The sequence below is a fragment of the Petaurus breviceps genome, unplaced genomic scaffold, assembly GCF_028583685.1.
Source record: "Petaurus breviceps papuanus isolate PSGF00001 unplaced genomic scaffold, PetGlider_PUasm1.0 90760, whole genome shotgun sequence".
NCBI classification, from domain to species: domain Eukaryota; kingdom Metazoa; phylum Chordata; class Mammalia; order Diprotodontia; family Petauridae; genus Petaurus; species Petaurus breviceps.
Window position 1 is genome coordinate 2,962,954 of NW_027187338.1, and position 72,089 is coordinate 3,035,042.

At 39.1% G+C, this 72,089-nt stretch overlaps 1 protein-coding gene across 4 annotated transcripts; it reads left to right on the forward strand.

The window, feature by feature from the left end:
* Window positions 1–10,874: 10,874 nt before the first annotated feature.
* Window positions 10,875–59,041, forward strand: AGO4 (argonaute RISC component 4). Of its 4 annotated transcripts, none has more exons than XM_069067924.1 (18): window positions 10,875–11,084; window positions 14,310–14,475; window positions 22,168–22,288; window positions 23,835–24,016; window positions 24,202–24,338; window positions 24,421–24,555; window positions 24,866–24,953; window positions 27,636–27,783; window positions 28,019–28,138; window positions 28,584–28,712; window positions 30,996–31,129; window positions 32,190–32,374; window positions 33,867–34,026; window positions 46,065–46,380; window positions 46,582–46,716; window positions 48,824–48,925; window positions 54,302–54,501; window positions 55,286–59,041. In XM_069067924.1, exons 3-18 carry the CDS (start codon window positions 22,184–22,186, stop codon window positions 55,392–55,394), a joined length of 2,385 nt encoding a protein of 794 aa, XP_068924025.1. In that variant the 5' UTR covers window positions 10,875–11,084; window positions 14,310–14,475; window positions 22,168–22,183; the 3' UTR covers window positions 55,395–59,041. The 4 variants fall into 4 exon arrangements, with proteins under 4 accessions (XP_068924025.1, XP_068924023.1, XP_068924022.1 ...); XM_069067922.1 differs by lacking the exon at window positions 10,875–11,084 and adding an exon at window positions 11,108–11,206; XM_069067923.1 differs by lacking the exon at window positions 10,875–11,084 and adding an exon at window positions 11,321–11,511.
* The last annotated feature ends 13,048 nt before the right edge of the window (window positions 59,042–72,089 follow it).

The window sequence follows — 72,089 nt, forward strand, 5'->3', positions numbered from 1 at the left end:
CAGAAAGGGTGGAGAAGGCAGAGAAATCCAAAAGTAGTACAATCTGGGAGAAATGAAGAGATGTATCTGAACAGAGCTATCCCCTTCAGTATTAGTTTGGAGTTCATGGCCCCAACCTCCATTCAGAGAGGCCAAGGATAATGATGAGTGGGAGTGCCAAGGCTCACGAGAATTTACAGAAGGAAGAGATTATCCCAAAAATGAGTTTCCTGGAGCTTGGTAAAGAAGTCAGTCAGAGAAGTCCTAAGGTAGTACCGTGTTTCCCCGATAACAAGACACTGTCTTATTAATTTTTTTGGACAGAAAAACACCAGAGAGCTTATTTTCAGGGGAGGGCTTATTTTAATGAACATTGACAGCAATTTTAAGAAACAGGTAAATGTGAACAAAAAAATGTACCTTTATTCAATAATGAATTCAATAAAGAACAGGATGATGCGCTCACTGCTGCAGCTCTGATTGGATGCAGCTCGGAACGCGGCGTGCGTTTCACCCAGGGGGGGGAACGGTGCATACAGAGGGTACCGTAATGTAGCGTGTAGCGCAAGGGATCACCTTCACTACAGTAGCAATCTCAATAGGGCTTTTTTTCTGGGGAGGGTTTATTTTAGAGGAATCTTACACAGTAAGGGGAGGGCTTATTTTCGGGATAGGTCTTATTATCGGGGAAACATGGTATAGCCAGAGGAGAAATGCATCTGTGGTGATTGTAATTACATAGTGTTACATTTCAGTACTTTTTGTGCTTTCATTTATACTTTTGTTGTCCTTGTGCATATTGTTTTCCTGATTCTGTTTATTTCATTCTAAACTCTTTATTATTTCTTATGGAACAGTAGTATTCCATTGCATTCTTATACCAGTTTGTTTAACCATTCCCCAGTTGATAAGCAGCTACATTGTTTCCAGTTCTTTCCTAACATAAAAGGTACAGCTGTAAATATTTTTATGTAGATGAGAGACCTTTCTGTCTTTGACGTCCTTGAAGTATATGCCTAGCAATGAATGAATGATTCAGTAAATGAATAAATGAGCATTTATTAAGCCCTTCTATATACTAAATACTGTGTTAAACATTAGGGATACAAATATACACAAGCAAGGAAGTCCCTGCCTTCAAGGAACTTATTTTCTAATGGGGAAAGACAACACATATATAGGAAGCTGGTGACCCAGGAGTATTTTGAAGAGTCAAGTCAGAGGGAATGGGTGACTGAAGAAATAGGACCAATTGATTGAGATGTCCTTGGCAGGAATGGTAGTCTTGATTTGATTACTGTTCTCTGAACTGGAGTTGAAAAGTAGGAGTGGAGGAGAGGAGGGAAAGTTAAAGATATGGAGATGGCACACCAATTCACAGTTCTACTAATAAAGTATTGGTGTGCTTGTATTTCCACATATACTTTAACATTCACTTTTGCCGTTTTTTTATCATCTTGGACAATTTTCTGGTGTGAAATAAAACCCAGAGCTATTTTGATTTGCATTACAGTTATCTCTTCCATATCATGACTTCACTATCACAATTTTGATATATTGCAAGTTGGCATAGGAAATTAAATGGGAATTTTGCGGAAACCACAGATGACACACAAAGGCCAGCAGACAGCACAGAAAAGGTTTAGAAACTCAAAAATGCATAAAATTTATGTATAATATTATATAGTATCAACCTAAATTTTATAATAAAGTACTGTAAACACCCCATAAAAGAAAAAGAAGGAATTCATACTACTGTGGTATGAAGGGAATGCCAAAGTTTTATGTGGATCTTCCAGATCCCTGTAGCAACAAGTACCGTAGCATACCCAGGATGGCTGCCAACACAGGTTTTGAGATCTGCTTCTCCAAAGGAAAGCAACTCAAAATGGGTTAGCAATCTTACTTTAATCAAACAAACATATATCATTTTACCTAGCTCAGGAGAAAAAGTCAGCACCCTGAACTTCAGAGAATAAAATCAGAAGTTCCAAGCAGACACAGAAACAGATCAGCAGACAGGCTACCAGCTGTCTGACCATTACATCCATATCTAGTCAAGTTACCAGAGAGAGAGAAGCACCAACATCTGGTTTTTCAAAGCTGGGGGGCTCAAAGGCTGCCCAGAGTCTTGTCTGACCAAATCACACAATTCTTCCCAAAGTGAGCCCCAAAGTAAAACCTCAAATCAGGGTATATATAGCCTTTCTCCTGGCTTAGAGAATGTAATGGCCCTCTTGACCCACTGCCCAATCACAAAGTAACAAGGTGTGGGCATTCCTGAAAAACAGGCCTCCCACCAGAGGCTCCATGTGAACACATTCAGCCCATTAGGGGGCACAGTATATTTTCAAGTCAGGGAAAGTTCTCAGGATCACTTAAGCCTATCAAAGGGCCAAGGGGCAGGGAAGATCTTCAGATTCCCATTCCCATAACAGTCCCTAACCCCTATGATATTGAAGGGATAACTGTATTTTATTAATGATTTATTAATATTATTAATGATTTAATTTAAATATTAATCTAATTTAAATATAAAATTAATAAATATTAATAATTTAAAAAATTAAGATTGAATATTAAAAATTTATTTAAAATAAAAATAATTAAATTAAATATTTCAATATTAATAAAATATTTTATTATGATTTAACACAACCTTTCCTATGTTGTCCCTATGGAAAAGATATGGATTACACAATAGTGTACAGTTAGGTGGATTTGGAACTCCTCACATGTAATCTTAGAAAGCTGTTTTTATTGAAATGCCCCAGTAATCTGTCTTGAGCCTAATCTTTTTTAACATTTTAATTTTAGCCTTTCTTAGTGCTATCCCTGCTTTTTTTATATCCCCTGAAACATAAGTTCTACCTCAGCCTTTTATTTTAATTCTATGTATATCTCTTATTTGTAAATGTGTTTCATGTAAACAACATGTTGGGCTCTGATTTTTAATCCATTCTACTATCAGTTTCCATTTTATGGGTGAGTTCATCCCATTCACATTCAGTTTTAACTATTATTTATGTATTTCCCTCTATCCTACTTTTTCCCTCACTATTATCCTTCTCACCCGTTTTTTACCCTATTCCTCTACACACCATCTAGTTTACTTCTAACCACTACCTCCCTAATCCGCACCCTTTTAAAGAATGCCCCCTTTATCTTGTCCTCTTACCCTCCAATTCCTTAATCTACCTAGTCCTCTAAGAATCCCTTCATTATCCTTTCCCCTCACCACCTTACTTATTTTTTTTATTATTATTTTGTAAATTTTTTTCAAGGGGGGAAGGCAGGACAGTTAGGGTTAAGTGACTTGCCCAAGATCACACACTAGCAAGTGTTAAGTGTCTGAGGGTAGATTTGAACTCAGGTCCTACTGACTCCAAGGCCAGTGCTCTATTCACTGTGCCACCTAGCTGTCCCAATAATGATATTCTTAAGAGAACAGATAATGTTTTCCCATATTAAATGTAAACAGTTTGACCTGATTGAATCCCTTGGTCTTTAATGTTTACCGTATGTTTCTCCTGGATCTTTCATGTCCTATTTTCCAGAGTTCTGATCTTTTTATCACAAATATCTGAAGGTATTTCAATTTATTAAATGTCCTTTTTTTTTTCATTCGCTCAGCTTTGTCTTGGTTGCAATCCCAGCTCCTTTGCTCTTTGAAATATAATGTTCCAAGCCTTTCAGTGTTTTAATGTAGAAGCTGCTAAATCCCATAGCTCCACAGTATTTAAATTGTTTTTTTCTTGTTACTTAGAGGTAGAAACTTGACTACAATGTTCCTGTGAGTTTTCATCTTGGGATCTCTTTCAGAGGGCGAGAGGTGGATTTTTTTTTGTTGTTTCTGTTTTACCCGCTCATTCTAGAACTTAAGGGAAATTTTCCTTGATAATTTCTTGTAACATAGTATCTAGACTTTTAAGAAACCATAACTTTGGGGTGGCTAGGTGGTGCAGTGAGGAGAACGCCAGCCCTGGAGTTAGGAGGACCTGAGTTCCAATCCAGCATCAGACACTTAACACACACACATACACACACACACAAAACTACCCTTGTGACCTTGGGCAAGTTACTTAACCCCAATTGCCCTCCAAAAAAAAACCAAAACCATAACTTTCAGGTAGTCCAACAATTCTTATACTGTCATTTTTTAATTTATTCTCCAGATCAGTTCTTTTCCTAATGAGGTATTTCACATTCTCTATTTTTTCATTCTTTTGATTTTGTTTCATTATTTTTGGTGGAGTGTAGGGTGCATTCAGGGAAGACTAGTACCTCTGGTGTGAGGACTGCCAAGCCCTTTTCAGGACTGCTTTCTACCTTTGGTGTATACCTGATCCACCTAACACTTATGTGTGGCTCCAAGAAGCTGTAGCATGTGCAGTGACCACAACCCAGTAAACCATTTCATCAAATAGACTAAACCAGGTTCAGGATAACCTAGGAGTCTCAAACCTGTCAGTGAGTTAAGGTGTTGTCTACCTCAGGACTTCCTGGTGGAATGGCTAGAGAACAATTTGTTCCAATGACCATGAATGAGTGCTTAGAACTTGATTAGACTTCAAAGATGCCAAGGTCATCCACTGCATTTCAAGCCATTACCACTTCTCTTGACTCTGTCCTGCCACTGGACTGACAACTTTGGAAGAGAAAGTGAGGCCAATGACTTCATGCAACTCTGCCTTACTTAAATCCATTTTATGCACAAGCCAAAAGACATAACCTATACCATTTTACCTATCTCAAAGGTCTGTGGTGACAGGCAAGTGACAAAGCAGGAGGTGTGGATACAATGGGAGCTGTGGTCACAACCCTGTACACAGGCAGCCCAGACCATAGGGTCGCTTCTCACTGGAAGGAGCAGTGGGATTCAGCAGCCCCCTGAGTATCTGGGCAGTCTTCTAAGGAACATACTGTTCACCTCCTGATTTGAGGAAGGGGCTAGAAAAGGTGCCCCAAAAATTGTCTGCTTACCCAACCCTGGCCTGTTTACCACAGCAGGTAGAGATCCCACTCTGCAATTGAAACACAAAATAAATGCACAAAAACATTCCGCTCACTGTCAGTATGCAGAATATGTGTGTACTTATAGACAACACAAAATCCAATAGACCTGAAAGATGAACCACTATTACTGTGAGAGAACTCAGCAGATACCACATCCAAATAGCAGCCCTGAGTGAAATGAGGCTGGCAAATGAAGGTCAGCTTACTGAAGTCAGAATTAGATAGGCATTTTTCTGGAGTGGCTGCAGTGAAGGGGAGCATTGTGAAGCTGGCATAGGTTTTGCCATCAAAACTAATTGAGTCAGTAAACTTCTGTGTCTACAAAAAAGTGAACAACAGGCTCATGCCAATGCCACCTGCAGGAAAACAGCATGCCACCATCATTAGTGCCTATGTTCCCACCATGACAAACCCTGATGAGATCAAAGAAAAACTTTATGAAGACCTGGAGACCCTCATCATCAATGTAGCAAAAAAGGACAGGCTTGTCATTCTAGGTGACTTTAATGCACAGACTACCAGACATGGCAGGGAGTCCCTGGGAGGAATGGAGTTAAAAACAGCACCAGCAATGGTCACTTATGCTGAAGATTCATGCATCTCATGACCTCATTACCAACATTGTCTTCCATTTACCTAAAAGCAATATAACTTCATGGATACACCCTTACAGCAAACATTGGCATTTAATAAACTATGTCACTGTAAGGATAGGAGACTGAGAGGATGTGAGAGTGACAAAGGCATTGAGTGGCACAGAGTACTGGACTGAACATATACTTATCCTCTCCAAGCTAAATATTTGCATTCAACTATGGCTGCAGCTTCAAGGCAAGAGTTAATTGAGAAGACCAGAAGACTTAATGTCAATGACACATTAGAGTACTTCTCTCAGCAGGAACAGCTTGTTGCTAACTTGGAGAGATTAGACTGACTACCAGACTGAAGGTCTGCAGAGCCATTGTGCTGACTTCATTGTTGTATGCCTGTGAAACCTGGACAGTCTACCAGCGCCATGCTAGGAAACTGAATCGCTTCCATTTGAATTGTCTTAGGATGATTCTGAAGATCACTTGACAGGATAAGGTAGAAGACACTGAGATTGTTTCTTGAACTAAACTGCCAAGTATTCAAACTCTACTACAGAGAGTGCAACTCCAATGCACTGGCCACATTGTTCAAATGTCAAATGTACACTTGCCTAAAAGACTATTTTACAGGGAACTCACACAAGGCAAATGCTCACATGGTGGTCAGAAGAAGAGGTACAAGGACATTATCGAGGTCTTTCTGAAAAACTTTGGAATTGTGTTACATGGTAGACACTGGCACAGGACTGCTCGGTATAGCATGCCCTCATCAAAGAAGGTGCTGTGCTTCATGAACAAAGCAAAATTGAAACAGCTCAAAAGAAATGTGAGATGTGCAAATTTAGAAAATCCACCCCAAATATTCACATGGATTATTTCTGTCTGACCTGTGGTAGAGCATTCCAAGCTCCTATTGGTCTGACCAGCCAGTTAGATACACTGTAACTTGGCTCTAACATAGTGATGTCATTTTGGTCCACTTCAAGAACAAAGGACAACCACCCACCAACCTAGCAATCCCACACCCCTACAGCCAGGCCCTTATCCAGTAAGTCTGTGGCTTGGGGCCACGAAAAGGGACCTATTTACTCAAGATTCTGAAACAGAACAATGTTTGGCTGGAAAGCTGGACCCAGCTGGTCACCATGTGCCACACGGGGCCCAAGGTCTTCATGAACTTCTGGTTTCCTCAAGATAGACACGGCCTCTTTAGGTGACAGCAATGACTCGTATATTGAGATTTTGGATGGCTCTTGGGTCTATCCTGAGACCTATGAATGGGCCAAGAAGATGGCAGTTGATGCCCTGGAGTATGGTGAGTCTGCTTAGGATACCAACCTTGCAGGGGCATTAGAAGAGATCCTGGAGAACCCAGAATGACTGAACAACCTAGACCTTGATGCCTTTGCTGATGAGCTTGAGAGGCAGGGCTATGGTGATAAACACGTTTGACATCTGTGCCAAGCTGAGCTGCAGGTATAAGGATCTTCACACAGCTTACCATTCTCCCGACACTGAGGAGGTCTTCAACATGCTGACCAAGGAAACACCAGAAACCTACATCAGAAAGCTGATCAACTGAAGTGTAACTGGGATTGCCCACAGACTACCGACCGCAAGGTAAGAGCTATGACCAGGCAATCCACAATGATGAGACAGGGCTGTGGCAGTGTCCCTTCTTACCAGCAGGACAATTTCCCTAAGATGACTGAGGTCTGGAACCACTTTGACAGGTTTGGCCCCAGGTGTAATGACCAGATATGGGACCATATCTGGTCAGTACACCTAGGCCTGGCATCCTACTACAGTGGAGGGTCTTTTAGCCCTCTCCTGCTCAGTTGTCTGACCCCAACATTGTCCCTCAGGTGAAAGTTCCTGCCTCTGGTCTTATTGTTGGTTGATTCAGTGGAGTCTGCCTGAAGGTGTTTGTACTTCAATGGGGCCAAACCTCAGCCCCAGGAGGTCCAGTCTCCTGAAATCCTCCCAAGTTGTCGTAGGAGGTGTGATAGTAATGGCAATTAAAGATTCCCCTGTATTGGCTTGGTTTTCAAACTGATTGTGTTAAAACCCAGAGCTTGTTAATCCCACATGTGGGATGGACTTTTTGATGTGAAAAGAAAGTCCTGAACTGGGAGGAGCTGGTGACGTAGATTTGGAGAGATAAGAGAGAGGCGGAAGATCTTTTTGGAAGCAGCACCTCGTGGAGAGAGAGAGGCTAAGAGAATTGCTGGTGGCCACTTTGAATTGCCCTGGACTTTTGAGACCTGCCCCCTGAGCTGCCAAGGACTGAGGAGACATGGCTGTTTTGCTGGTACTTTGTCTTTCTGTTTTGATGTTATTTTGCCAGATTTGTCCACTGGTGAAAGACAGTCCTTTTGTTGAAGAAGTCCTGGAACTTGGCTGTTCACTAAGAAGCCCTGAGACTGTCCTGCAGACAGAGAGTGAATACTGTCCACTGGTGAAGGACAGTGCTGTTGTTGCAGGGGTCTGGGAGCCTTTCTGTTGGTTCAGAAGCCCTGAAGAAGGATTTTCTTGTTGTATGTTTACAGAAATCCTGGGAGAGGGCTTTGCTAATGTGTTCAGGGGTTCTAGGACTGTTCTACAGACAGAGGATAAATTCATGAAGGGACTGGCAATGTATCTTGTGGCTTTGCTAAGCCTTGTCTCCCCAGGAACTAAGATTGCTGAGAACTTGCCTCGGGTCAAGATGAAGAAAAGACCTCCATTTGGGTATTAAGTGCTATGTTTAAACTTGATGTAACTCTGGGGTAGATTCAATTGTGATCCAGGGGTGGGGAACTTTTGACCTTATTGTGCTCTGTGATTGACAAATGAAGGTACTTTACTTATGTTTGGAAACTAATCTCCATTTGAGAAGAGGGGCTTTGTGGTGGACTTAATTAAGGTATAGCCTAGGGGTGGAGAAGTATTTAGAACAGAGACTTTGTAATCGATTGAATGATTGGAAGGTCCTGGAGGGGTGGGGTCGTCCTTGGAGATTATTTAATCACATTTAGTAAATGCTGTATTTGGAATAATGTCATGTTTTGATCTTCTCTGTTCTTGGTTGGTCACTGAATAAAATGGAGAGCACCTATGCTGGTATTCTGAACCTTGGGAAGTTGCCTTTCCTTGGCATTACATTACAGGAGGACCGCTGCTTTACCTCAACATTTAATTATTTCTGAGGCTCAAAGTTTGAAGTGGTTTTGTCTTATTTGTAGGAGAATTTTGGAGAGCTTGGTATTTCCTGTCTTAATCCTTCGTCTTCCCAGAATCCTTTCATGTTCATCACTTCATATAGTTGTTTATTCCATTGCTTTCATGTACTAGTTTGTTTAGCCATTCTCTAATCAGTGGGCATCTACTTTGTTTCCAGTTCTTCATTACCACAAAAAGGGTTGCCATAAATGTTTTGGTACATATTGGAGACCTTTTTGTCGGTGTCATCCTTGGAAATACAGCTAGCAGTAGAATGTTTGGACCAAAGGGTACAGTTGGACATTTAAATCATAATATTTGCATAATATGAATCGCTTTCCAGAATGGTTAGACCAATCACAGCTCCGTGACAAGGTACCTAATTTTTTTGGAGTTGCAGAACTAGGAGAAAAATCAGTCAGAGGGAAGCCTGAGTTGACTCATCCTTTGAGCTCTTGTGTGGTTTCATTAGAAGATAACAAGTTTTCCAGGTGTCCTGAATATATAATTGTTCCTTATTTAATTGCCTTTGAACTCCTTTGTAACTGAGGAAGTACTTATATTTGAGTTATCAGATATTGCTAATACCCATTGTATTCTTCTCATTAAAGTAATAAGGTCCACAGGGCTGGCCTGGTAAATGGAATAGGATCCCAATCATGAGCTGGCCGGTTCCTCTGAGGGATTACCTATAGAATTAGAGCCCTGACCTCTTAATTAGTTTGCCAGGCTCCCTGGCACAGAAATATGTTTTCCTAGAGTTGTTGCGGAGTTCCTCAGAGCAGGGCTTCTTAAACTTTTTCTGTTCTCACCCTTTTTTCCAGTTTCTGTATCTTTCACTGGCCCTTTTATAGCCTGAGGGCATGTGCAGTGCAGAGTTTTAATGCTTTGTGTTCAGAACCAAGGCTGCAGGGAAGTTGTGAAATGGAACACCAGAAGTGTGGCCAGAAACACCTCAAATACATTGCTTGCTTTTTAATTAATTTTTGGTGCTTACGCATTGATAAAACTTTTTATTGTCAAAATTTTCTGACCCCATATGGGGCTTCCACTCACAATTCAAAAACCGTTGCTTTGGAGGAGGAGGCTGGGCTGATTCTTAGAATGTGAAAATCTTCAGGGCAGTGGAGGCTTCAGGTGTCTGTTTCCTGAGTACTTTGCAGAGTGCATACCAAGCCTATATGCCTTTTGTTATTGCCAGCTGTGACTGTAGTCAAGTGGCATCCCCAGTCTGAACCTGTTTACTCATCTGTAAATTGAGTTGAGCTAGATTCTATTAAATTCAGCATTCATTAAGTGCCTACTACCAGCCAGGCACAGGAGATAGAGGGATGTACAGCCAAAAACAAAACCAGCCCCTGCTTTCAAGTAACGTAACACTTTACCATCCACAGGCATACAGTACACAAACTGTACCATACCAACACAAACAGAAAATAAGGCAGCGATCAGGAAAGGCTTCTGGGAAGAGGAGGAACCCCCCGCTGATGCCTTAAGATTGGGGGGGGGGGCGGTTTCCAAAGAGCAGGTTCCAGTCTGGAGGTGTAGCCAGTGTGCAAGGCCACGGTGGGGCCCCGGTGTTTGGAGAATGTCTGGTTCGGCAAAGACCTAATAGAGTGGGTCTGAAAAGTTAGGCAGGAATACGACAGAGTAGGGCTTTAAATGAGTTGGGTTTTTTGGTTTTGTTTTTTAATTGGGAGGTGGGAGCGTCCAAATAGAGCTTCTAGATTTTTTGGAGGGACCGGGGCCGTGATTAGATTTGCTCCTACCAGCTTTAATCTTGGGATCCGTACATTTCGCACGTCTTCTCCCCGGCCCCGGGGGCGCCAGCCCCTGGTCAGAGCTTGGGGAAGGACTGGGCGGCCAGCGCAGTACCTATAGTATACCTGTCGCCTACTCTTCAGTCCCTTTTCCAGCTCCCGCCCCTTCCGTTCTTTCTCCACTGTGTGCCCGAGGCGACGGCAAGGACATGCCCTCCCAGAGGTCCGGGAAGTCCTCGCGCCTGCGCGCCTCCCTCCCCGTGCCCCCACCTTTAGGCGCTCTCCCGGCAGAGCCCGGGCGCGTACTCGATTGCGCGCCCCGCCCTCGGGCCGGTGCGCGCGCTAGCTCCTGGTGGCGGTGGCGGCGGGATTGTTTTTGTTGTCGCCAAGACCGGAAGAGCCACGGGAGCCCCCTCCCCAGGGCGCCGCCGCCGCCGCCGCCCCCTCTTCTTCCTCCTCCCCATCCCCTCCCCGCGCCTCCAGTTTTCTGCCCCAGCCCTATCCCCTCCCCCATCGCCAATATTCCGGAGATCAAGAGGTACGCGGCGGCGGCGGCGGCGGCGGCGGCGGCGGCGGGGCCCTCGGCGGGAGGCGCCGCTGGGGAGCGTGGCGAGGCGGCCGCCGCCGCCACTGCCGCCGTCATGGAGGCTCTGGGACCCGGTGAGGAAGCGAGCGCGAGGGGCGCGGCGGGGACACGCAGGCTCCGCGGCCGGGGCGGGGGGCGGGGGAGGGGACCTGCGCGCGCGTCCGCCCGCTCCCAGCTCCCCCCAGCCCGCCCCTCCCCATCCAACCCCACCCGTGGGATGCTGGTCGGCCCTGCCTGAAAGTGCCCTGTTTCTCTTTGAGTGGAGAAGGGACTCGGAGAAAGTGCCGCCTCCGAGGATGGCTCTCTTGACCCCTAAGGACGGAGGGGCCGAGTAGCCCCGACTTCTCCACGTGGTGGCTAGGTTCTCCAGGTGCACGAGGTAGCCAGCCCCGAGAGTCTGTGTGTGTGTGTGTGTGTGTGTGTGTGTGTCCTTGTGTCCCCGCCCCCCAGGGCAGGCCATTAATGTGTGTGTACATGTGTGCGCGCGCGCGTGTGTCCCCCTGTCCCCTAGAGCAGGCACTTCCGTGTGTGTGTGTGTATGTGTGTGCGCGTGTGTGTGTGGGTTCACGTAGGGGTGTGCTTGTGCCCAAAGCCGGGTCACTCTTGTCTAGCAAACAGGTTTCCGTCCTTCAGTCAGGGTGCTTACTACATGGCCGAAAGCTAGGCGATCACACCTTCTAGAATTGTCAGGATGTTATACATTCTTGCAGCAGACACCAGATAGTGTTTGCTAGACTGGGCTCTAAGCACATGTAACCAGCAGGTGCTCCCCTTTTTGCTTATGTTAAGTGGCACAGGACTTTATTTTTATGGAGGGAGGAGGATGAGTGTAGATAATATTGGCTCTGAAAAGTTACCGTAATGTATGAACTAGCAGAGAGATTTGTAATCGTGAGTTTTGTGGAACATGAGCAAAAAAAAAATACATCTGAAGACTTTAGAAACTTTGTAAGGCTAATTTATTTAGAATTTTGAAGTAAAGTGATTAAATTTTACCCTTGTTTGCTGCTTAAGTAAAGACTATTATTTATAGATGTGGCATATTGCTAGAAAAGCTTCTCTGTTGGAGTAATTAAGGTGGAAGGGACCTTAATGTTAATCTTGTCCAACTCCCTCATTTAACGGTTATGATTGGAGGGTAAGTGACTTTCACGGGGTCATTCTGTTTGATGGAGCTGTAACTTTAACCTATATTTTCTGATTCCCAATACTAATATATCAGAAATCAAGTCTCATTTAAAACATTTTTTAAAGTGTGAACAGATCTCTAGGATCAGGTCAACGCAGAAAAGATGAAATGCCTGGGTTAAAGAGAACCTCATAAGAGAATGAACTTAGTGGTTAGCCTGCTTTTAGTCATAGTTTCCTTTATTTCCTTCACTCCATGAAAATCATGTTTTTAGTACAAAAATTTAGTGTATGACTGGAAAGAATTATTGGGCTGGGTCCTAGACCTTCTTTGGCCACAAACTAAACTATGTGACTTTGGGCATGTCATTTATCCTTTAAAGCCTGATTTGTCTTTGAGTCTTCCAGCTCTTCATGACCCCATATGGGGTTTTCTTGGCATAGCTACTGGAATGGTTTGCCATTTCCTTCTCTAGTTCATTTTACAGATGAGGAAATTGATTAATTCTCTTTGTCACAATGTTACAAATACCTTGCAGAAATTGGTTAACAAGCAGGGTTAAATGACTTGCCCAGGGTTTCACAGCTAATAAGTGTCTAAGGTTGGATTTGAACTCAGTAAAATAAGTCTTCTTGACTCTAGGCCTGGCACTCTCCTCAGTGCACCACCTAGCTACCCCAAAGCTTGATTCCTTATTTGTAAAATGAAGACTTTCAAACAGATAAATACTTTAGGTTCCTTTGAGTTGTGAAAAAAATAATCCCCAACCTTTTCATTTATGACCTCTGCCAAGGAGGAAAAGCAAGTATTTACAGTCTTAATTTTTTCTCAATCCACCTTTTCTCCCTACATCTTTTAGCATCATCCTAGTACGGAATGTAGAAAAGTAAAGTAGACCCAGAGATGGGCAGGAAATCTCCCTGATTTGACTGCATATGTTCAGTACTATACCAAATTAACCATTTTTAACATTTATTATTCACCTATCACTTTTTGGGAAATGATTCCCTTTCCCCAGGTTATCAACATTCTTGAATAAGTAGGTATCAACATTCTTGAGTAAGAGCAGTGCTGTTAATCAGTTATTTAACTATTTGCTTTTGAAATAAGTGGATCTTAAAAATTCCCAAAAGGCACTAGAGACAATAGCTGGTACAAATTATGAAAGCTAGCCTTCAGTGAACTCTCAAGTCATTGAAAAAGCTTGGGTTTCTTTTTTTGCACGTTTGCTATATATGATAATAAAGATTTTTAAAACTTTGGTTATGTTTTAATATCTCTTTAGCAGATAGGGTCAAAAGCAAGTGCTCTATTCCTTAAATTTGAGAGCAGGGGCTACTTCCTTTTGGACAGTTTATTCTGCTTTGCCAGAATATATTCTCAAATAATTCTAGGTGAAAGAATATTACAGTCATGAACACCTGAAATATTTTTTTAGCTTTGTTTGTTGGCCTCTTGATAACACAGGAATTTTGTGATTTAATAGGTTGATTTTTAGCTTATTTTCTTTTAATTATAGCATCAAATACAGATAAAAGTAAAACTAAAAATAGTTACTATTTACTACACAGGTATTAAATAAAACTGAACTATTACAATGGAAAGTTACGGTTTGACTGGATATTTTATTTCTAGATGTGAGAGCCTGTTGTTAAGTCCTAATTTACAGTCAGAATTTCATGAAAATTAATAAAAATGTCTATTAATCTCTTGCTTCAGTTCAGCCTATGCAGACTACAGTGGGGCAGAAAATAATAGTATAGAATTAAATGATCTCTGACCTTGGAATGTTACCTACTTCAAGAATTTGGAAGTGACTTTGACCTGTCTATAGAACCAGAGTGATGTCCATGTGACCAAACTTTATAAATTAGTGTGTTGGTTTATTTAATCTTGATGTAGCTTCCCATTTTCAAAATGTACCCATGGCATTTTTTAGTCTCCACCTGAACATCTTTAGATTTCTAAAAACTGACAGTTTATGTTCACTATGAGATGGTTTAGTTTTATGACTAGGGTGCACAGTCATTGTTTCTCAATTTCTTCAGGACCTCCAGCCAGCCTTTTCCAGCCACCCCGTCGTCCTGGCCTTGGAACTGTTGGGAAGCCAATCCGTCTTCTAGCTAATCATTTTCAGGTTCAGATTCCTAAAATAGATGTCTATCACTATGATGTGGATATCAAGCCAGAAAAACGGCCTCGGAGAGTTAACAGGTAAGGACTGTAGAAAATGAATTCTGGGACAAGTTTAATTGTGTAAAAGGAAGAAGATAAAGGTGGGTCATTCTGGCATCAGCTGTGACATTCAATGCTTTGTTTTTTACAGTCTTGAATTATTTATAGCCTTATGTTCATTATTTCATGGATAAATTTGATCTCTCCAACAAGATGTTAAGCTGTTTGAGGGCAAGGACCATTTCATGCTGTTCTTATAGTGCCTACCACTAAGTAATAGGCTAATTGAGTGAAGGGGCAGAAGTCAAAGAAAGGGAAGGGCCCTTTGTCTAACAGGAGGCAGTAGAAATTCTCAGCATATATGGAGAGCATTTGAAGGGATTATTGTGGTAGAAAGCAATGTAATATGGAAATTAAGATTTCATAATGGTAAAAGTGGTGGGAATAGGTGTAAGACTAATGGAAGCAGAAGAAAGTAAAGGGTCACCCTGGATTATTGAGTGAACCTTTGCCTATTTGCCACAATGGGTGAACAGTGTCTGACCTGTGTTAGCAGTTTTTTAGATTGTTTTCTAGATAAAATAGCAGAAGATGGTGATTTTCATAGTAAGTACTACCAAGTAGTCCTCAGACCTTAATAGATTGTCTTAAAAATGCTTTCTTTGTGTACAATTCCCTTTTTCATTCTTGTGTGTTTGAATGTTTGCTTTTACTAGCAATTATTAAATTTGTTTTCTAAAATAAATTTTTATTGGTATCTTCTGTTTTTACATCACCTAAAATTTCCCCTTTATCCCTCATCTCCTTCCTCCCTCAAAAGCAAAGAATACTTTTTAAAGAAAAAGAGAAAGAATTGAAAAAAAACCAATCAGTAAAACTAATCAGTATATCAGAAAACTTCGGAAAATGTATGCAGTCTTTCACATCCATGACTTCCCACCTCTGAAAAGGAGTAGGGGAAGGTATCTTCTTTTATCTTTTCTTTGGGACCAGACTTGTTCTTTGCAATATTAGCACGTTCATTTTTAAATTTTTAGTTGTCTTTCCATTTAACATTGTTTTTGTCATTGTACATGTTTTTCTTGTTTCTGATTACTTTATTTGCATCTGTTAGTGTAAGGTGTAAATCTTTTACCTGTTTCTCCATTGTCATCGTATTTATCATTTCTTATAGCACAATAACATTTCATTATATTCATGTACAACAAATTTTTTTTAACTATTCCCCAGTTGATGAGAATCTACTTGTTTCCAGTTCTTTGTAATGCTGATATAAATATTTTAGTGTATGTGGATCCTTTCTTTATCAATGACTTCCTTTGGTCATATGCCTATGAATCTTTGGGTCAAAGAGTATGAACATTTTAGTTATTTTATTTGCGTAATTCCAGTTGCTTGCCAAAATGGTGGTACTAATTCACTGTTCTACCAGCAATGCACTAGTGTGCCAATATCTCCACAAACCCTATAACTTCAGCTATTCCCACCTTTTATTATCTTTGCCATTTTGTTGGGTATGAAGTGAAAGCTCAGGGTTGTTTTGATTTGCATTTAGTAGTTTTCAATTCTTTTGAAAACTTCTTATCTTTGACTACTTATTTGTTGGAGAATAGCTTTGGTCTTATATTTGTTAGATTTCTGTATATCTTGGATACCAAACTTTTATCAAAGAAGTTTGATAAAAAGATTTTTCCCCATTCAACTGCTTATTCTAGATGCATTAATTTTGCTAATGCAGAGACTTCTCAATTTTATGTAATCAAAAATATTTTTTGTCATTTGTAATTGCTTCTATACCTTTTTTGGCTCAGAATACATCTCCTACTTATAACTAAAAGAGGCATATGGTAGGCTTCTCTTCTATTTTTTTTATGGTATGAAGTTTGATATTCAGTTCTCATAGCCATTTTGAATGAATTTATTGCGGAATATGGTATAAAATATTGTTATAATCCTAATTTCTGTAGGCTGCTTTCCATTTTTCCCAGAGGTTCTTATCAAATAGAGTTCTTTCCTCAGAAAATTATGTTTTCAAGTTTATTCAATACCAGATTTTTGTGTTCCATATTTCTGCTTCTCCTTAGTCTAATGTCTGTTGCATTGCTTTACTTCTCTCTTTTTAACCAATCCCAAATTATTTTGATGACTGTTGTTTTATCATACAGTTTGATTTCTCAAAGTGCCATTCCCCCTTTGTCCCTGCATTTTTTCATTATTTCCTTGATATGTTAAATCTTTTGTTCCTCCAAATGAATTTTGTTATTATTTGATCAAGTTCTGTAAAATATCCCTTTGGTGGTTTGGTAAAATATTAAAACTCGAAATTAACTTTGGTATTATGGTCATTTTTATTATTTTGGCCCAGACCAGTCATGAACAGTGAATATTCCTTCTGCTACATATGTGATTCTTTATTTTTTAAGGTACATTTTATAATTGAACCTAGATAGTATTTTTTATGCTTTGTTAAGTTGATCCTCAAATATCTTTAGCATTTTGTAACTATCTGGAATGAGATTTCTCTATTTTCCCCACTTGAATTTTTTTTGTTATATAGAAACATTGTTTATTTTTGAGGGTTTATTTTGCAGACTTTACTGAAGCTATTGTCTCAATTAGTGTCTTTGTTGATTCACTAGGATTTTACAAATAAACCCATCATCCACAGAGAGGGCTAGTTTTTGTTTTGTTTTTTTGTTTGTTTGTTTGTTTTGCCTTTTGGAGGGCATTTGGGGTTAAGTAACTTGCCCAAGGTTACACAGCTACTTTTTTTGTGTGGGTGTTAAGTGTCTGAGGCCAAACCAAACTCTGGTCCTCCAGGGCTACAGCTTTACTCACTGCACCACCTAGCTGCCCAAGAGAGGGCTAGTTTTATCTCCTTTTTGTCTCTTTCTACAACTTTAATTTCTTTCTTTTGTCTTATTATTCCTAAAATTTCCAGAACTATTAAGAAATAATAGAGTGGAAAATGGGCATTTTTCTTTTACACCTATATTTATTGGGAAAGCTTCTAGTGTATATTTTTGACTTTAAATATATTTTATGATACAAAAAAAAAGAACCCTGTAGGCCTCATTTTATAGATAAAATTTTTAGCAATATTTACCTGTAGTTACTAAATATAGAATAAAAAAATTATACAGTTAAGTCAACAGTAGAGGCAGTTTAGTATAGAGTATATATTACGTTATGTAGAATTGGAATTGGAGATCACTTGGGCTCAGATTTCTAGCTCTAATATTTATTAGCTATGGACGAGTCACAAAACTCCTTAATCATCAGTTTCCTGTAAATCTGGTCTCACACCTATTATCTCCATATTACAGAGTCGTGAAAAAAGCATTTTGTAAACTTTAAAGTATTATATAAATGGAAGTTATCTTTTTGGCAGTTATATTTCTTGTAAATTAGTGAATTGGCCTTTTGGCAGTGATGGAATTAAATCTTGAAATCTAGCATATGTAGGACAACAGCCTTCCTTATTAATATCATCATCCTAAAAACAAAAGCGGTCATTTATATAGTGTCTTAAATTTTGCGAATATACATTTTCAGACATGGCTAGAAGTGGATTGGTTTTTCTTAACTGTACTTAGTTGTAAAAAGGGAAGTTTCTACTGAAGGAGGGGAAATAATTTCAGAAGCCAGAATGATGGAAAAGGGCATCAGTAAAACATGTAAAAAGATAAAGTTTGCAAAGAATGTTATATAAATTCTCAATTGAGTCTCACAACAACTTGGTAGTTACTACAGGTTCTGTCCATGTTTACAGATGAGGAAATCTCGACTTAGAGAGATAGAGTGATCTACTCATGGTCACACATCTCGTGTCAGAGGTGGGATTTGTACTCGGGTCATCCATGCTCTATGTCCAACAGTATTCATTATGCCTTACAAGTTTACTACTGGGCTTAAGAAGTTAGTCTATTCATGATTCTGGTGAAATTGTTCTAGATAAGCATTGGACTGCCAACCTTGTAAGAGCCAGTAAGTGAAGAAGATTCCTGGGTTTTGTTTCTGGAGTTAAAAAGAAACAAACTCTTGTAATAAATTTGCATGGTCAAGGAAAACAAATTCCCACATTGGCCACATCTAAAAATGTATATCTTATTTGGCGTATTTAGCATTATTCATCATAAGCCCTCTGGAATTGTGATTTGATCATTAAATTCATTATAGTCCTTAAGTTTTCCAAAATTGATTGTCTTTTAATGGGGTTTATATTGTATAAATTGTTCTTCTGGTTCTGTTCACTTCAGTCTGTATTAGTTTATTCAAGTCTTCCTGGGTTTCTCTGAACCCTGTGTATACTTTTAACATTTCTCACAGCACAGTAGTATTCTATTACGTATATAGTATATACACTATTATTTGTTCAGTCATTCCTCAACTGATGGGCAGACCCCTCTTTAGTTTCCAGTTCTTTGCCACTACAAAAAGAGCTGCTATAAATATTTTTATAAACATGGATTATTTTTCTTTAATCTCTTTGGGAATATAGATCTACAGTGGTTTTTCTTGGTCAATACGTATGGCCAGTTTAGTAACTTTGAAAACATAGTTCGAAATTGCTGTTCAGAATGACTAAACCGATTCACAGCTCCACCAACAGTATATTAATTTGCCTATTTTCCTGCAGACCCCTCTAGCATGTTATTTTCTTATCAACTTTAAAAATCTGATAGTTAAGAGATTATCTAGTTACTTTGCATTTCTCTTAATTGGTGATTTGGAGCATTTTATTTTCTTAGGGATGTTGATGGCTTGGATTTCTTCCCTTGAAAATTGCTTGTTCATAGACCAGTTATTTGTGGAATAGCTCTTATTTGTTACTATACATTTGAATCAATTCCTTAAATATCTTGGAAATGACACCTTTATCAGAGAAATTTGCTGTCAAGGTGTTTTTTTTTTTCCAGTTAAATGATTTCCTTCTAATCTTAGCTACATTTTAGGGGAAGTGGGGGGAGTTGTACAAAAACTTTTTTTGTTTTATGTAATCAAACTTTATTTTCTGTGGACCTGTCTATTCCTTGTTTGGTCATGACCTTTTCTATCCATATATCTGTAATGGAAATGCAAATTTAAAGATCTTCCCTGCCCTTAGGCCCTTTGATAGGCTTCAGAGACTCTGAGAACCTTCCTTGATTTGAAAATATACTCTGCCTCCTAATAGGCTGAATGTGGTCACATGGAGCCTGGGGCAGGAGGCTTGGTTTTCTGGAATGCCCACACCTTGATGCTGTGTGATTGGGCAGTGGGTCAAGAGGGTGGTTACATTCTCTGACCCAGGAGAAGGCTATATAATCCCTGATGTGAGGCCTTGGTTTGGGGCTCACTTTGAGAAGTGTTCTGTGATTTGATCAGATGAGACTCTGTGAAGCCATTGTTGAGAGCCCCCCCTGGCTTTGAAAAACCCAGATGTTGATTTGGTATGGAGTAATGGTTGCACAGTTTGGAAACCTGTCTACTTGATAATTCTGTCTGTATATTCTGAAGTTCAGGGTGCTGACCTTTTTCCCCTGAACTAGGTAAAGGATACATGTTTGACTGATTAAAGTAAGCTTGTTAACCCATTTTGAGTTGCTTTCCTTTAACAAAGCAGATCTAAGAACCTGTGTTGATAGCCACCCTGGGGACGCTGGGGTGCTTGCTGCTACAATATCTGAAAAGTAATTTTTTACTTACTTCTGCTTATGATGTGACCTTTTATATCTGGATCTATATATATCAAGATAAGCTCATCTGTTTGGAGGTTTCCTTGGTCTTTAATGTCAAGTGTTGGTCTAAACTTACTATCTGCTAGACTGCTATCTAGTTTTCCAGGTTTTGGTCAGATAAACACTAGGCAGCTAGGTTTATTTGTCTCTGTATGTTGCATACCTATTCCATTCCATTGCTCAACCTCTCTTTCTTCAATCTCAAGTTGTTTTGATGATTACTGCTTTGTCATGTAGTTTGAGACCTGGTATGCTTAGCCTCATTCCTTCCCACCTTTTTTCATTATTTCCCTTGAGATTCTTGACCCTGTATTCGTCTAGATGGATTTCATTATGAATTTGTCTAGTTCTGTAAAGTACTCCTTTGGTAGTTTGATTAATAAGAGATTTCCATAAGAACTAAGGCCAAAATCTTAGGACACTGAAATGTATAAAAGGAGGAACAGGATAATGCCACTCAGGCGTATCAGTTGTCTTTCTTGAAGGTAGGTATCTTTTTTAAAACCATTAAAACTATTTCTTTGCCCATATTCTTCACCGCTGCTATTTCAGAAATTCTGAAAGAAAGTTCTACATTTCTTTTTTTTTTTCTTAAGCAATCGGGGTTAAGTACCTTGCTCAAGGTTACACAGCCAGTTATTTCTGGGTGTGGTACTAAGTATCTGAGCCCAGATTCCATCCCAGGTCATCCCAACACTGGGGCCGTTGCTCTTACTCACAGAGCCACCTGGCCGCCCCTAGTTCTACGTTTCTTAAGAGTGGAAAGTACAAAGGATACATACCTCAGTGTGGCATGGTGGAAAGAATGTTGTATTTGGATCGAGGACCTGGGTTTGAATTACAGTCCGCTCTGCACCACTTCTCTGACTTTGGACTCAGGGTTTCTGTTTCCATATCTGTAAAATGAGGTGGTTGGACTAGATTATATCTAAGTCCCTTCTGGCTCTAAATAGTAAGTACATTTTCATGTGAACTGTCTTAAATGAATTATTTTATTTTTATGATTTATTTGGAAACCCTGAGGCCTTACTCCAGCTAGGCCTCAGTTTTTACCTTTATAAAATAAGGAAGGTAGAAAAAGACTTGATTATTTCCAATTTATTTTCCTCCTCTAATGCTTCATGACATTATAACTAAATCATCTATGACACATTGTTTTAGCCATTTGTGAAATAATTTGGTGAACAGTTGGGGAATCTTGTATGTTGGTAAGGCTCACATGCCATATGTGTACAGTACAGGATTGTACTTTTCACTGACTCCTGTGTTTTAAGCTGTCACAGACTTGGACACCACTGGTGTTTCATACTCCATAATGGTAGTAGCTGTGTTTGTTCCAATGCCAGGGCACAGTGTGTTATCCTGTATGTATACAAGTCATGTACTATTTTGTTATGTAATATACTACATTAGTACATTTTGGAAATAAAATATTCCATTATGCTTCCTTCTCTACTTTATATGTGAGCTTTATAGAATAAAACCAAACAATACATAGAGTAACAGTATCATCATTTAATATCCAAGAGAATCAAGTTATTGCTTTGAGAAATGATCTTGAATTTGTTACTTCTGTTCCTGAACAGCTCTTCCCACTGTACTCCTGCTCTAGATCTTTGAGGTTCCTCCTACCCCAGTTTTACACACTTGGAGCTATTCATTACCAGTGGGTTTTAAGTAAATAGGAAGTTAAATCCAAAATAAATTTTTAAAGTTTATTTCTAGGAAGTAAAAGTACTACCACTAAGTTTCTTGTTTGTGGTTTGGATTTTTTAAAACTCTGGATTTAGGAGGAGGCTGTAAAATCCTTTGCCAGATTTTCTCCATCTTCAATTTATATTGTAAACTTTTACTTGTTTTGCTTGAGTCGTGGTTAACTTGCTTTAGAAAAATTATTTTTAACTGACTTGGCTGTAATATGCCCTGAAATCCATCATGCCTAGTTTTGACTTAAAATTGGATAGTTGAAGATATGTTGTTTTTCAAAGCTAAATTTCCTTTGTTGTTTAAGGGAGGTGGTAGATACAATGGTGAGACACTTCAAAATGCAAATATTTGGTGATCGGCAGCCTGGCTATGATGGCAAAAGAAACATGTATACAGCACACCCACTACCTATTGGACGGGATAGGGTAAGTATTGCTAATAGGTGGAAACAAGTCATCATGGCCCTAAATCGCTAATGAATGAATTTAAAAAGCATCTGTTAAGCACTTACTGTTTGCAGAGTTCTGTAATATGAGGTGATGACTGTATGGAGGCAGCTAGGTGGCTCAGTGGATAGAGCACTGGACCTGGAGTCAAGAAGATCTAGAGTTCAGATTTGGTTTCAGACATTTACTAGCTGTGTTACCTTGGGCAAGTCCCTTATCTTCTGTTTGCTTCAATTTCCTCAACTGTAAAATGGAGATAATAACTCCTACCTCTCAGGGTTGTTGTGAGAATCAAATGAGATAATATTTGAAAAGTACTTAGCATAGCACCTGTCACATAGTAGGTGCTATGTAAATGCTGTGTATTATTACAATTCTTGGTGAGTGGGAGGTATGCTTATTAGTTCATATTAATCCACCCACGTTTCCTTTCCCAGCCCTGGGTGACCAGCAGATTATATTCAAGACAGATAACTGGGATTAGGTAAAGAGCCTTCAGCAACCTGTGTAACTAGCAAGTATATTGTGCACAAAGCTGAACAGGCTACGTAGAGGTCAAATCTGGGACCTTAGCTTTGTTTGCATTTTATTCTAACTGCTGTAATCAGCTCTTTGAACCTATAGACTTTATATAACCACATGCAGTGTAGTTCTTCAGATTTGGATTGTAATAGAAATTGGTTCTTTTAGCCTGCAAAATTTTGATCTATGTTAGGGACTGTTTTTCTTGAGTCCTCCAATAGCTCCAGCAGAGCAAAGCTCTCCCTTTCACATTTGCGGATTGTCAAAGCCTGCTAACCTGTATTTATTTTACTTCTTAATGAACATACTTGTGACATGCACTGTAGCTCAGTATTCCTGATAAGTGCAGTTCTTCCACTTACCTGGAGGACTGTTTCATCCAGTTGTGCTTTTTGTGTACTAGAGCTATATTAAGTAAACTTAACTCTAGTAACATCCCTCCTCCAAGGCACGGAATAGATAGAGCACCAGGCCAGTAGTCATAGAGGACCTAAGTTCAAACCTGGCCTTAGGCACTTACTAGCTGAGTGACTGTGGGCAAATCAGTTAAATTCTATTTGCCTCAATTTTCTCATCTGCAAAATAGGAATAATAATAACACCTACCTCCAAGGGTTATTGAGAGGATCAAATGAGAAAATATTTATGAAGCACTTTACCACAGTGCCTGGAACATAGTAAGTAACATACAAATGTTAGCTATTAGTATTACCTTTAATTTTTATTCAAATAACTGGAATCAAATCCGTGCTAGCAAATGAAATTTAGACCGTCATATCTACATGTAAAATTTGTCTGGGTACTCTGGCATTTCTTACTGTTCCTTTCACTTAAAAAATAATGGAAAATGATAGAGTAGATTCTGGAAAGGAAGTGTAGTTTACAGGAAGCTCTGAAATTGATGTTTGATGAAAAGAGACAGTCTAATAAACTTCATAATAACAACCTGGGCTTTATGTATCACTTACCTTAATTAATGTGTGTGTTCTTTTTATCCCACCAAGGTCGATATGGAAGTGACTCTTCCAGGTGAGGGCAAAGACCAGACCTTTAAAGTGTCAATTCAGTGGGTGTCCGTAGTAAGTCTTCAGTTACTTTTGGAAGCATTGGCTGGGCATTTGAATGAAGTCCCTGAAGATTCTGTACAGGCGCTTGATGTGATCACAAGGCATCTGCCTTCTATGAGGTGAGTGTCCCTGTTGGGCATATTCCATATAAGTTCAGGCCTCTGGAGTAGGTTATTTTAGGGCTTCCAAGATGGTTTCTACATGGTTCCTCCTTCATACTCTGATTTTGTAAACTCTTGAAAAAGTCAAGAGTGGAATAAGAGAACTTCTTACCTGTGAAGCATACCAACTCTTGTTTCTTCAGGTATACTCCTGTGGGCCGTTCATTCTTCTCCCCTCCTGAAGGTTACTACCACCCTCTGGGAGGGGGCAGGGAGGTTTGGTTTGGCTTCCACCAGTCTGTGAGACCTGCCATGTGGAATATGATGCTGAATATTGACGGTATGCTAGAATTATGCCCCCACTTCATTGTTTTAATTCTACCCATTCCCAAAACTAAGTGTCCTGTTATTCTGTTTATTAGTATCCGCTACTGCTTTCTACCGTGCCCAGCCTATCATTGAGTTCATGTGTGAGGTTTTAGACGTTCAGAACATCAATGAACAAACAAAACCTCTTACAGACTCCCAGCGTGTCAAGTTTACCAAAGAAATAAGGGGTAGGTATTTGTGTTAAAGTTGTTTTATGACCATCTACATGACTACTTACAAGCATTTACCCTAATTGAATAAACAGCATTTATTTTTTCCATTTGGAATTTTATTTTTGGGGAGAATGAAAGAATCATTTGTAAATGAGTCTAGTTTCCTAGAGGATAGAAGATAAAAATTAGTCCTATTATCTCCTCTCCAATTTATCTATTTACATGTATGTTTTGTACCCTTTTAAAGGTGATGGCTGATTTGTTACTCAGTTTTTATCATTGAATGTAATTTAATACCTTTGTTTTGGCATTTCTTCTATATTAGGTCTTAAAGTTGAGGTTACCCACTGTGGACAGATGAAACGAAAATACCGAGTTTGTAATGTAACTAGACGACCAGCCAGCCATCAAACGTATGCTGATCACATCTGAAAGGATATTAAACATTGAATTGTTGGGTACTTTGCTTGGCTAGTACTACTAAATGCCTTGTTTATCTAACATCATTTGAAAATAATTTCCATGTAAATGGGTTTTTTTTCCAAACAGTTGAGAAAAACTCTTTCAGCAATAGTATTTAAAATTTCAAACATTTTTGGTAGAAATATTTACAGAATATATTTCTTTCTTGACTTCTTAAAAAGAGTACATAATTTGATAATGCAGGGCCATCATTATGAACTTCATGAAATTATTGTTATTATTTTGATGTAGACTTGTAATTTCATCAGTGTCAATGAATCCTGGTATGGATTCTATACTAGATACCCCTACCAATACAGATGAGCAACTTCTCTGTAACTTGAATTCTTAGAAAGTTACCCAGGTACTGAAAAGGTCGACAAATTGCCCCTGATACTCATCGAGAGCACATGCGTGCGTGAGAGAGAGAATGAACCCAGGTCTTCCTGACTGTAGTAAGATCAGCCCTTCGTGCTTTGCACTCTATTGCCTATGTTATAATACTAAAAATTACTATTGAGATGTATAGGCTCTTTTAACTCCATGTTAAATGTGTCCAAACCGGGTTTTTTTTTGTAGTTTTTACATTATGTCTTTCCTCATTGTCAGTTGTTGCTTCTTACTGTGATCATAGTATTTCTCAATCATCAATATCTATATATATTCTTATATCCCTTCTTTGGAGCCATGCTTAGTCATTATAATTACCCCTGAACTATATTCGTTTTTGAGTTGTTCTTTCCTTTTTTTATTGAAGTAGTCATTGTATATATTGTTTTCCTGATTCTGCTTCCCTCACTTTGTAAGTTCATGTAAGTTTCTCTGTAGTCTTCATATTCATTTTTCACAATACAGTAATAATTCATTATATTCATGTACCATAATTTATTTTGCTATTTCCCAATTGATGGCCATCTATTTTATTTCTTATTCTTTGGCAAAATTGCTGCTATCGATATTTTGGGCTATATAGCAGCTTTTTTTTACATAGGACCAGAGTGCATATCTAGCAATGGGATCTCTGAGTCAGAAAGTATATACATTTTAGTATCATAATTTATTTTCCAGAATGTTTGGACTGATTCATTACTATACCAGTAGTAATCTAAATTACTAGATCACTACTAGATCACTAGATTACTACTGTGCATACTTTTCCACAACTTCTCCAGTACTGACTGTTACAATCTTTTACATTACTGGGGTCAAACTCAAATAGAAGAGCATCCCTACTGGTCCCAAATTATCTTAGAAAACTAAAAATTAATACTATCTATGTTGTATTGTACTTTTATTCATTTTGTTAAACATTTCCCAATTACATTTTATTCTGGTTTTGGAGATGAATTTGACACCTTTGTTTTATTTGCCTGTATTTGCCAGTTTGCTCTGTGTGAAGTGAAACCCCACAGTTGTTTTAATTTGCATATTTCATATTGTTAGTCATAGAGAACAACAGTTTCATGATTTTTAATCATTTGAAATTCTTTTTAGAATTGTTTTTTCATATACTTTCACCTCTTAGCCATTGGAGAATGACTATTGGTCTTCTATATTTATAAGCAAATACACTAATTTTATCATGTTTCTAATAAGTTTACTAAAAACTATATTGGAGCCTAATATATTTTATTAGCTGCATTCGGTGTTCTACAAGAATACTTTATATAACATTGCCCTGACCAACTTATGACACTGACATTAAAACTTTTTATAAGTGAATTCTGATGTATTAAAACCCCATCTCACATGGTTGGTGATATTCCCAGCATTAAACTTCCTCCTTGAGTTGGGTGTTTCTATAGTTTGTAACATTTTCCCATTAACCCTTTCTCCGCTAACCCTGTTACCCATAAAGAGGTATCCTTTTTGTGGAACTAATGAAGTTAGGTGAAATATGCTTATATTTTATACCAGTTCACAAATTTGTACTATACTAGTCTACTAGTCAGTGTAAAGTATGAAGGTCTGTTATCAAAGAAGCCCCCCCCCCAAAAAAAAAAAAACTGTTAAAATTTTAGAGTCTTGTTAAGTTACCCTTTCTTGGTATATGAGACTCACTGATTGTTCAGCTCCTTTGAAAATTTGTTTGGTTCCAGCAAAAGTAGAAAGCTAACTCAGTTTACATATGTAAACTGAATCCTTGATAAAAACTGATTCAAATACTGAAAAGAACAAAGGGATTCTGTTCAAAGAAAGTTTTACCTGTACTTACTATGGAACCAATCAGTTGGCTAGCATCTTTTTGGTTGTTTGGATTTTGGCTTTTTGAAAGGCAGTTGGGATTAAGTGACTTGCCCAAAGTCACACGGCTAGTAAGTGTGTCAAGTGTCTGAGGTCAGATTTGAACTCAGGTCCTCCTGACTCCAGGGCCAATGTTCTAAGGCTAGCATTTTTTAAGTGCCAGGCACTATCCTGGACACCAGAGATAAAAAGTAAAAAAAATGAACTGATCCTTGCTCTCGAGGAGCATAAATTCTGTTGAGGAAATCAATATGTATATATAAAAGTATATTTTTAAAAAATAATAAAGATATAAACCTTGTAGAAAATGAATTAGAAGTTAGGATTTTATTTTCAATTGGGAGAAAGTATGAATCGATGAAAATTTTCTAAATAACTTCATCCCACAGTTTTCCTCTACAGCTGGAAAATGGTCAGGCCATGGAATGTACAGTAGCCCAGTATTTTAAACAGAAGTATAGCCTGCAGCTGAAATATCCCCATCTTCCCTGTCTCCAAGTGGGGCAGGAACAAAAGCACACTTATCTTCCTCTTGAGGTAAGCTTGGAATAAATGGCTCCTACTACACTATTAAATACTTAGGTTATTTCCTTATAAAAGCTATTGTTAAAAAGTAAAATTGTATATGACAGTTTGAAGCAGAGTTTTTTTTAGCTGTGTAACACTGACACTTTAGCAGTTTTTTTTTTCCATTTTTCTGAAATCTTTCACATAAAATCAGGTTTGACAGAAGCCATTAACTTAGTTCTTATTTGTCTCATTCTAATGGCAGGTCTGTAATATAGTGGCAGGACAGCGGTGTATCAAGAAATTAACTGACAATCAGACGTCCACCATGATCAAAGCAACCGCAAGATCTGCTCCAGACAGACAGGAGGAAATCAGCAGACTAGTGCGTAGGATACATTTTTTTTTTTGCAATCCTAGCTATGCATTGAAAGAGAGAAAGGTTAACAGAAAATTTTCCTAATATGATATGATCAGTTTTGTGTTGTTATATTTACAAAAAAGCTTTGTCTTGATTTCACTGGCTTTTGGTTTTGGTTTTTTCTTTAGTAGAAAAAAATTGCAAATCTGGGCTTCTTGAAAAGGATCATATCTTACACATTTTTATATCCATTCATGATATATAACACAGTACCTTTCATGTAGTGTGGGCACTCGGTAAATATTGAACAAATTAAAATGTTGTTTCTACACTACAAAAATTCACAGCATCTTTTTTCTACTTACAAGAGTGGTGCCCTCTCTGTATAAGAGATACTGAGATGATATATTTTTTCATTTTGCCCCATTGATTGCTTAACCATGATGAGAAGTTTTTTTTTGTTTTTTAGGTGAAAAGTAACAGCATGGTGGGTGGACCTGATCCATACCTAAAGGAATTTGGTATTGTTGTTCACAATGAAATGACGGAGTTGACAGGTAGAGTGTTGCCAGCACCAATGCTACAATATGGAGGCCGGGTAAGGTGTTTTTGTTTGGGGGTTTTTTGGTATTTTTTTCCATTTAACACCTGTCCCCAACTAATCATGCAATATTTTTTCAGTCATATGTTACTTTGATAGCAGTATTTTTCATCTTGGGTCCCTCTAGCCTTAAGAACTATTAAACTTTCCCACATATCCTGCCTGGTTCCCACCCTTATACCCTTAAATTTGTGGCAATATTCCCTACTGTCTAGGGGATAGTAATAATTGCCTTGTTGATGAAATAAACCAAATTCTCACCTAAGTTAAGAGCTGAGGGTCACCTCCAGAGGTGAAGAAAGTAAATGGCAGGCCAGGGACCAAGTCATAAGGGATGCTAAGGCAGCATGAGAGATTTGTCCTAGGCCTTTTTTTTTTTCACTTTACATTGTCTTGCTTAGCAATTTCATCAGCTCCCATGAGTTCATTTGTCATTGCTATGCTGTAGCATAAATGATGTGTATACAGCCCTAGTTTCTCTACTGAACACTTCTCTACATCCAAAGCAGAATTCGTTATCTTTCCCCTTAAATCCTACCCTCCTTGGTACTACCTTATCCAGGGCACCACTGTCCTCCTAGCCCCTCAGACACACAACTTCATATCATCTTCAACTCTTCCGCAACACCCACCTATCCAGTTCATTGCCAAATTTTGTTTCAACCTTCGCAGTATCTTTGCTTTATCTCCTCTTTTCTCCTGTGACACTGTGTAGCAGCAAGCACCCCAAGCGTCCTCAGGGTTTGCAGCTACCACAGGTTCTTGGATCTGCTTTGTTAAAGGAAAGCAACTCAAAATGGGTTAACAAGCTTACTTTAATCAGTCAGACATATATCGTTTACCTTGTTCAGGAGAAAAGGTCAGCACCCTGAACCTCAAAGTATACAGGCATAATTATCAAGACAGAAACATCAAGTAGACAGATTTCCAAACTGTCCAACCATTACATCCATACCCAGTCAACATCTGGGTTTCCACATTCTGGGTTTTTCAAAGCCGGGGGACTCTCAACAACGGCTTCCCAGAATTCAGATCAAATCACAGAACACTTCTCAAAGTGAGTCCCAAAACAAAGCTACACATCAGGGCTTATATAGCCTTCTCCGGGCTCAGAGAATGTAACAACCTTATTGACCCACTGGCCAATCAAAAAGTATCTACTGAAAAACAAGCCTCCCTCCCCAGGCTTCTGGTGCACTTTAGCCTAGGGGCAGGGAAGATCTTTAAAATTTACATTCGCATTACACACTGCCACATCCCTGGGTCTGGCCTTCATCACCTCATGCTTGGATTATTGTAGTCTCCTCCTTGATTGTCTTTTCCTCACTCTAATCCATCCTTCATTCAGTTGTCAAAATGATCATGCTAAAATGTAGATCTGACCATGTCATCTCCCCCGTTCAATAAATTCCAGTGGCTCCCTGTTAATACCCAAGATCAAATATAAAACCCCTGGCTTTTAAAGCCCTTCACAACTTGGCCCCCTCCTACTTTTCCAATCTTCTTACACCTTATTCTCCTCCACATGCTCTACATTCCAGCAACACTGGCCTTCTTTCTATTCCTTGCACGACACTTCATTTACCTGCCTAATGGCCTTTTAACTGGCTAGCCTCTGTGCCTGCATTGTTCTGCCTCCTCAACTTTATTTGCAGGCTTCTGAAACTTAGCTCACATCCCACTTATACTAGAATTTCTCACCATTCCCTAGACTACTAATGACTTCTTTCTGGCCCTACCTTCCGTTTACAGTGTATATCTTGCATTTACTTTTTTTTTTTTTTTTTGCTTGGCATCTCTCCATTAGAAAGAGACAGACAGGTCCCTTGAGGGAAAGACTATGTTTTTGCCTCTCTTTGTATCACTGCTTAACTCTGTGTGGTACAAAGGAGGCAACTGAAAAATGATTGTGGACTAACTAGGTTATTGTTGACAATCCTGAGGAGAAGATTATGCCAATTAGCAGTGCCCAGAACTCTAGACTGCATTATAGAATCGTAAAGAGAGCCTCAGTGGATCTCTTCTCCAGCTTATTCAGGAGCAGTGGAGGAGATTGAGGATAGAGATGAAGGGATTTGCCCAATTCACAGAGCTGGTTGATGGCAGAGCCACATTGTATTATTGACCTGCTCTTTCAACTCAGCAATTGGCTCCTTTTACTTCACCATGCTGATGTGAGCTTAGAATTTTGTTTCTTATGTCATCATTATTAACATGCTCTTGAATTGTAATCTCTTCTCTTCCCCCCCCTTTTTTTTCCTCCTCTACCCCCCGAAAAAGAATAAAACAGTAGCTACACCAAACCAAGGTGTATGGGATATGCGAGGAAAACAATTTTATGCTGGCATTGAGATTAAAGTGTGGGCTGTTGCTTGTTTTGCTCCTCAGAAACAATGCAGGGAAGATCTCTTAAAGTGAGTATTATTTATATTTGTAGCTAAGTTCTGTGCCTTTCAAATGTAAAATGCTACATTTAGTATCTTTCTTCATTTTAGATTCTTGTGTATGTATACTGGCACTTGTAACCTAAATTCTGGAAGTGAAGGCTTGTGCCAAGAACAGTTTCACACCTAGAGATTCTGTTAAGTTTTCAGCTTCCTTGCTCTTGAAGCAGAAACTCATCTCTTGACTCTCACCTGTAGAACCAGACAGAGGAGACTATACACTTAAGCTTTGTGGGAATTTCACCACTCAACTCCCTGGATGTATTTTTATTTGTTCAACCAAGATGAAAAAATAGATTAATCTTAACCATTATGCCTTTGCTAATTGCTACTACTTGTGTTAGCTTCTGAAGGAACACTGACTAGAATTGTTGGTTTCAGTGTGCATCACTTTTTACAGATTTATAGAGGAAGTTAGTAAGAAGTGTGGAAAAATCAAGGTGAGAAAAGGGAGCTTGATATGAAGGGGAAGAAATTTTTTAAGTTATTGGCAAATACACAGAAGAATTGATTCTGAAAGCTTCATACGTGGGTTGAAGTAATGGTATGTTTCATTCTGCACTGGGGTTTTATGTCCAGTATTTAACTTGAAAGTAAATTTTATTTGTTTCAAATCCTAGTTGCTTTTTAATATTTCTAATTTTGGGAGAGGTTGATTGCTGGACAAAGTTTTTAATTTAATCCTAGCATATCCTTTGATAATAATATGTTTGTTACAACTCAATTAAGCACAAATTGACTTAATCCTTTTGAGCCAGATTACCAAGCTGTCTTTGAGTTAATATTTTGGTCTATACTTGTTCCAGAAGCTAAAATTAAGACCAATCATTTGACAGGCTCTTTGATAAACATCATACTCCACTTCAGCTCCAGTGCTATGACGCCCAATTCTATTCTGGCCTGTCACTTATGCTACGTTTTAGAACAGAATTGGCAGTTCTGACAAAATCTATAGATTATGACATTTACTAGAGCACCAAACAGACCATGAAGTAATAAACACTGTGCCAGTGGTTCTCTGTTTTACCAGGAGTTTCACAGATCAATTGCGCAAAATTTCTAAGGATGCCGGCATGCCCATTCAAGGTCAGCCATGTTTTTGCAAGTATGCACAGGGAGCAGATAGCGTGGAGCCCATGTTTAAACATCTGAAGATGACTTATGTGGGCCTGCAGCTGATAGTGGTGATCCTCCCTGGGAAGACGCCGGTATATGGTATAGTTCTTGTTTACTATGTTTCATCTCTATGTTAAGTGGTCACATGATTGGGGTTTTTTGGGGGGGGGGGGAAGGTGGCATGACAGTTGGGCTTAAATGACTTGCACAGGGTCACACAGCTAATAAGTGTTGTGTCTGAAGCCAGATATGAACTCAGGGCCTCCTGACTCCAGGGCCAGTGTTCTATCTACTGTGCCATCTAACTGCTCTGATTTTTTTTAATTATATGACGGGGATATATATAGTCTATTGCTTGTTTGCATGGTAAAACCTGGAACATGATAAAAACAGATAAGGTTTTATCTGGTTTTTCTCTGTGACTTTACAGAGTTATTGGCCTTAGGATTATTGCCACCTCTCTTAATTGTCCTTCCTCACTCCAGTGATGCTATAGTTATTTTCCTCATGTACATAAATGATGATATTACTGTTTTGCTCAAGGTGCTTCATTGACATTTTACTGCCCGCTGAATATAGCTCCTTAGAATTTTTTTTTGAGGGGGGAAGACAGAGGACAATTGGGGTTAAGTGACTTGCCCAAGGCCACACACTTAGTAAGTGTGTCAAGTGTCTGAGGTCAAATTTGAACTCGGATCTTCCTGACTCCAGGGCTGGTGCTCTATTCACTGCGCCACCTAGCCGCCCCAGCTTCTTAGATTCTTTAGCCTGCCCTTCAAGACTCTTTGCAATATAGAATTCTGTGACACTTTTCCAAATTTCTCATATTACTCCCTTCTACCCTTTAGTCATACTGGGTTATAAGCTGTACACTAGACAGATTTTGTACTTTCTTGCCTCCATATATATGGGCTCCTTGTGCCAGGATACTCACCCTACCCTGTTCCTTTTTCTGCATTTTGAAATTCTATCCCTTATATAAGATAAAGCATTTAATAAGTTCTTAATACTTGTTGTGTGGCAAGCATTGTGCTAAACACTGGGAATATATGAAAAAGACAGTCCCTGTCCTCAAGAAACATAAAGGGGGAAGACAGTAAGTAGAAGGAGCTGGAAAGGGGGTGGGGAGTGACATGTCAGAGGTGTGAGAAGGCCACTGAGATAGCAGTGGAAAACACCATAGAATCAGGGCTGATCCAGGTTAGAAGTGAGTATGGCTGGCTTGGTACTTTGCACATGTGGAAGTTCCAGGGAGGAACCCATCCTTTAGGACCCGGCTCAAATGGTACCTCTTCATGGAGCCTTCTTTGATTTCCCCACCCAAAAAAAAGAATGTTTTTTCCTTCTCAGACCTCAATATTTTGGCAGCTTTTAAGGTTATTAGTAGTGGTGGTATGTGTATTGGGAGTGGGGGGGTATACACATATATTTTTATTATATTGTAAATTTGATTAAAATAGAAACTCTGTCCCATTTAGTCTTTGTATCTTCCATGATCTGATACTGAAGTCTATATATAGTAAATGTATAATAAATAAATAACTGTTGAGTTAGGAGAACTACCTAACTTATTTTATTTGTTTGCTTTTAGCTGAAGTGAAACGTGTTGGTGATACCCTCTTAGGAATGGCCACTCAGTGTGTTCAGGTGAAAAATGTAGTAAAGACTTCACCCCAAACTCTCTCTAATCTCTGCCTGAAGATAAATGCTAAGCTTGGTGGAATTAACAATGTCCTTGTACCCCATCAAAGGTAAGACTCATTTTGAATCTGAGATTATAGACTTTGAGTTGGAAAGAAACCTTAGAAGTCATTTAAGAAATGATAAGTTGCAGAGATAATAAGTGATATAGTAAATAGTAAAGCTGCAATTTGAACCCAGGTCCTCCGACTCTAAATTCACCTTTTTTTCATGGTATTTCATGTTTAAAACCTGAATTTCTTCAACAGAATTTGTTGAACCTAAGAGTAATCAAACGTGAGGAATAAAAAGTGTAGTATAATGTGTAGAGGATCAAACTAGTCAACAGGTGAGTCAGTTTTGCCAGTAATTGCAATATTGGTTTAACCAGTTTGTTGAACCCCTTATGACCTTAGTTTCTCCCATCTATGATGCCTGCCCTGCCTATATTAGAATTGGAAAGTCAAAAATTCTTTACAAATTGAAGGTTTTAAAAGACTTGTGCAGTATGAAACCCCAGCCAAGAAGTCAGTGTTCCATGATTTTATTAGTTCCATATTCTGCATGACATGCATGACAGGTGAAAGTCCTTTTTCTATACTGCTCTTAGGCCCGTAGATGGGCATACCCACCTCCACACTAGGCTTCTCTGACCCCCATACAAGATCCTACCTGAAGCAACAAGAGAGGGTCTTAGGATGGTATCTGATGCTGCCTTTCACTAGGTCAGTATGGGGTGGTTGTAGGCTGCACATGAAGTAAAGTGCCTCATCATGGTGACAAGGTGTGACAGTGGTTTCTTTAAAACTGTACCAGTAGAATGCAAATACCGATAGGTTCTGCAGTGCTGACAGAGTGATGCCAGCAACAAGCCCATTTTCCTAGGATGGGCCTGGCTAAATGTGGAGAGGCTCATCCTCCATAGGATGGCCCTTGGTGTTGCATTCTTTTGGTAATGACAGCCATGAAACAAAGAAAATTACACAATGACCCTTAGGCCTTCTGCCTCCACAATGACAGCGGCAGAAATGGGCAGGGCCTATACTATAACATTTAGTTACCTTTTGGTTCTAAAAATGTAAGATCCCTGACCAGTGACAAATAAGCATTCCACTAAAGGAACTAAATCGTTTCTGTCTTGATATTTTTAACATAAACAAAGTTAGTAGGCAGGTAAATGGGATGGAAAGTTCACAGGCTTTTTCTTGAAGAGGAGAATAAAGGAGTTGGCTAGGTTAAGTTTGTTGTGTATCCGCAAGCAGCAAAAAACACGTTCCATATGACATTTGATCATTTTATTGCAGAACTCAGGATAAGATTTTATTTTTTAAGAATAGCACTAGGAAAATAACTTTAGTCTTCAACCCCTAAGCGTTTATTAGTTACTTAATATGTGACAGGCCCTGCGCTGGTCACCAGAGATGACAAAGAAAAGCAAAAACACTGTTACTGCCCTCAAAGCTCAGGTTTTCTCTTTCTGGAGGGGGGGGGGCAGGGCAACTGGGGTTAAGTGACTTGCCCAAGGTCACATGGCTAGTAAGTGTTAAGTGTCTGAGGTGGGATTTGAACTCGGGTCCTCCTGATTCCAGGGCCAGTGCTCTATTCACTGCGCCACCTAGCCACCCCTAAAGTTCAGATTCTACTGGAGGAGATAGCTGTAGACATGCAGCCCACATATACAGTATAGAAGATAATCTCAGAGGCAACACACAAACAGCAAGGGAGACTGGGAAAAGCTTCCTGGAATTAGGGTTTGAGCTGAGTCCTGAAGGAAAGTGAGAGAAGTTAAGAGGTGGAGTTGAGGAGAGAGAGCATTCCAGAGACTTGGGGGATAGCCAGTACCAAGGTACACAGATGGGGGATGGAGAAACAAGTAGGCCAGTATAACTGGATCATTGAGGGTGGAGAAGAATAAAGTCTAAGAAGATTGGAAAAGTAGCAGAGGGCTAGATTGTAAAGGGCTTAAAATGCCAAACAGGATTTTCTGTTATCTCTAGAACCAATAAGGTCACTAGGACTTATTAAACAAGGGGTGACATGGTCAAGCCAGAATTTGAGTAAAATCCTTAACAACTAAGTAGAGTGGAAGGAGGCAACCCGTTAGAAAGTCCTTGTGGTGCCCCAAGTTGGAGGTGAGTTCTGTCTGAACTAAAGAAGTAGCTGTGTAAGTGGAGGGGGAGGAATGTAAAGGAGAGATGCTGTGTAGTTAGAAATAACAGAATTTGAGAATAAATTGGATACAGGGAATGAAAGTGAAGAGTCAAAAGACAACACCAAGCTGCAAGTCTAGTTGATTGTGGGAGGGTGATGGTACCCTCAAAAGTAACAGGAATGCTGAACTGAGAAAAGGGTTTGGGAGAAAAGATAATGAGTTGTGTTTTGGACAAGTTGAGTGTGAGGTGCTTATGGAACGTCCCATTCTAGATGTTTAAAAGGCGTTTGTTGCTATGGAGCTCAGGAGAGAGACTAGGATTAGATATGTAGATCTGGGATTATCTACATAGAAATAACAGTTGAACCCTTTGGAGCTGATGAGTAAGAGAGCATAGAGCAAGAATTTTTTTAACCTTTTTTTTATGTGTCATGGACCCCTTTGGCAATCTGAAACCTATAACCCCTTGTTTTTAAATGCAAAAAGTAAAATATATAGGATTACAAAAGAAACCAGTTATTCTGAAATACTGTTGTTATCAAAAAGAATTTTTTTTAAGTTCACTGTCTCTTGGTTAAGAACTTCTGATAGAAGGAGAAGAAAAGAGGGTCCAAGACAGATCTTTGGAATACCCATTAATGTGACATTGATGAATATGTAGTAATGAAGACATATATGGAATGGACAGACAGGTAGTACATCCATGAAAGAATTATGTCATGAAAACCTAGAGAAAAGAGAAACAAGTGAATGACGGTCTCAAAGGTTGCAGAGAGGTTATGAAAGATAAAAGTTGAGGAAAGGAAATTAAAACATTGGTAATTTTGGTGAGGGTAGTTTCAGTTGAGTGATGAGGTCAGAAACCAGATTGTAGAGGGTTTAGAAGAGAGTGTGAGAAGTGGAAGTCTCTAATGTAGACAGCTTTCTCAAGCAGTGTAGCCAAGAAAGGGAGGAAAAATATCAGATGATAGCTAGAGGGGGGTGGTTGAATCAGGTGGGTTTTGGGTTTTTTTTGGAGGGCAATTGGGGTTAAGTAACTTGCCCAAGGTTAGACAGCTAGGGGTGTGTGTGTGTGTCTGTCTGTCTGTCTGTCTGTCTGTTTGTCTAGGGCCGGAACCAAACTCGGGTCCTCCTGACTCTGGGGCCGGCAATTTACTCACTGTGCCACCCAGCCGCCCCTTAGGTGGGGTTTTTTAAGAATAAGGGAGACATGGGCACATTTGTTGGCAGGAAAGAAGGAGTCAGTAGAAAGAGATTGAATAATTAGGGAGTTAATGGGGAATAGTCTATTGGAGAAGATGGGACTAAGGGTACATGTTAAGAGGGTCACCTCTTCATGAGAGATAGTAATGAAGGAAGATTAGGGTTCGAGTTAGTTCCTGGTACAGAGTAGGCACTTGATAAATGTTTATTGATTAGGAAAAGATGTCTGAATCATGTGAGATGAGGATTAAAGAGGGAGCTCTTGGCAAATGGTGCAGTTTTTTGGTAAAGTATGAGGTAAGGTCTTCAGCTAACAGCTAAAGAGAGTGGGGGTAGAGGATGGTAAGAGAATTGAAGCGGGATGAAAAGGTTTGAAAAAGCTGCTATGGTGTGTGGAATAGCAGATCACTTAGAGAGATTTAAAAGATTGCCTTGCTACAGTAAGGGCAATTTGAAGTGATGAAATATAAGTCTCTTGTGGACCAAATATCTGTTGCAGGGGGGAGAGGTAAAGAAATTCTGTTAAAAAAAAACAAACATGATAAAAACCTTTTATTAATTAAATTAATTGTATTTTTCTACTCATTAACACCAGTGAAAAGAAACCAACAAAAAATATGTGGGAAAATCTGATTGAGAGGTCAGAAAGGAGAGAGGCTAAAGGCTGCACTCATGCCTCACACCTGTGCTTATTCTCCAAGAATAATTGTAGTTTCTCCAAGAAAGGAGTTGAGATGCAGTAGATATGACAGGTTTCCAAATAACATAGCAAAAAAAATAAAATTAATGTTATTTTAACAGTAAATTAGCTTGTAGGAGTCATTCCAAAATCAGCTCTCTGTGTGCTCTCAGACTGCTTGTTTTGGGAATGTATAACTATAAATCCTCTGGCCAGGGAGACCCATGTGCCATCTCCCAGTAAGGGCTTCTAGTTGTGGACTCAAGTAGGGCCTTGATTCAGTCCTGAGGGAACTTGGCCTTTAAAGCTCAGACTTTTTCTTATCTCTAGCACTTTATATGTTCCCCCACCCACCCCATTGCAATGGTGGGATGGTGGGGAAAGGAATTACTTGCCTAGCATCTCTCCCAGAAGTAAGGTATTGTGTGTGCATGGTAGATAAGGTATAGGACAACTATTTTCCTTTCCAAAAAATATTCTTAGAATACCAAAAACTCATAAGTGCACATTGATTGACTTAAATTCAGTAAATAACCCATAGTCCTTATTATACTCTCCTAGGAGGTTGATATTTAAAATGTCAAAACATTAAATACATTGTGGCACTGCTGAACAGTCATTTTATCTGAACCTCAGCCCTCTATTTCCCAAGTAAGTCCTTTAAGGTCTCTTTCTTCTGGAATGCTATTGAATGCTTTCAGATCATCCTCCTTGTGGCAGTCATCTCCAAGAAGAATGCAGTTACAAAGAACTCTTTTTGCTGCCACTCACTTCTGACTGCAAAGCACATGAGGCCTCAGAAATTCATATCCATGCATGCTACATAGGTTTGTTCCAATCCTATCTCAACTGCAAGTACAAAGGTCAAAATTTATATACCATTAGAGAATAGAATGAAAATGAGAAAATCATGATATGTAATTCCATTCTGACCAATTTAAGGAAGTTGTTCTGGCCCCCAAATAGAGGAATGAATATAAGTATTGATAACAATTTCTTAAAGAAGCTTAACTGGTTTTAGTCAGTTGCCGTAAAAGGAGAAAGAAGAGCTGAGAAAATTTAATCAAGTCTTTCATCTTGATGCCAGCCAAGAGATATGACAGTCAGGGTCCATTCCAATTTGTTTAAATTCATCTTCAGAATCTCATGGAAAAAAAAAAAATCTTATGGAGAAGTAACTTCCATTTGAGTTAGCTACCCAATTACCTCATGCCTCCTCTATCAAAACTCTGAAATTCACATAAGGTTGAATAATGTTCAAGCAGTTCAATGAGAAACTTCACTAAGTAATATATTCTAGCCTAGAACTGCACAAGAAGTCAGGGAACAGCCTACAAGCAAGAGGTAAGGTACCTATTCCCCCAATCCCTAGCAAAGTTAGCACCAGTACCTCCTAGCTTGATCAAAAATAGGACATGTATAGCCTACAAAGTTCTGTACCTCTTGTCAGCAAGAGCAGAGAGCCTCAAAGATCTAGGGCAGAAGCAAACAACTTCAGCAAGGGACAAAGCTTGGCCCTGGCGAAATGAATTTCAGGAACTAAAGCTTCAGAGGTGAGTAAATCAAAGAAAACACCATCCAGTTTAAAAAATTATTGCAGATCTAATTGTGTAACAACTACAAGCAGAAACTCAAAGAAAAAAATGTGAATTTTCCAAAAAGACTACATGAATTTTCACCATGAAGAAATAGGGCAGGAGATAAAAATGAAAATAAAAGCTCTTTAAGGAAAAAATTTGAAAGAGAATAAGTAGCTTAGAAGAAAGAGTGAAAAAGAAAGAGAAAAAAACCTTACCCAAGAAAGGGAATTCTTGAAAACTAGAATAAACCAAATAAAAATGAGATTCTTTTTTTTTTTCTTTTTGGAGGGCAGTTGGGGTTAAGTGACTTGCCCAAGGTCACACGGCTAGTTTTTGTGTTAAGTGTCTGAGGCCGGATTTGAACTCAGGTCCTCTTGATTCCAGGGTTGGTGCTCTATTCACTGAACCACCTAGCCACCCCAAAATTAGTGATTTCTATGACATAGGAGCATTCAACAAAATCAAAAGACTTTAAAAACGGAAGAAAATGTAAGATAATCTTATATCAAAAAACAATAGACCAAAGAGAGATCATTTAAGAATCAATGATCTCTGAAAAACAATTTTTTTTAAAAACCTGGGCCATATATTTCAAGAAATCATAAATAAAAACTGTCCAGATCTATTAGAACCAGGTGTCAAAGTGAAGATAGAAAGAATTTCCCAATCACATCTTAAAACGAATCCCGAAATTAAAAACACCAGAATTCATTCCCCAATGCACCCATAAAGGACTTAAAGTAACAAGGAATTGTAGTAAGGATCACACAAGACTTGTCATCATCTACTAAACACCAGAGTAGAGCTTGGAATAGAGTAGTCCAGAAGGCAAAAGATACAGACTCACAACCAAGAATAACTTGCCTTGTAATACTGAATATGATCCTGCTGGAAAGTGGACTGTTTAATAGTACAGAAGACTAAAGAGTTTCTGATGAAAACACCAGAATTCAGTAAGACCTTTGAAAAATAAGTACAAGTCAGTCCAGAGAAACCTAGAAATGTAAATTTATTTGAGTACTTGCAAGTAGCTTTACAATGATATAGGGTCAACATTCAAATGGGGGAAGACAAACAAGTGTCCCTTCAGAATGTTAATTCCTCAGAGTGTATTGAGGAAGCTAAATAAGAAGAACAGAAGACCAGGGCATGGGTTGGTACTATTCTGGGAGTTTTAAGAAGAGAAAGAGAAGGGAGAGTAAAAGAAGGAATACACTAGTATTGAAAGGAAAAAGAGGAGGATTGAACTTGCCATTTCTCATAATTAGGGTGTCTAAGAAGAATATAAAAATATGGAGGAAGAGATAGAGGCAGCAAGCATCAAATAAACCTTTTATCTAAAAAAAAAAAAAAGGTTGAACGTATATATACACCACACGGAATTTGATCTAGAAATACATCAAACTCAATAGGGAAATAAATGGCTTCAGGGAGCAGAGTAAGAAGAACAGTTACAAGCAAAACAATCTGATTCTGAAAGGAGGGGGTCAGATAACTAGAATCAAAGGGAGGTGCTTTAGATTGCCTCAGCCATTTGAGGAGTGGTTGAAGAAATTGTGGTATATTAATATAATGGAATATTAACATGACATAAAAATGATTTTAGAAAATTTTCAGAGAATACTAGGTAGTATGAATTGACAGTACAGTAATTGGAAGCAGAGCAGTTTCTACAAGGACAACAACCCTGTTAAGAAAAGCAACTTTGAAGATGTAAAAATTCTTATTAAAGCGTTGATTTGTCCTGCATGTTTTCAGAGAATCTGTGAAGAAGCATGACAGAGAGGTGAGACACATATTTTGGGGTAAGATCAGGGTATAGATTCATTTTGCTTGACTATGCTTAAATGTTTACAAAGGTTTTTGGGTTTGTTTGGTTTTTTTACCTTTCTCTAGGTTTTTTGGAGGATGGAGGGAGTAGTAGCATTGCCCCAAAAAGGGGGGACCATTGTGACATTTTTTAAAATGCACAAAAGAGAATGGAAAGCATTTCAGAAAGACACTCAGACAAGGAGGACAATTTTGAAAATGTGTAGAATTTTTTTTTAAAGTAAATGGTATGAAATGGAGAGTGACAGTTTGCATTATGACTGTGTGGGAAAAGATTCCATTTTTTCTGAACTTAAAGTTCAGAATTTTAAAATCTAGTTTTAAAAACTTACAGAGGGGCAGCTAGGTGGCGCATTGAATAGAGCACCAGCCCTGGAGTCAGGAGAACCTGAGTTCAAAACCAGCCTCAGACACTTAACACAAAACTAGCCGTGTGACCTTGGGCAAGTCACTTACCCCCAATAGCCCTCCAAAAAGCAAAAAAAAAAAAAGTCTTACAGAGAAACCAAAAGGTTACAATTAGTATTTCTTCATAAAGCAACAAGCAGTGGATAGGGAAAACCAAGCATAAAGAAAGGTTGGAAAAGAGACCTAAGGAAAGTCATCCCCATGGCTTTTGAAGATTAAATTGGGAGAACCACAGATGAGAAGATTTTTTTTAAAAAAAGCCCTAAAGATTTTTACAACAAACTCTTTTTCAGCATTGATGACAATGGAGCCACCACATTTGCAAATCACAGCCCCAGAGGTGTTTGAAGAGGAAGTAGAAATGGCATTGAAGAAGACAAAGATTGAGAGGAGCAACTAGACTAAAACAAGTTTACCAGAGGAGTCTTTGAGGGATTGATTCTCAAGGTATCTGAAAGAGAGAGTGATACCGCAAACATGGAAAAAGAAATCTCTTCTTAACATTAGCAAAGAAAAGGCAACCCAGAGAATGTCATTATCTTCTGTCCCATATACCTACTTTCCCACTAAAACTTACTATGAAAATAATTTACACATTACAAGTATAAGGGAACAGGCAGGCTACCATAGACAGTACTCTGCAGCAGGCCCTATCTTTACATTAGCACAACTCCCTGAAGGGTAAAGAACATTTGTTGGGTAAAAAAAAGCATTTGATTCAGTAGAGCAGAGCACTGCCTTAAGTCTCTCCTCTAACAAAGGGTCCCCCATTCATGAATTCGAATCATACCAGATTCTTTGAAGTATTTTGTTTCCAACCCTCTGATCATTCATGAAGGCATAAAGCAGGGGGATGTCTACTTGACAGAGATAAACATATATGCTAGTATCATGGAAGATGTCCAACACAGGCTCCAAATGAAAGTAGAATTCTGTATAGATGGCAAGATCTTCCAGATGTTTCTGTTTGTAGATGATATTTTGAAGATTTCATCAAAACCCCGGACATGGCAGAGATTCCCAAGTGAGTTCTTTAATCACTTGAAAAGGAGTGACTCAACTCTCTACACAGGAACAGCCTAAGTGACTGAAGAATATCTCTCATCTTAACTCTCATATTCACTTGGATGCAGAATGAACATCTCAAAAACCTTGTCCATCCCATCCCTTGGGCAGTTAGTAATTGAACAGTGAATTGAGCCCAGAATTGAACAAAAGGAGAATGGACTGGGCTGCTTTTGCAAAGTTGTAGGGGTTTTAATGACTCTAGGCTTCTCCCTCATCTTTTTAACACCTTTTTTCTTCTGTTAATGTATGGAGTCATAGCAAATCACAGTCTTTGAAGAATTGAAGTTGAGAATTACTTAAAGGGCAGCAGAGAGGTATATGGTGGGTGTGAAGAGGCTGCAGCACATTACAGATGAGCAGTTGTGCAGAAGAATCAGCATAAAGGATGTCTTCAGATAAATGTATGATGAGGGGGAAAATGGAGCCAGTTACGTAGTAAAGGGAAGGATTACCCAAGGACAGCCTACACATTTCATAAAAGGCAGCATATTGCAATGAATAGTGTGCTGGATTGTGGACCAGAGAGACCTGGGTTCAAAGCCCGCCTCACAGTGCTATTAGCTGTGTGATCCTGAGGAAGTCACTTAACCTCTCTGTTTCATCATCTATAAAATGAAGTTAATAGCATACAATATATAAAGGTGTTGTGAGATTCAAATATGTAAGACACTTTGCAAAATTAAAAGTGCTATGCTGATCTTATCTGTAATGTCAAAGAAACTAGAAACACCCCTCTTTCCCTGTGGCGTGTTAGGGGAGCCCCTTTGGTAGAATTACAGGAGGATGTGAACAAGTCTTGCATAAGATGGGCAGACATGGCTAGCTGCAAGCTGCGTTGTTGCAGTGTATCCACATTGAAGAGATCACAGGATCATCAGATAGATGGTGAAATTGATTGCTTTCGTATAGGGCTATATGACAAAATCCTGTATTTTTCAGCATGTGTGAAACTGTAAAGCTCACAGATTCGGAGTTAGAAGTTACCTTAGAAATCTCTTCATTCAGACTTTACCTCAACAAGGATACTGTCTTTGAGCCATCATCCTGATCCTCCTTTTCCCCACTGGAATCTTAGCCTCTACCCTATAATCACCCTGTGCTCTGGTAGTCTAGCTTTAGCCTCATCTGATCTAGCTCCAGGGATCCACAGCACTTCCTGAGTATTTCCACACCATGGTACCACACACCTACCCTACCCCATTTCCCAGCTCTCCTTTATGTGTTACCTTTCTACATTAGAATGTTAACTCCTAAAAGCCATGGACTGTCTTGTATTTGTATCCCCTCTGCTTAACACAGTTCCTGGTATGTATTAAGTACTTTATATAGGCTTTAACTGTCTGTCCAGAATATCCCCCTAGATTGGTCATCTAGCCCTTACTTGAAGACTACAAATGAAAGGAAAAAGCTTCCTCCCTGCCTCCCAAGAAAGCTCATTCTACTTTTTGACAGTTCTGATTATTTGTAAATGCTTCCTTTAATATAGTAACTAAATCTGGATCTGCACAACTCCCAATTATTGCTCTTTCATGTGACAGCCCTTCATATATTTGAAGTTGACCATTATATACCACTCCAGGCTCTTCAACTCCCCAAATTGCCAACCATCATCTTAAACGAATGATCCTTCTAAACATATTGATGGTACAAAGGCAATGTGATACAGTAGAATGTTTGCTAGAATTAAAGTTAAAAGAAAGACTCAAGTTAGAATCCTTCTTTTGACATTTATTTAACTGTATGACCTTGAACAAGACACTTAACTCCTCTAGGTTTCAATGGCATCAACTGTAAACTGGGGATAGTTTTGTTTACAATGTAAAACTTCATAAAGTGGTGGTTCTGATCAAAAGGGAAAATTAGGTAAAATGCTTTGTAAACCTAAAGCATTGTATAAATGTCAGCTGGTTATATGATAAGGATATTCAGGTTTTTATCCATTAAAAATAAAACGAGTATCTATCAGATAAAGTGAGGAGTTTGCAGTGCTTCATCAATTCTGTATGTGGAAATTACATACAAGTAGCCTCAAACCCCATCTATAGAGTCTAAGAACTTAAAAAGTTCATATTTTTTATTTGTACTTCCTTGGTACTCTGTACTGTAGCAAGTGTCAGCAACTAGTCATTCCCTGAATACATCTCATGATTTCCTCCTTTTAAGACTTGCTTGTGCCATTCCTCCCCATGCTTGCAATACCCTCCAACCTCCTGTCCACCCCCACTGTCCCTCCGCACACACACATACGCCCTGAAATGTCCCTTATCCATAAACTTCCTCGATTCCCTTCCTTGATCCTATCTCCCCCCAAAAGATCCTCAAACATCCTTTCCTTTGAACTTAACCTAAAATTTCTTTATATTTTCCTGGTACATGTTCACTCACAGGTATATGTATGCCACTCACCTTAGACCATCAGTTCTTTGAGAACAGTTACCCTCTCTTACTCTTCTTGATTTCAATTCAGTAAACTTTTATTAGATTCTTACTCTATGTGAGGTTTGCCTTATGGGGCAGCTAGGTGGCGCAGTGAATAGAGCACCAGCCGTGGAGTCAAGGAGGACCTGAGTTCAAATCCAGCCTCAGACACTTGACACACTTACTAGACGTGTGACTTTGGGCAAGTCATTTAACCCTGATTGCCTTCTGAAAAGCAAAAAAGAGAAAGAAATATTGAAGTTAAAAGGTTTTGGTATCTCTGCTAGATATGCGTGAAGATGGAGAAATGAACACAGGAAAAATAGATGACTTCCTAAATCTCAATATTTAGAAAAAGTTCAGAAATAATAAACAACCTCCTGACTCCAGTTCAAAACTCTGTCTGTAAGGTTCCCACCAGATCTTGGCTCTTTGACATCAGTCATAGAAATCTGGTTCTAAGTGTAGAGAAACAGTTGCTTAAGAAATCTTTCCTGATAGAATAGACAGTTTGGTTTCAGAACCAGTAATGTGCCCAAAGTGTATTTTGTCTCCCTGCTCTTATAGAAATACTGTATTCCAGTCACTGACTATGTTGTCTAGGTACTTACTGGTACTTCAGGCTATCTATATCAAATTTAGGAAGCAGTGATCCACACCTTGCCATCTATAAATTAATGGTAGTTCAGTTGCTTCAATAACTTGCTGAGTATAATCTTTTATTTTTCATGTGAATGTGAATGAATGAAACATCTCTTTAAATTTGAACAGGCCCTCAGTGTTCCAGCAGCCTGTAATTTTTCTGGGAGCAGATGTTACTCACCCTCCTGCTGGAGATGGGAAGAAGCCCTCTATTGCTGCAGTGGTTGGTAGCATGGATGGACACCCCAGCCGATACTGTGCCACAGTGCGAGTGCAGACATCTCGCCAGGAGACCTCCCAGGAGCTCCTCTACAGCCAGGAAGTGATCCAGGACCTGACCAATATGGTTCGAGAACTTCTGATCCAGTTCTACAAATCTACACGCTTCAAGCCCACTCGCATCATTTATTACCGGGGAGGGGTCTCCGAGGGACAAATGAAGCAGGTACCCCTTCAGTTTTTGCTATTAGAGTTTGGAAGGTGACCCATATTGGGAGAGAATTCTGATGCTTTTCCCTGCCTATCATCTTTTTTCTTCCTTCCCCCTACTCCCAGCAGTGTGGGAAATTTGACCCCCATTTAAATCACACCTAAAGTAAAGAAACGAGAATTGTCATCTAAACATAACTAACTTTCTAACTTCTAGGTAGCTTGGCCGGAATTAATAGCAATTCGGAAGGCATGTATTAGTTTGGAGGAAGATTACCGCCCAGGTATAACATACATTGTTGTGCAGAAAAGGCATCACACTCGACTCTTCTGTGCAGACAAAACAGAAAGGGTAAGGAATCATAGGAAAAACTGTGGCATATTGTAATGGGGGTGTTGTCCAGCAAAGTTTCATTTAACTCGTTACCTTTGAAATTTTATTTTCCTTGTTGTTCTATCCTGGGTAGATGAGGGAATGTGAGAGTATTGTGCATGTAAATCCATAGCATTTATGAGCATCTAAATCTAACTTTTCAATGTTCAAACCAGGTAAGTAGATAACTTGGAACACTTACTTAGTTTATCTCACATTTTAATTGGCCCAGGTCACAAAGTTGGAGATTTGTATTGGGAGAATAACAGATGTTGGTTTATAGAGGTTTTCTGATTGGTAAAATGTCAGGTAGCCACAAACATTGGGGGCAGCACTGTGACAAAACAGAAAGTCTTCACACAGAATGCTTCTAAGTTCTCGTCACGCCTTGTTTCCATAATTTCCTGCTGCTATCTTTTGGGTAGGTTGAGGGGGGAAGTAAGGGAGGACCGAGTCAGAGGCCTCATTCTTAGGATTCATGGCCTTTACCCTTTCCTTTCTCCTGTGGCCTCCTTCTCTGCCACCACATCCAATGTAAACAGGTGGAGGTAAGTTATTAGTTGTACAGTCTTACATGCCTCAGCTTGCTTGATCTTGGCTTACAGCTTGACTATCTCTTCCAGGCCTCCCCTTTTTCCTGCCACAGGTAGAGTGGCTCCTCCTGTAGCTCAGTCTTCTGTGTCCCTGTCCTTCCTTGTTAGTTCATGCTTATTCACAGCTGTATTCAAAGGCAGAGCTGATTCTTTTTATTCCTTTAGTCATTGAAGAAACAACATGTTTCTGTTTGGGCATTACTTCCACAAACCTCTGTTTCTATTCTTGCAAATTCTTGCAAAATCCATATGGTTGCCTCTTAAACTTTATCAGTAGAAATTCCTTGAACAGGTTTTTCCTCTGTTTAGGTCAGATATCATCGTTTTCAGTTATTAGTAGCTATTCCAATTCTTAAGATTTCTTTATCTTTGTTATCTATTTGTCCATAAGGCTTTAGGACCTGAGTTAATTAGCCTGTCCAAGTCCTGGTGGAATTCAGCATTTTCTTCACCAAGCTTCTGGGATCAGGCCTTCCTTATTTCTGGGCTTCCCTCACACCTCAGACAATATTAATGTGAAATAATCACAGTAACACTATAATTCATTTACATTTCAACTCCTGTGACCCCAGAAAAGTGTCCATATCTCTACAAGAGTCCATTGGAAATTAGATTTTTACTCTCAATTCAGCATTGCTATTGCAGATGTATGAGTTTGCAGAAGAAAAAAATACAGTCATAGCTAATTATCAGGGTCCAATTTAAATAATTCCTGCATATTATGCTAAGCGTTCTAAATTGGCTTTTTCAAATGTAGTTGAAATCTATATAATATAATAAAAATAGAATTTGGTTTCTTTTGTTGATTGTTTATCCCTCACTCTGTCTCCCTGTATTTGTGCTTATTAGGCTTTTCACTTGTATAAAGACCTAAGAGATCATTTTACAGATGAGGAAGCAAAAACCCAGAGTGATTGAGTAAGTTTGCAAAGCCACATGGCAAATGGTGGAGCTGAGACCTGGACTTCAGGTCCCTTAATTTGCTCTCCAAGGCTTTGTTTATCATAATATCAAGTAAAGTAACCTTATCCATCTTGGGATGACATACATGTGGCCCTATCACTTTTCCTGTGATTAACTTACTAAAGTATTTCTAACTTAATATTTTTACTGGAAAGTGGTTTTATGTTTTCCAAGTAAGCAATAAAATTGACTTAGGAGGGAAACTTCTCATTTTAGAACCCAGTCCAATTTTTTTCCTCTTTCACACAGATATTGCAACCTGTACTACAAATGACTATGATCAAAAGCTAGGGGCTATAGGGAGAGTAGTCCCTTATTTAGACCCTTTCAGGAAACCCTTGTCTGGACTGCTATTGGAAGATGGTTGAGAATTAAATGGTTGGGCTAGAAGAAATTTATAGGCAAGCTACCTGCAACACCTCATTTGAGTAGTTTACTTGTCAAATATTGTTTACAAAGGAAGAAAGAATTCTGCTTTATATGGCTCATTATATCTTTTTGTATGCCTACATGTTGTCTTTTCTAAATAGGTGGGGAAAAGTGGTAATGTACCAGCAGGCACTACTGTGGACAGCACTATCACACATCCATCTGAATTTGACTTCTACCTCTGTAGTCATGCAGGAATTCAGGTAATCTAGAATTGGGCCAAGATTTATGATTTGATAGGATAGAGATGTGTAGATATATCTATATATCTGATTCCCAGCCTTTAAATAGGGAAATCCCATTTTAATATCCAAAAATGGAATAAAAGTCATTTTACTATTACTATCCACTGATCGAGAAAATACATAGGCAGAAGTTAATATAAATTCAATAACACTTGTAAATGAATTCAATTTTTATTCATTTATAATTGTTTTTGATTGCGAAAATATCACCCTTGATCTTAAGAGAGGTGCTACAGGCAGGGGAAATGGCCTGGTTTTTCAATAAAAGAAAAAGTACAGGCTACAGAATATAAGCTATTGAGCTTGACTTGAACTCCTGGCAAATTTCAAGAAAGTATTATTGAAAGGATAAGTAATTAATATCTAGAAAATGAAGCCATCAATCATTCTGTCAGTCTACAAACTTTCATGTGCTAAAAGCTGGGGATACAGAGTCAAAAGTGAAATTGCCCTTCTCCTCGAGGAGATTATTTTTGATCAGGGAAGATCACATATACATAATGAGTCACTAGCAGCTGGGTGAATCAGAAAAGACCTCATGTAAGATGTGCCATTTGAACTGAGTTTTAAAGGAAGCTAGGGAGTCTTAGAGGTGGAGGTGAGGCAAGAGTGCATTCTTGGCATGGGGAATCACCTGGTCAAAACTCACTTGGCAGATAGACTGTCATATGTGAGAAGCAGCAAGAAGGCCAGTGTGGCTGAAAGAGAGTGAATGATTGGGGAGCAGTTAGAAAAGGCTGGAAAAGCAGATTGGAGCCAGGTTGTATAAAGGGCTTTAAATGATGCATGGAAGAGTTTTAATTAAATCCTAATGGACCCACTGTTGTTGACTGAGTAGGGCATCAACATAGTTAAAATCTGTGCTTTAGGAATATCATTTGGGTTGCTGTGTGGAAGGTAGATTGGAGAAGAGAGGCAGGAAGACCAATGAGAAGGTTATTGTAAGAGTTCACAGGGAAATATGAACCCCTAATTAGCATGAAAGTTAGCTGAATATGGATAAGGGAATATATTGGAGAGATGTAGAGGTAGAATTGACAAGACTTGATTACCAATTAGATGTATATAGAGAAGAAGAGAGAATGAAGAATTTAGGATGATTCCTAGGTTTTTAACCTGGAAGACTAGAAGGATGGTGGTGCCCTCAATGGAAATAGGGAAGTTTAAAAGGGGCACAAACTTGAGTGGAAAGATAATGAGGTCTTTATTTTAGACATTTCAAGTTTTATACATGTATGGGACATCCAGTTAAAAATACCCGATAGGTATTTTATGATGCCAGGACTGGAGCTCAGTTTGGAGAGGCTTCATCCAGAATTGGTCATATCACAAAATGTCGAGTAGTTAACCTGCCAAGGCACACCGAGGTAAGGGACAGGGATAATACCTGTCATTTCTTTAGCATAGAGAACTTCCTGGTGAGGAAACTGCTCTACCAGTACAGCTCCACACCCTTTCTGAAGACTGTAGTCTTAAAGAGGGTTACCTCAGGCTTGGCACTGTTTGCCCAGAATGATACGGCCAGGATGTATCAGAGGAGACCTTAAACCCAGGTCTTTCTGGGCTATGTCTATAATAAAAATGACAAAATTATCTGAAATTTTAGTTCTATACCAATCAAAGTATCAACTAGAATACTATATGGAGCTAGTCAAAATATAAAACTCACTTGGAAGAAGAAATAAAGGCCTGGAGATTATCCAGGGAGATGATGAAAGAAACCAGTACAAGACCTCAAACTCTATTATAAAGATTGATCATCAAAATTTGGGAATCAGAAAGACCTCAATTCTAGTCTTGCCACTGGCATATTCTGGCCTTGTAATCCTGGGCAAGCAACTCAGTCTCTCAGGCAACTCTCTATAAGGTGAATGGGAAGTGCCAATCTGCACTGGTAGAACTTGTTTACTAGTTTAAATGACACTCATCGAAATGAAACCACAGGTTTGGTTTAAAAAAACATCAAAACTGTTTGGTACTGGTTAAAAATAAAATAGAGCATTGGAACAGATAAAAATCAGAAGCGAACAAAAATAGTATGATAGGTCAGTGTATGATAAACCCAAGAGCATGAACGTAAACTCATGGAAAGTTCCTTGTTCAACAAGAACTGCTGGGAAAATTGGAAATCAGTCTGGCAGGAGCTAGGCTCAGATCTATAGCTTATACCATATGCCATAATAAGTTCCAAATATGTACACAACTTGAATATAAAAGGTCATACCATAAAATTAGAAAAAAGGAAGATATCTTAAACAGTTATGTTTAAGGTAAAAAGTTTTAAAGCGTGAGGCAGCTAGGTGGCGCAGTGAATAGAGCACCAGTCCTGGAGTCAGGAGGACCTGAGTTCAAATCCAGCCTCAGACACTTACAAAAACTAGCCATGTGACCTTGGGCAAGTCACTTAACCCTAATTGCCCTATGTAGCTTCCCCCCTACGAAAAGTAAAAAAAAAAAATTTTTTTTTTAATTTAAACAAAAAAGTTTTAAAGTGTACAGGTGATTATTATAGGAGATAGTAATTAGGCAGAAGGAGAACACAGCCAGTGTGGGTCAGAAGTGGAGCCTGAACCCAGGCCTTCCTGGCTCCTTATCTACTCTGCCAAAGGCGATCATAAAACACAAAATAGATGGTTTTGATTATGTAAAATTTTAAAACTTCCATACAATTAATCAATAAAGATAGGATAAGAAGAGAAACTGTTAAAGTAAGGAAAATATTTGTATCATATGGCACTGACTAATGTGATGGCTAAAATATGTTAAGAAATCAACACAGACACATCAGACCAAAAGCCTCTTTCCTCAGTAGATGAGTGGTCATGGAATGTGAATGGTTTTCAGAAGTGCAAACTACATTTGACCATATGAAAACATGCTGCAGATCAGTAGAGAAATACATATTGAAACAGCTCTGAGATTTTATTTCCCAAGTTGGCAAAGACTGAGAAAAATTAAAAGGCTAGAAAGACTGAGAAAACAAGTAGACTTAACTTTACCATTGGTGGAGCTGTGAATTGTTGTAACCATTAAGAATATCGGTGTGAATTATGCAAAAGATGTGACTAATTTTTTTTATTCTTTAGCCCTGCTAGGGCATTCACTACTGGGCATATATGCCAAGGGAATCAGGGACAGAAACAAATGACTGATATGTGTAAGAATATTTATAGCAGCACATGTAGTAATCAGAGAATCAGAAACTAAGTGGGTGCCTTTTTGGGGGGAATCATCTGCACAGCCTGTGAGATAAAATACTATGCATTTAGAAATAATGAACATGACAAATTCAGAGGAACATGGGAAATCTGGTATGAATCGATACAGACTGAAATAAACAGAGCCTAAAGAATAGTGTACACAGTGACTACAGCAATATCAATTAAAAGATCACTAAAAGGAAACTAAACTCTGAACACCCGAAAAGCATAGAATAGTCACATTTGATTGTAAGTTCCTTGAGGGCAGGGACTGTCTTTTGTCTCTTTTTATATTCAGAGCTAACCTAACACCTAGTAGTCATTTAAATGTTTATTGTTTCCTGAATTTGTTATTGAATTAGTTCTAGTAGAGAGATAATAAAATATACCTTCATCCTTTCAGCAGATAGGTACAGAACTATCAAAACATAATGTTGTATGTAATGTCAGATACAGTTAAAATATTGCATGGATTATTTTGTTTTTCTTTACAACAGGGGAGAATTAAATTTTACTGGGGTTCAGGATACTTGTAGAAAAGATTATGATATAAAAACTAAATGCAACTTTTTTAAAAAGAATTGGTCAGGGGCAGCTAGGTGGCACAGTGAACTGAGCACTGGCCATCGAGTCAGGAGGACCTGAGTTCAAATGCGACCTCAGACACTTAACACTTACTAGCCATGTGACCTTGGGCAAGTCACTTAACACCAATTGCCCTGCCTTCCCTCCTCCAAAAAGTAAAAAGAATAGGTCTTATCATGCCAGTTTTCTAGCTTCTTATAGGAATGTTGACAAACTAGTATATCATCAAAATGATACAGATACAGTTTGTTGGGATTTTAACAAATCATTTGACAAAAGTTTCCATGTTATTCTTCTTTAAAAAAAATAGAGAAATATGAATTAGACAGTAGTACAGTTGGGTAGATTTGGAACTCACTATCAGCTTGGAATGCTATCTAGAGAATCTGTCCTTGACCCTTTGCTCTTTGACATTTTTATTGGTGATATGGATAAAGGCATAGATAACAACACTTATCAAGTTCACAGATGATATGAAGGTAGAATAATAGCTAAGCGACTGAATGACAGGATTCAAAAAGATCAAAGGATCTCAACAAACTAGAACATTTGGCTATATCTAATAAGGTGAAATTTAATTGTGATTAATGTAAAGCCATTCACTTGGGTTCAGAAAATCAAATGCATAAGATAGGGGAGGCATAGTTTACTAGCAGTTTGGAAAAGAACTGAGGATTTTAGTGGACTGCAAATTATGTAGGACTCAGTTGATAGCCAAAAGAGCTAATATGATCTTAGGTTGCAGTGAGTATTAAAGATTGTACAGATGTCGTATCTTCTGCTGTAGCAGGTCAGGTGCTTGTCAGATAGCACTGGAGTATTTGTTAAATGCTGGGCACCACATTTTTGGAAGAACGTTGACAAGCTAGAGTGAGTCCAGAGGGTGATGACCAGGGTAGGAAAAGGCCAGGAGAAGGCTTGTTGGGAGGATATGATAGCTATATTCAAGTATTTAAAGGGAAGTCCTGTGGAAAAGGAATTGGTCTTAATTTGCTTAGCCTCTGGGGTCAGTGGTAGCTGCCCAAAGGCAGACTTAGGTTTTATGTAAAGAAAAACATCCTAACACAGCTATTGAAAAGTGAGATGAATTGCCTTGAGTGATAGGGAGTCTCTCTTCACTGAAGGTCTTCAGATAAATAACCAGTTGTTGAATTACCCGGTGGACTTAATGAACTCTGAGGTCCTTCCCAACTCTGAAATTCTGACAGCACCACTTATGTTTGAAAAATATACATGAACACACACACAACCTATTTATTCCATTTGTGGGAGGTATGTTTACTGTGCTGTCACATTGCATATTTTGTTGGAATTAAATAAAGATCAAAATGAAAACATAGTCTCTTCTTATTGAGCGGTGACACAATACCCCCTGTTGATTATTTTGGGAATCACTGTCCTAGAACTATCATCATCTGAGCTTTGGAATATTAGAATATTGTTTCTAAGTGTAAGGAGAAATTTAAGTAGCTCTTAACTCTCCAGTGACAGCACAGCTAGTTTCAGTTCCAAGTTCTTCTTAAAACACTCTCTCTCTCTCTCTTTCCAGGGAACCAGCCGACCATCCCATTATCAGGTATTGTGGGATGACAACTGCTTTACTGCAGATGAGCTCCAGCTTCTAACTTACCAGCTCTGTCATACCTATGTAAGATGTACTCGCTCAGTCTCCATTCCGGCCCCAGCCTACTATGCCCGATTAGTAGCATTTAGGGCAAGATACCATCTCGTGGATAAGGATCATGACAGGTAAGAATCTTTAAGGCAATAAATTATCTTCTTGTTTTTGAGGAAGCACATATTTTTCAAATTTAATTGTTCTAGCCTTTTTGTATTAAAACATTCTTCTAAATTCTTGATCCCAAATACCACATAAAATGGCATGGCCTCATTGAGAATTATCCTTTACACCATGAGAAATCAATTCCTGAAACCAGACTACTAGTTTATACTTGTACAGCCTGTGAAGCAGCAAATATAAACCTATCCTAGGAGAAGTGAAAAACAGTAGCAGCAGACTGTTCAGAGGACATTTATAAAGTAAGAAAGGCAGTCTGGCTTTTCAGCAGCATTTTATTCAGTCTCCCAAGGTATAGCCAGTTTTGTCCATATTAGGAAGCATAAAAAATGCTCCTTAGACTTGACTCTAAGCAATCTTGAGCCCCTAATCTGTGCATGTGGCTTTAGTTCTGTAAATGTGTGCCAGTGTGTGTGAGGAGTTGTGCCAAAAACATCGTGCCCAAAAGCACTCATCTGAAGCAAGCAGAACATCAGGACTGGTTGTTGAGTTACTCCATGAGGAGCAGAGCACGTTCAGCCTTTCCTTCCTTCTCTGAAGGAGCCCTTTTCCGAGCCTTGCCTTCAATCAGATGCCCACTACAAAATAGCAGTGTACCTTCTGCTCTAAAAGTCTACATGCATTAGCACTGACTTCTTGTTGTAGGGCCCCATGCCTGGGGAACTTGAATTCCCCTGCCACTTCATAGCATGTATTGGTTGCACCTGGTTCTTCCTTGTTTTTTTTTCTTCACAGTGCCGAGGGAAGTCATGTGTCAGGACAGAGCAATGGTCGGGATCCCCAGGCCCTGGCCAAGGCTGTGCAGATCCACCACGATACCCAGCACACAATGTATTTTGCCTGAGAGCCTTTGTGAAGACTGAGCGGGTTTGGCACACCTTGTGGTCTACTTACCATGTGGTCTTGATATGTTTTGAAAACCTACTGCTTCTATTAGATAGGGCCGAGTTGACTTCAGTCTTCTACCAGCAGTTCTGAACAGTCACAGTGTCTGATTCACCAACAGAATTGAGCCATTTTTTTTTGTTGTTGTTTTGTTGTTTGGGGGTTTTTTAGTAATAGAAATTTGTAGACTTTTTTCTGATGCATTGGACTGAATTTTTACCTCAAAGCATAAATAAGACTGATCATCCTGAAATTTTTAAAGAACTTGACATAAGAGGTTTCTATTGCATATTTTGCTAGTGGTGGTGATCACAATCCTCCAGTTTAATGAGATGAAATTCTTTTTGCTTGTCTTCATCAAGCAGAGGTGCATGACTGAGAGGGAAAAACCACCCATCATTTTACTTCAGTGTAGCTGTCTATTGTGTGGGGCCATAGACTTTTTAACAGAGATTTTTTTACTTTACTACTGTAAATGCCTTTATGGAGCATTAATTTTGGAAGGTATTACAGCTTGTCATTTTTACTAGTTTTATCTTTTTGATCTCTGCAAAAGTGTGCTGGTGCAGGCACGAGCAGCAGAGTGATTGCACTATTTGTGACTGCAGACTCACCAGGCAGGTCTTATTGGGTAAACCTTCTTTGAATGTGTCATAGAACCAGAGAGAGATGCCTGGGATGATTACAGATAACACTGCCATGGGATAGTAAAAGTACTCATGTTTTCCCCTTCTTAAAAAAAAATAGAAAAAGAAAAAATTAGCTTTTAGGTATTTTTCCAAGTTTTACAAAGTGCCCATTTTATGCTGCTGTGTGGTTTGATAAATGTAAATGATTTTTAAACTTTTCTTGTAGATGGTTAACTTTGGCAATAAGCTTTTTTTTAAAGGCTCCCCTTCCTGCCACCACTACTACCCCCAAAATATAGTTTTCTGGCCAAGGGTTGTGCATAAATTTATCTAATATTTCTTATGACTTCACAATCTGGAAATTTCTGAAACCAGTAAGAAAAGACACATTTTCATGCCTTTTTAAAGGTTATTTTTACCTTTTTGTATTCACTATTGGTGTCCTTTCCGTCTTATTTTCTTAAAATAATCTTGAATGTGATTGTTTCCCTTAGGAAAGGCTTTTGCCAATTTGTACAGTCAGTATGTTGTGTGGTGCTAGCAACCTAGAGATGTGTACTTGTACCAGCATTTTGAACTTCTTTTCCTTTGCAATTTAGGATGCTCCCACAGTTACATACAGTGCATGTTTTATAAAGTTGTGTGTTATAACTACTATATGCCAGGCTAGATTATTCTCTTTTCACTTTTTTCTCCCACTGCAATTGATTTTTTGGCTAAAATGTGTTATAAGAGGCTTGATATTTCCTTTACCTTTATATTCCACTTTTTATATTCCACTGACTTAGAGGGTGACTTCCTCTCATGTTAAAACAAAAGGGAATTGAGATCAAGCAAGAATCAGTCACACTGTAAACTCGCCTGGTCCTGTGTCCACCAGATGGTGGATGGACCCTTTTCCTCAGAATCTCAGTGGCTCCCCACAGGGGTAGCTGCTCTTAGCTCAATAGCAGTTCTGAACCATGTATACTAAACTAGCCTTTTCAAAAGTTCAGCAATATCAGATGCTGTTTTTCTCCAGTCTTTTAAGCAAGCTTGTAAATACACCCAAGTTTACATTTCTGTCTACAGTCTCTTTTCAGCAGCACCACTGGGTGTGCTGAAGCTACTCGACAGGAAGTTTTATAACCTATATTGAATGCTAAGACTTGATACTTTGTTTTACTCTGTCAACATTTGGGACTGAAGAGTGAGCTCTGCCCCTGAGGCACAGTGCACAGATTTCTTTTTTTTTTCTTTTCTAAGCTTTTCCTTTTTAAAAAAAATACCTCAATTGGATAATAAAAATCAGGACATATGTCGGTGAGAGGCTGGTTGCTGCTTCAGCAAGATGGCTGCTTTTATTCACTTTTGTTCAGGGAGAGCACAAAGAATAAACCCATCAGCAACTCTGTCCTCCAGCCTCAGAGAAAGAGACACAAGGCACCTAGAAGAGAAGATGGGCCCTTTGGATGAGGACCAGAGGGATCTGCCTGCTGGGTGTCTCTCTGGCCAGGTGAGGTCATTTGAGGATGGTTATCAGGCGAGAAGGTCCTGCTTTTTTCTCTGACAACATGTGCTCGTTGTGGGGCATGCATGGAGTACAGTGAAGCTGTGACCTCAGATTGGATTGATTCTAGGAAGGACCTCAGCTTGCTCAGGTGCACCTGCACTGAATGGTTTCTTTAACCAGTGTGGGGGGATGGGGGGGTGGGGCTTAATTTTATAGGAACAATTCCTATTATAACAGTGCAATGCTGTCACTTTTGGAGGAAAGTAAAATGCGAGTGTATTAATAACTACAATTATTGGGGGGAAAACATTGCCATGGGGTATATCTTTAAGATGTAATCACTGCGAAATCAGAATTGCAGCAATACTAGCATAAGCAGGTCTGAAAGTAGAGTTAATTTGCAGTTTGACAGTTTTGACTATATAACCCCTTGGAATGAACTGAGTCATTATGCATGTGTCAATCAATGGGAGGTGTGCATTCTGTAGCAGTAGTGTATAGGATGTTTGGGGTCTTTCTGTTTTTAAATAAAGCCTATTAGGCACTGTTATGTGATGTGTGAAAGACTGAAATGTAGCAAATTTAATTCGGGGATGAGGCACAAGAACATTTACGAAGAGCAGTGGTGACCCCACTGTGAAACCAATTAGGATTTCTTTTTGGTTAAGAGCTGAATTCTGAACAATCTATAAAATGGACTGGCTGGCTTGCCCCAGCCAGGTGTCTGGGCAGGCAAAACATATTTATTCTTACTGTAAGTACTACATGATAATATTGTGCCTGTAGCTGCTCCCAAAGGTTATGATTTACAGGCAAACACGTTTTGCACAATTTGTATCCTCTGATCACATTCTAGGCACAAAGGTCAGGCTGGTCTACCTAGCACAACAGCCTTCTCCTTCCCTTCCTCTGGGAAAGATGTCCTTGTTCAGAAGCTGTTTGGCAAGTTATCCTCTCTGCTTTTCCCCCAGCAATCTTTGTGAATGTTCTCTAGAATTTACTTGCTCAATAGCAAGGCAGTAACTCTACTTTCATTTTAAGAAAGTAGAGTCCAAGGGCATTGTATCAATACTGTTTCAACTACAAGGTTTTTTCCTTGTAAAATTTAAGGAGAGATCTTGTTATCACTTAAAGATTTTCTTATCCCTTGCTATTGACATTTTCATGATCTTTCTATGTCTAATGGCTGAAACTTCATTGTAAAATGTTTGCATCTGTTCTTTTGACTGATGATGTACTTTTGTTTCTATATTGTTAGACTTGTAATGTTTCAAATGGTATTTTATTAAATTTGGATTTGGATGTATGTCTAGCAATATGAGGTACTTTCTGAACTATTAAGGGAGGGGAGGGGGTGTCATAAGCCTGGTGTTTCGATAGAATGTTGATTGTTTCAGTTTTGCAATGTAATTTTTTTTTTTGGCTTGCAGGGATATTTTGTGTTTGTGTCCAAAAAAAATAATAAATTGGCATTCTTCTGCCAAATGCTTTTTTTCTTGTTAGTTGTCCAATAAAAAGGAGTATATAGAGATGGCAACAAATATGGTTGCTTTTTAAAAAATTATTTCCTTTAATTGATGATTTATTTGGAAAAAAATAGGGGTGGGAAACTTGAGAACTACTAATGAATGTTCAGAAATGCCTATTTGAAAATCCAAGAATGAGCCACAGTAATATTTCTTATGTAGAGATTTGGAAGATTTGCCAGACTCCTTGGTACAAATGCAAGTCCTCAAGGGAGAGCTACTTTTTTCAATGCCTGAGGTGCTGCCTCCAGAGGGCAGTGTGTTCACATGCATGTAGGTCTGGTTGTACACCTGAGATGAATTAACCATGAGCATGGATCACACAGGAAGGGGGCTGGCTTAGCCTCTGAATTATTTATCAGCATTAAAATGTTGTTTAGGCAGAAGAGCACATTCACACAGGCTTAAAGTCAGAAGGGACCTCAGAACCTAAGAAATCTCCTTTACAACCTAACAGGAGTGGTCCAGACATCTTGTGAAGACACCCTACTTGCAAAGGCAGACAAGCCCCATTTCACTTTGTGACCTTTCTTTTACATTTTATTCTGTATTTTACCTTTCTTGTACATTCAGTGGCCTTTCCTTAAATCTCTGACCTCGGCAGCTTTTAACACTATTGACTGCTTCCTCCTCCTGAGCTTTCTGTCTTGCCTAGGTTTTCACGACTGTTCTCTCCTGGTTCTCCTGCCTGTCCCAATGTTCTTTCTTAGACTCCTTTCCTGCATCTTTGTCATCATCATCATCATTCACATCCTTTCCCTTTGACATGGGTATACCACATCCCCATCCCATATACACTGAGCTACTAAATCTTGCCCCTATCTCTGCATTTCTCCTGTCTGTCCCCTTCTTTCCACTCCCAAAACCATTACACTAGTTTAGTTCCTCATCATCTTTTGCCTAGACCACTGCAATAGTTTGCTAATTTGTCTTACTGCCTCCAGTCTCTCACTATTCTGGGCCCCAGACAGCAAAGTAATACTCTTAAGACATAGGTCTTGCCATGTCATTCTCCTCTTCAGAAAATTTCAGTGACTCCCTATTACATTTAGGATAAAACACAGATATATAAAGGCCTTCTAAGTCTAACCTATCTTTCTGAACTGACTTTACATTACTACCCCTTGCTGTATTATTTTGAACCAAACTGGCATACTCATCATTCCCTGCCTGTCACATTCCCATTGCCCCGTTTTGTGTTTTTGTATAGGCTGTCAGCCATGCCTGCAATGCATGACTGTACCTCCTCCTCACCTCCACTTATCAAAATCCCTAGCTCCCTTCTAAAGTCCAGCTGAAACATCATATCCTACAAAGTCTTTACTTATTCCCCACCCTCCATGGTTGTTAGTGATTTTCCTACTTCCCCAAATTGCTTTATTTGTATTTCTATTATTCTGTACCTATTTCTCCCTAGTAAGCTCTTCAGAAATTAGGGGTGGAGGAGAATGGGAGGGGGCTGAATAGGGATTAATCCTTCTCAACTCCAAATCTTACTTTGAGACAGTAATTATCAAAACTACAATACTGATTTAAAAATAAAAAAGTAAATTGATAGAACAGATAAGATAGGAAAAATCAGTTAAATTCAATAGCCCAGTGTTTAATAAGTTAATGACTTGGGTGAAAATATACTTCTGGAAAAACTAGAATGCTGCTTGCCTAAAATTTGGATCACAAGCCGCAGTAAGCAAAATGATTCTTTGATCTGTCACACAACTTAAAAATTAGAAAAGAACCAGATTGAGTGTCTTGCATAGGTATGGCAAGGGGGAGAGTTTTTAACCAAATAAGGGGTAAAGACAATCACAAAAGGTAAAATAGATTACAGTTGCAGGAAAACAGTTTCACTGATAGAATGAGGTTTTGTTTTGTTTTTTTTGCCTGGGAATACCCTGGGAGAAAAGGATGTTATTATTGAATGGCCTCAATTTTCTCACTAAAGTAAAAGACCAGAGAGAATGGGAAGGAATGGTGTGGGAAGCTTTGGAGAAGTCAGTCAACTAACCCTACTGTATATCAAACTGGACAGCTGGGTTGTGCAGTGGAGGAGAGTGCTGGGCCTGGAGTCAGGAAGACTCATCATCCTGAGTCCAAATCTGGCCACAGACACTTACTAGCTGTGTGACCCTGGGCAAGTTACCTAACCTGGTTTGCCTTAGTTCCTCATCTGTAAAATGAGCTGGAGAAGGAATTGGCAAACCATTCCAGTATCTTTGCCAGGAAAAGCCCAAATGGGGTCATGAAGAGTCAGACACGACTCAACAACAACATGTCAGATTCTGCCTGAGTGCTTGGGGTGCAAAGAAAGGCAAAAAACACTCATTCCTGCTCTTCAGCTCACAGTCTAATGGGGGGGGGGGGAGCGGGCAGGGGAGACACAGCGTTCAAACTGTTTGCCAGTGATAAATTGAGGAGACATCGAGCTTAAGGAGGATGCGGAAAGATGTCATTACCAGATGAGAGGCAGACAGGAGAGGGTTCCAGACATAAGAGACAACCAGTGAAAATGCTGGAATCCTTTGAACAGCAAGAAGGCCAGTGTTGCTTGGTCACAGATACAATCTATGAAGCAATTCATGTGAAAACGCCGTTTTAAGTATATGAATACACTTAATTCCTTAATGAAAAATTGTTTTGAGATTCAGCTGAAAGGACTGATGCTGTATACTTTACTGCATTCCAAATACTCCCAAATGAACCCTAATAGGGAGGTTTTCATGAGACAATGGCAGAGAGAAGTTCCAGAAAAGCTTCTGTGGGGAGTTTGGGAACCAATTAGGGATGAGCAAAAAGACTACCATACGTACAGAGAGGGCCAAGCTGAAGCTGGATAACACAATTTTGCAATGTTCCAGTAAGCATAGTTGTGAAATTTCCTTCATTTGCATTCAGCAGCACATGAGTAGAAGAGGCAGATAGTGGGAATAATCCAGGACTGAGGTTTTGGTAAAGGGATGAGGGACCACAGGGTGGCAGCAAGGAGTGAAGAGTAGACAGCATGGAGTTCAGTTGGTTAAGGGTTGAGACTGAAGAGGAAAATGAAGTCTGGGGGATGTCCTGAGAAGATGCTAAGGGATTGGAGAACTGGGAAGTCTCAGTGAGGATAAAGAATAGGTTTAGGAGTGTGAAAGAGGTGGAGCAAATAGAGGCTACTGTCTGACAGAGGAAGCCCTCTCAGGATGCTCTCTACACGCTTATCCACCAGACCAAAACCACTCTTTCCAAGGCTGTAATCATCTCTCAACCACAAAATCCAATAACCCCTTTCTCTACTCTCCCATTTGACTTCTCAGAAGTTTTTGAAACTGTTGAAGGAAGGGAAGCAACATGAAATAAAACTTTAAAGGCAGATGGGATGATGAATGGTATGAATGCCAAAGTGAGGAGTTTGTGTCTTGTCCTAGAGGCACTAGGAAGCCATTGGAGGCCATCAGATCTATGTCTTAAATCTATCAAAGAAAGCAGTATGTTATAATTGAAAGAGCACTGGCTCCAAAGTCAGAGCCCCTCTAGAGCTTACTACATGTGTGATCTTAGTCAAGTCAACCTCCCTGGGAGTTAGTTTTCTCCCATTTGTAAAATAAGGGGATTGGACTAGATGACCTCTGAGTTCACTTTCCAGCTCAAAGTCTATGATCCTGTGACAGACTTGGTAGCTGTGTGGAGGATAGTTTGGAGTGGATGGAGTCTACAGGCAGAGATACCAATTAGTGGTCATTGTAATAACACTGATGAGGGGCTAAACTAGGACTATGAGTGAAAAAATAGGAGAAATGAAAGGTGCTGTTGAGGTAAGACTTGACAGAACTGGGCAATTGGGGAAAAGGATACATGTACACATAAAGGATACGTGTATTTGAGCTCATTTTGTGGTAGCAAAGAACTGGAAACTAAAGGAATGGTCCATCAACTAGGGAATGGCTGAACAAATTGTGGTATGTAAATGTAATAAAATAACTGTTGTGCCATAAGAAATAATGAAAGGTGTACACAATTACAGATACATCGTATCTATGACTAATAACTTGGATAGACTTGGGTCCTCTCAACAATGCAAGCAACTCCAAAAGACTCATGATGGAAAGGATATCGACATCCAGAGAAAAGAACTACAGAGTTTGAATGCAGATGGAAGCAAACTACTTGTGCTCTCTTGTGTTTAGTTTTGTTTCATTCCTTCATTCTTGTTCCCTTCATTGGTTATAATTCTTCTTTACAACCTAATGCTTAATGCAAAGGTATTTGTAGAACCTATATAGGATTGCATGCCGCCATGGTGGGGGAGGGGGCAGGAGTGGGAGGGAGAGAAAATTTGGAACTCAAAGGATTGTGGAACTGAATGTTGTAAACTAAAAGTAGATAAACAAATTTACTAAAATGAAAATTGGAAGGTAGATTAATGGAAAAGATAGGGCATGTGATGTACAGAAGCAAACAAATGAAGTGTTTAATAATAATAAAAAAAAAAAAGAAAGAATGAAAGGGATGGTTTCAGAGAAGCCTGGGAAAACTTGTACAAACTAATGCAGAGGGAAATGAGCAGAACCAGGAGAATAATTTTACAATGATGATGACACTTGCAAAGACAAGCAATTCTGAAAGACTTAAGAACACTGATCAACACAATGACTAACAATTATTTTAGAGAACTCATTATGAAACTTGCTGCTCATCTCCTGCAGGGAAGTGATAGACTTAGGATGCAGAATGAAATCTGTATACATTTGGAAATGGCCCTCTGGGAATTTGTGTTACTTGACTATGCATATTTGTTACAAAGGGTTTTTTTTTTTTTTTTGTTTTGGTTTTTGCTTTTTGGAGGGGGGAAGGCAGGGCAGTTGGGGTTAAGTGACTTGCCCAAGGTCACATGGCTAGTAAGTGTTAAGTGTCTGAGGCTGGATTTGAACTCAGGTCCTCTTGACTCCAGGGCTGGTGCTGTATTCACTGTGCCACCTAGCCACCCCTAAAGGTTTTGTTTTTCTTTTTCATTGAAGTAGAGAGTAAGTAGAAGGGTTCAAAAATAGATTTTTTTTCTTAAGCAAACCCTCAGTGCCTTAAGATTGTTTTGCCTTCAGTAATGATCTCCTTGGTATATATTTGGTTTAGTCCAGCTGCTCTTCCTAACTTTCTTCCTAAGGCTCATTTCTGCTCCTTTATATATCTTTCCAGGGCCTTGAGTGTTTAGAGTTCAAATATGCTGGTTCCTCTTTTTCTGATGATGACAATAAAGTATTCTAGAAAGAGTGACAAGCTGGTTCCATTTTCTATGTTGTCTTCCTGTCCATTTAAAATATTTTATGCATATATAAAATATATATAAAAGATTTATGGTTCACAATCTTCTGCCCTCTTCTTCCATTGTCATGTGAGTTTGTATTTTAAACTAGTGTGGCCTTTAACTGCCATTTTTCTGCTTAGCAAGAGGATCAAACATTTGCCTTTTCCTTGTGGCAACTACTTCATATTGGAAGGAAGGAAACAAGCATTTCTTAGCACTTACCATGTGTCAGTCACTGCACAGTTTAACAATGCTTAGACTTTGCACTTACCATGTGTCAGTCACTGCACAGTTTAACAATGCTTAGACTTTTATAGGAGGCATCTAGGTGAGTGCTGGGCCTGGAGTCAAGTCCATCCTCCAACACTTACTGTGTGACCTTGGACAAGTTACTTAACCTCTGCCTGCTTCATTTTTCTCAATTGCAAAATGATAATAATGGCACCTACATCCCAGCATTGCTGAGGGGATCAAATGAGATCATATTTGTAAAGTACTTAGTACAGTCTCTGGCATATAGTAGGTCCTATATAAATGCTAGCTGTTACTATTATTATTATTAATTATTATTGTTGATGTGACAATCAAGGTCAACACCTTGGATTTTTTTTTTTCCATTTCCCACTTTTCATCATCTTCTGTCTTCTGAAAGTATTCAAGATATATAAGCATGGGACTTCTGAGAAATCTATAAACCCTTGACCCCTTTCTTTTCTCAAACATAAGCCTTATTTGCCAACATTTTTTTTGCCATATTTAACCTTTTTTTTTTTAATTAATAGATTTTACATTTTTCTGTCAGCAAAAACCCACCTCTCCTTCCTATCTTCCCTCCCAAACTGAGAACAAAAGAAAAGCAGATTTCCACATCGGCCATACCTAAGAGAAATGCACACAGATACACATATGTGTATATATGTAAGTTATATATACGTGTGTGTACACATAGAGACACATACACACATATACGTGGTTCATTCTGCATATTGAGTGTAGAGTCCGTCTCCAACAGGAGGTAGGTAGTATATTTCATCATTAGTCCTTTAGAATTGCAATTGGTCATTTTGCTAATCAGAGTTCCTAAGTCTTTGAAAGTTGCTTGTCTTCAAAATGTTGTTATCATTGTATGAATTGTTTTCCTGGTTCTGCTCATTCCACTTGGCATCAGTTCATACAAGTCTTCCCAGGTTTCTCTGAAACCATCCCTTTGATTATTTATTTATAGCACAATAGTAATTTATCATTATTTGTGTATCACAACTTGTTCAGCCATTCCATATAAATAGGCACCTCTCACATCCAATTCTTTGCTGCTTCAAAAAGAACTATAAATACTTTTGTACATCCTTAGGGTTTATTTTGCTTAGGACCAATCCCTCCCTTAATCTTCCCACTAATTTCCATTTTTCTTTTTTTTTTCCCTTTTCCCTGTTTACTGAAATGTATTTCTATGTCCAACTTTGCATTCTTCCATTCTTCAGTTGAGTGAAGTTCAAGTGTCAGCCACTCCTTCTTTTACAGAATTCAACAATAATATGAGATAATTTTCCCTAACCTTCCTTTTGCATTAATCTATTAAGTATATACTTCTTCCCTTCCCTTTCCAATCTTCTTTTAATTTCATCAAGACATAACATAATCCAGGCCTTCTGTTTCATTAAGCACACTCTATGACTTACGATGATGATAGGTTTCAGAGGGGACACGTATCATTTCTCTATGTTATAATATAAACAGTTTATCTTTGTTTAGTCCTTTATTATTTTTACTCATGTTTACCTTTTTGTATTTCTTTTAACTCCTGTATTTTAACTTCAAAGTTTCTATACAGCTTTGGTCTTTTTATCAGGAATGCTTAGAAGTCCTGTATTTCATTAAAGATTAATTTTTTCCCCAGTAAGATTTTACTCAGTTTTGCTGGGTAAGTTATTCTTGGCTGTAAGCCAGTTACTTTCTGAAATATATTTCAAACTCTCTGATCCTTCTTTATGATGGCTGCTATATTGTATGTGATTCTAACTGTGGTTCCTTGGTGCTTGAATTCTTTTTTTTCTCATTACTCTCTGTATTTTTTTTATTTGATCCAATTTGGAAACTCTGGATTTTGATTATGATATTCCTGGTAGTTTTCAGTCTGTGATTTCTTTCCAGAGGTAACTGGTAGATTATTTCTATTTCTACTTTGCCCTCTGGTTGTAAGAGATTTGATCAGTTTTCTTTTAAGATTCTTGTAATATGATATCTAGGGTCTTTGGGGGGGGGGTCATGGCTTTCAGGTAGTCCAATAATTCTTAATATTTTTTCTCATTAATCTCTTTTCCAAGTAAGTTGTTTTTGCTGAGAGATACTTCACATTTTCTCTCCTTTTTCAGTCTTTTGACTTAATTTAATATTTTTTTGTTGTCTCATGGAGTCATTGCTTTCTATTTGGTCCATTTTAATTTGGGGGGAATTTGTTGCTTGATCAAGTTTATATGCCTCTTTGGCCATGCTGTTAATTTCCTTTCCAATTCCTCTTATAGCTCTTATTTCTTTTCCAATTTCTTCCTCCAACACTCATGTTTCATTTATAATATCATTTTAATTTTTTTTAACACTTCATCTCTTCCAGGAATTTTAGTTGAATTTGGGCTCAAGCTCTGGTTTTCTTTGAGGCTTTGCTTAGTGGAGGTTTTGGAGTCATTCTCCTTTCTGAGGTTGTATCTTTAGAGTCCTTGTTACTACAATAGCTTTTTATGGTGAGATTCTTTCATTTCATTTGTTCATCTGATGGGCTTTGTACATTTCTGGAGGGAAGGTCTGGGTTAGTCCTGTTAATGCTTTCTTAGAATAATGAGTATTGTTTTATTCCAGGATCTCAAATACAACTAAAGCTGGGCACTTGCAAGCTTTCAGTGTTCCCAAAATGGTCTGATCCAGGGCAAAATCTGATCAGTGCCCCCTGGTCTGAGCTCTGCAAGTTCTTAATCTGGGTTTGTATCTAAACAACATGAGACTACTGTTAGATTCGACTACTGTTAGTCATCTGGAAAACTCCTTTGGCTCAGAGTAACAGAATTAGGTTTCTCTTTGGTTTGAGATTCCTGCCCTGATGATCCTTTTTCAGGCTTCAATTAGATTAGAAATTGGAACTAAGGCTCGACTCCATACTTTGCTGGGTATACAAGTCCATGACTACTTTTCACCCTGGAATGCCACCATTTAATCTAGGTCTCTTCCTCATCCCACATGGACTTGTGACCCAGAACTGAGTAGGATACAACAAAGCTGTTGTTATCTGTTCTTGTGCCTTGTATGATGACAGGCCCCAGAATGGGCCTGGGGTCTCATCTTGCCCTCGAGCACAATCCATGGGTGTTGGAATGCTCTGTGTTGAATACTTCTGACCATATCCCATTCCCAGCACCTTTAGAATTCTTTATCTCTCTATGTTGACCTGGGCTAGAAAAAATGGCTCACAATAATTTCTTTCTTGGATATCCCAGTCGAATTTGGTCTGAAGCATTTTCTAGCTCTGTTTGGAAGCATTTTGGGGGGAGCTTACCATCCTCCTTCCTTCTGCCCCACCATCTTGGCTCTGCCTATGCCCTTAGTACCCACCTTTGTGTTGAAGTCACCAAGTATTCAAGTGTATGATGCTTTAATTTGAAGGGCTTTATTGATTTTTAAATAGAATTTTTATGCTGCCTTACATTCCAAAACAGCTATTGCCACCTAAGTTACAATTGTCTTCATCATGGTCTTTTTATAAATGTTCATTATAAACATTGCAATAAGAGATGACCAGATGTCCTTTAAAAATTATTTTTCTTTGTGCCTTAGGCCATATCATTATCATCATCACTACCTCTACTCCTTTGAGGATCATGCAATCCATATTTATACCCACTCAAGATTGTGTTGCTGTTATCTATCAGCCTTCTGAATGCTCTCCTTCCTTCCTTAAGGAGTTCAGTTTCTTGCTTGAAGTCTTCCTCTTCTCCCTAACATTTGCCCTCATACTGGGGGACTTTAACACACACATATTCAGCATTTTTTCAAACACTCTAACCTACCAACTTCTCAACTTACTCATTTCCTACATCCTACTTATCCACGCTACCATAGCCACATAAAAGTGGGCGTAACCTTGATCATTCCATCACCTACAAATATTCCACATCCATGTTCATAAACTCTGAAATTGCTTTATAATCAATTGTCATTTCACCTATCCCTCTGCCTTACAACTTCAAACCCTGTTCTTCATTGTTACCATGACTCATCCATCAAGAACTCACCATCCCTCCACCTCTCAATTCTTTCCTAAGCTATCACTTCTTTTTTTTTTTTTTTTAAAGCAATCGGGGTTAAGCAACTTGCTCAAGGTTACACGGCCAGTTATTTCTGGGTGTGGTGCTGAGTATCTGAGCCCGTATTTGATCCAGGTCATCCCAACACTGGAGCCGGTGCTCTTACTCACTGTGCTACCTGGCCGCCCCCTAAGCTATCACTTCTACATTGGCTACACTCTACCTCAACTCAGTCCCTTGGTAAACCAGCTCATCTTTATATTGCCCTCTTCTCCCAAATTCCTTGCCCCTTTATCCTGTCAAAGATCTTGTCCTTCCAAACCCCAGCCTTGAATTACTCCCACTATCCACTGCCTTTCCTTCTATTTGTGACCTGATGAATGAAGTTAGAGAAAAATCACTAACCCATGCTGACTGTGTCTACTACAAGCTTGTTGCATAACTCACCTGGGGCTTCACTATCACAAGGAAATCCTTTTATACCTCCCTTATCAATTCACTATTCCACTCACCAAAGTGCCTCTGCCAAAGTTTGGCATCCTGCCTCAAATTTTTCTTGGCTCCCCCTGCCTCCAGTGTCTTAGCTGAGGACTTTGCCTAATATTTCACTGGAAAAAAATTGAAGTCTCCCTTCTTTCTCATTTTGAGTCATTCAGATGCTTTCTACCACTATCTCTTCTTTCACCCTTTTTTGTGGTTCTTCCTATCAAGGCAAAAGTCTCTGCATGCACAAGCAATTCCATTCCAACCAGTCTTCTCCAACAGATTTCTCCAACTATCATCACCACTCTCTCATTTATTTTCATTTGCTCCCTCTCTACTGGCTGCTTCCCTACTGCTTGCAAACATGGCCTTGTCTCTGTCATCCTCCAAAAAAAAAAACCCTCATTTGATCCATTCATCTCCACTAGCTCTCATCCTGTGTCTCTCCTCCCTTTCCGGGCTAAACTCCTTGAAAAAGTAGAAGGCTCTCTGTGATATATACCTCAACTTCCTCCCCTTCTTTTCTTCTTAATTCTTTTCAGTCTGGCTTGCAACCTCATCATTCAACTGAAACTTCTCTCTCCAAAGTTGCTCATTATCTCTGAATTGCCAAATCCAGTGACCTTTTCTCAATCCTCATCCTTCTCTGTAGTCTTTGACACTTGAGCAGTCTTCTTGGTCCTTTTTTCTCTCCAAGTTTTCATGACACTACTCTTTCTTGGTGAGGGAATCGAGAGGATCAGGACAGCAGTTGGTTAATTGTGAGTGAGCCACACTGGCTCAATTCTGGAGCTAGTTCAATTCCCTTTCTATTCAATTATGACTCTAGTCCAATTTCTGCCTTGTGAGAAAACTTTATTCTGGTGTGGGGATTCACTGCATTGTTTGAACCTAGCCCTGCGTAACTGGGAAGCTGAACCACCTTTATCTGCTATTTAGAAACCTTTAACCAGGACCTAGGTTAGATTGATGCAAGGAGTTTTCTCACAATTGTATATCTTAAGCAATCCATATGTCTTATTTGAAAATTGGCCCCATACTGATCAATCATTGATTGTTTCCATGTTCACAGACACTTGGGGGGAATAGGATGTCTCTTTTTCTTAATTCAGCGAATTGTACCTGTTTGCTGTCTCTCTCTGCCAGCCTGGAAAGTGCCTAATCTTTCCTCCAATTAGAATTCAGATGACAAGAAATAAATGAATGAATGAATACAATTTTAAAGAAAGAATTAGATTACCTAAAGTTGTATTGCTTCTTTTTAATTAATTGGTTATATTAATTGTTTTTAATGTATGAGTTTGTCTACTGTATTTGGGTTTCAGCTCTAAGCTGAGGAAGGGGGCTGGTCCCAATTTGTTAGTCAGTTGGCATGCATTGCTTAATAAATCAAGATGCTCAGAAGCTCAAGTCTTTGCTACCTCAGTCTTTTCACCTTTCACTCACCACACTGGTTCTCTTCCTACCTCTTTAACTGCTTCTCACTCTACTTTGCTGACTTTTCTCCTAGGCTACACCCACTAAACATGGAGGTCTCCCAAGGCTCTCTCCTGGGCCCTCTTCTCTTCTCCCTCTATACTATTTCACTTAGTCATCTCAGCTCCTCCCATGAATTCAATTATATCTCTAGTTCTCAACTTTATTTATCCAGCCCTGGTCACCCTCCTCACCTCCAGTCTCAAGTCTCCAACTGCCTATTGGACATCTTGAACTGAATGTACCATTGACATCTTAAACTCAACTTGCCCAAAACTGAACTCATTATCTTTACCCAAAAACTGTCCCCTCTTCCTAACTTCCCATTATTGTCCAAGTTGCCACCATCCTCCCAGACACCTAGCTGTCATCCATAATTCCTCACTCTCACCTCCCATATCCAAATCAGCAGTCCAGTCCTGTTGTAGCTACCTTTGTAGCATCTCTCTTACATGCCCCTTTCTCTCCTCTCACACTGCAAACACCACGGTGAGGGTCTTCATCATCTCAGCCCTGAATTATTACAGTAGCCTGCTGATTGCCTCCAGTTTTTCCCCCATTCCAATCCATCTTCCATTTACCTGTCATCTCCCTAAAATGCAGATCTGGCCATATCACCACCCTGTTGAGTAAATCTCAATGGCTCCCTGTTACCTCCAGGATCAAATGGAAAACACTGTCTGACTTTCAAAGTCCTTTATAATCTTCCCTTTCTTATCTTTTCAGTCTTCTTATACATTACACCCCTCTGCATACTCTGTAATCAAGTGACACTGTCTCCCTTCATATTCTCTGCATACAACACTCCATCTCCTTACTCCAAGCACATTAATTGACTGTCCTCTATGTTTAGAACTCCCTTCCTCTTCATGTCCACCATCTAGCAACTCTGGTTGCCTTTAGTAGTAAGCTGAAGTCCCACCTTCTGCAGAAAGCCTTTCCTACTGCTTTTAAAACTTCGTGTCTTTCATCTGAGACTATCCCTAATTTGTCCCGTATCTGTTTGCATGTTGTCTCCCAGTTTAGACTGTGAGTTTCTTAAGAAGAGGTACTGGTTATTGTTTTTGTTTTGGCTTTGTATCTCCAGTGCTCAACACAGTACACAGTAGACACAATAAATGCTAGTTAATGACTAAAGAGCTATCACTCACTGACTAGAAGAGTCTATAGGTTCCAAAAGTAGGCGATACAACCCCCTGAGGGGTCATTGAAACAATGGGGGGAGGCAGTAGTTGCCTCAGGTGCAATTGGGGGGCATTGAATAAAAATAAGGGGGCAGTAGAAGCATAAGGAAAGAAGAAAAGAAAAATTTTGAAAACCCATTCATACATGTTTCATCTGTTGTATAACAGAGTTAAAGTTATTATATTATTTTCCAAATAAACACACAAAATGTAAGTTATAACTGATCGATGGTCAAGTTTGCTGAGAAGTCTTAACAAGCAAGTGTTGGCAGGAGAACACATTGTCCAGAA

What these genes read in the sequence shown, in the direction of transcription:
- AGO4 (XM_069067921.1), top strand. Translation starts at nt 14,243, where the DNA reads ATGTTCACTATGAGATGGTTTAGTTTTATGACTAGGGTGCACAGTCAT. An exon ending in TACCTATTGGACGGGATAGG is followed by an intron (nt 22,289 to 23,834) that starts GTAAGTATTGCT and finishes TATCCCACCAAG; the next exon opens with GTCGATATGGAAGTGACTCT. An exon ending in GTGCAGACAAAACAGAAAGG is followed by an intron (nt 46,717 to 48,823) that starts GTAAGGAATCAT and finishes TTTTCTAAATAG; the next exon opens with GTGGGGAAAAGTGGTAATGT.